The sequence below is a fragment of the Gordionus sp. m RMFG-2023 genome, chromosome 3, assembly GCF_954871325.1.
Source record: "Gordionus sp. m RMFG-2023 chromosome 3, tfGorSpeb1-WG-v2, whole genome shotgun sequence".
Lineage (NCBI taxonomy): Eukaryota > Metazoa > Nematomorpha > Gordioida > Chordodea > Parachordodidae > Gordionus > Gordionus sp. m RMFG-2023.
This window is the reverse complement of record NC_088777.1, coordinates 48,006,387-48,061,290: the sequence shown is the minus strand read 5'-3', so window position 1 is coordinate 48,061,290 and position 54,904 is coordinate 48,006,387. Positions and strand designations below refer to the sequence as shown.

Sequence of the window (54,904 nt, the reverse complement as noted above, 5' to 3'; positions counted from 1 at the left end):
CATTTAAACTGAGATTGGATGAGTAGGACGCTTTAGGTCAGGCAGCATTGATAATCAACGCTGCTAGTGTCATATGGCCAGAAATATGGTTAGATAATTCTCTAACCATAGCGATATCATGCTACAATAGTGTGGTCAATAAATGCAACGAAACGCGCTTAAATCGGAATGAAGCGTGTCCGTTAGGCCCGGGAGTGACGTTTAGCCTTCTCTCTCTGCTTACTCGGTTATCCCAAATTTAGCATTAAAATATTATATATTTTTTTTAAAAAATAAAGAAATCGAATTATAAATTACATCTTAAAAGAAAAAGTATAGGGGGCCATTAAGGGTCAAAATTTTTTTGGTTGAATAACTTGCGTGCGTATGTAATCTACCGATAAAAGATTTCTTTTTTTTTTATCATTGTATTTTATAATAAATAAAATTATAATAACTTTTATTAAATGCTCGATTAAACAACATGGTTTAAGCAAAATCCACAAAAGGGGAGAAAAAGGGAGGGTAACATTTTATTTGTAATCTTGATTTTGGCTTATTTATATTAAAAAAAATATACATTATAATCTTATATAATATACTACCTCCCCATGTCGCCCCACGTCTTTTATGAATATTTCATCTTCAATAAAGAATTATAAATTAAGTTTCGCGTAATAATTGGATTTCATTTGGTAAAAAAAAATAAATAAGGATTTAAAAATATATTTTTTTTATAAGACCACAAAACCACATCCCCCCTTTCCCATCATTCCTTTGTGCTGTAGTACTTAGTTAGTAAATCGATTTTCATAATGAAAAATCTAACTTATATTATATTCCTACAATATTCGATGTAAATAATGTTATTGATAAATGGAATTATAATTTTATATAAATATATTTTATTCTTTAAAGGGAAAAAGGGGCAATTAGAAACGGTTGAAGAAATATGACATTTTTATTTAATAAAAAAAAAATTTTTTTTTGCGGGGTTGGTAGAAAAGGTAGAAAATATATATATATTTAAAAACCAATAACTCAATCGAGAAGAAAAATATTGATTAAATTTGTCCCACTTAAATTTTTTTAAGATTTTGAAAGAATTAAAAGTTTTATTAAAAACACAGCCAAGCATATAAATCATTTACAATTCAAAATAAGGTCTAAGATGTTAAAATAATATTGGGATAAATTTTTTTTTAAAAAAAATACATCTCTATTTCTATTTAAAATGCTTGAAAATATGAAATCTAGATTGAAAAAAGTAATAAAATAATGTTTTAAAACATTTTGAGCATAGTATTCGAACTTGATCCGACATGATTTTACCGCTATCAAGAGAGATATAAGCCGGATATGATTAAGCAAATGTAACGATATTGGCTGATAACCGATACCCCCAAAAAATAAGAAAGAACGGTTTCCGAAAAAAGGTTGTCCACCGCATTCAGATCGAGTTTGGGAAATCAAATCAGCTAAAATCGTATCTGACTAATTTGGCCCACAAAATAACTATTCGTAAAATAAACTAAATTTGGATGCAATAGCCCAGTTTTTTTTCGAGAATATTTTAGGATTGTGGAAAGGTCTCTTGGATCTGATATTATCGGTAATATATCTCCAGTTTTTTTTATATTAAATAAAAATCATTGGGGGAAAATTTCAAGGTGCATGGCGCCATTTTAGTTGTATTTTTTTCTTTATTAAATCGAACTAATAGTGCTTAGAGTTTTCTCTAATGTATAAATCCTTCTCTCCGGGAAGCCTGTATAATGTATCCTTCCATAATCCATATACTTTAATATTATATGCCGTTTTAAAAAAAAATTTCTAACATTGGCATATTCCTTTACATGCAGGGGCCCGTTCAAACGAAGAAGTGGGTGAAGCAGCGACACCTAACCGTTAAAATTATACTATTTTTAGGGGCTGCCAAATGGCAATTAATATAAAAATTTATCATAAATGAACTCTTTACTTAATCGGTAAAAAAAAATCGCCAGAAAATAAATAATAAATACAAAATATTTATAAAAATCTAATTGCGATTTTTAATTAATAACGGATTAAACGTTATATAAATATAAAGGGGAATAATTTACGCGAGGGATATCGAAGAATGTGAACCCTCCCTCTCCTAGACTTCAACAAGGCATTCCATCTGTCGCGAAATTTGAGTTATGTAATAGACTTAGGACACCATACATTTTAAAAATAAATGTTATCGCAATATTAAAATTTTAGGGTTTTCAAAATCTTATTTTTAATTTATGTTTTTTTTAAAATACATGAGTGAACATGTTGATAATTTTATGGAATATTATATTACGTTTATATTAAAAAATAAATTAATTTTTTTTTAAAAAAACTTTCTGGTTATAATCAAATCTATCGATTAGTTTTCATATTTACATATAATCCAGTGGGGAGGGTGGTAACATTGTTTAATTACACGGCTAGATTTTTAAAAACGGCTAACTCAATATTTTAGCCCTAGATATATTAAGCAAGCTTGGGTAACACTAAAGAGAATATTAATTAAAAATTGCAACACTGATTATTCTTCAACTAATCCAACCTAAATCATACTGAAAGACATAAAAAAAACATCAATACGGGAAAGGTTCCTTATTCAATTGTAAATAATAGATCGATCCTTTTCTAATGGAGGATACAAAATATCATGGGGCTAGAAAGACTGCCCGGGTCTATGACCCAGACCGTAATTTAATTTTAAAAATGAATCCAGATGTGGCCGATTTTTGAAAAATAAATTTAAACTGGTCGAAATACTGTAATTAAGCGTTTAATATTCAATTATTGTTCATATTTTCAATTTACATAAATGATCAAAGATATTTTTAAAATGTTCTGGTCCTAAAACCGTGTTTGAAAGATTTCATATCCGGGTCCGAACCAGAAAATAAATGGTTTGAAATCCGGGTTCGAACCTGAAATATGAACACCGCGGGTCGCTGCAAAAAAATATACTTAAAAATCCCCATAAAAAAATTCAACAATATGTTTATTTTATCTAATCCTAATATTTCTTTGTTTCATTTGCAAAATGTAAATGTTTTATTTTAAAAAAATTTACTATGTGCAGAAATTTTAATGGATCAATTAGCCTAATTTATGTTTTCGAATTTCAGTTAAAATTTAAGGTTTGTAAAAAAAAAATTTTCTTCTTATCCAAACCTTATGTTTGAATCTAACAATTTTTTTTAAAAAAAGTTACGTTTACGTGTTAAATATTTTTTTTTTTTGAAAAGTAAATCAGCGTGAATTACATTACATAATTTTAAAAACTTATAATAAACAAAATCATGGTTTTTTAATAAATCTAATAATTAGTATCTTACTTTCTTTCCAATAATAATTTCTAAATAAATCCTACAAGTGTGTATAGTGTATGAACTTATTCAAATTAAGATGTATCATAAGCACTCCCGTAACCCCCCGTAATAGATCAAATTTTAACAGATGCAAAGGATCCCAAGAGTCTTCAAATTATGTAGATGGACCTATAAATATTTTATTTTTGAACAAGGGGGGAAGTGGTTCAAATCGTTCCGTATATGTCGATTACATATATATTCTAAGATTTCGTAAAAACTATTGTCATCTAGTGGAAATCAGTGTTTCACAGAGAATAAAGGTAGTTTAAAATAAAATGGTCATTTGAGAATATTTTATATATAGCCAAAATATGACCTAATGCATGACCACTGGTGTTGTCAGATTATTTTGAGCCGATTTTTAAAAACGACTAACTCAATATTTTATGCAAGCCTTAAGATTTTGCTCATATGCGGCACAAAGGTTTGAGGCTCAGACAATATTTTTCTGGCTAAAATATTGAGTTAGACGTTTTTAAAAATCGGCTCAAATCGAGCCGTTTAACAAGGCTAAATACCACACTATAATTCTGGCCAATGAATAAAATCCTTCTACACGTTGACAAATATGTTACCTTTCTCTTAAGTATTAGTAAAACCTTATGGAGGATTTCGTTGTGTTGTGTGTATAAATTGTCCTTTTTTTTCACGCTAAGGTGTCATATAATTAAATTGAATTTTCAACTATGCATTTATATCGTATTTATTTTTATTTTACATCCTAAAAAAAAATTTTTTTTTTAACAATTCGCTGAAGATGATAAGACATTATCCAGATGCCAAGTTTAGTATAGAAAAAAAAATCATTAATATATTTTAAAAAAATATTTCGAAATCAAAGTATAGGTGCGCGACGCTTTGGTATAAAATAATCTAACGATGTCGAGGTGATGCGAAACGTCGCTTTAAAAAAATAAACAAATTATTGACTAAAAGTTTCGAGAATATTATAGCCGTAACATTGTATTATTTTAAAAATCCGGGGGGAGGAGGCCCTAAAAATAAAAACCCGAGCTGATTTATTAATAAATGTAAATATTAACAACTATGATTGCGTTAAATATATTTTAAAAAATCTCAAAACTTCGTAATTTTAGTATGAAACATTATTTTTTAAAGTTTTGCAAATTTATAATTCTTACCAAATTAATTTTATACTTTCCATTTAATTTATAAATAATTTCCATTTTGATCAGAGTATCGAACCGAACCGATATAATTTGATATTTTTTACTTTTCTAAATCTTCATGAATTATATAAATCAGTTTAAACGGGTTCATATATGTTTTTATTTTTAAAAATTTTTATTAATGTAATTTAAAATATATCTTTAGTCTAAAAAACATATTTAACCCTATGCATATTTTCTTTAAATATATATACTATATAAAACAATAATTATTATAATTTTCTTAAACTATTATGAATTTTATTCATTGGAAAATAAAGACTAAAGTAGTTAATTATCATCTTCTCCTAGTGCTATATCATCAACACATCATCATGTATCAACGGATTTTTGTGAGGTCTCATTCTCTACACTAAAGAGAATTCTATCAAACCCTAGAGAATGGAAAGATCGACGTAAACAAAATATAGTATCAATAGCTTATGGATATAATACAGAAATTTAGCTTTTAATTCATTTATGTTAAAATTTAATAAATAAAAATCGTCGATTACAAATTTATAATAAAAATAACAATATATTTCTATAAGTGCTTAACTATCTGTTTTATTTCAAAAAAGTATTGGCCCCCCTAAGTAAACAGTTGCCCCCTCCCAGCTGGAAATTCCTGACTACGACCCTTCTGATATTTTATCATTATAAAAATAGAAAGTCTAGCAATCATTTTTGAAAAAAGATACATAAGAGGTGATTTCTATTTATCTCTCTCAAAATGCAGGATTGAAATAAAGAAACGAATATTGAATTTGCCAATATTTTTATTATTGAACTTCCGTGAACCTTTATCTAAAGGTTAATTTCTGGAACCTAAAACGAATCTAACTCTGATTTTCCCATTTCTTTTTGAAAAATATAAATTTATTATTTCTTACTTTTTTTTAATAAAAATTTCACAAATTTATAAACTAGCTTAAAAGTGATTAAATTTTTCGAACTTTAAAAAATGAATAAACTTTCATAAATTCGAAAATATGCTTTGGATCACCATTTTATTATTTCATTAAAAATAGTTTAATGAAAATTTTTATTAATTATATTTTTGATATTTCGGAGACTATTATCAGTTGTAAATTCACAATCATTTATTGTTGTCTCATATTATTATACTACAGTCAAAATTATTTAAAACAACAAAATCTTTACAAATCCATGCAGAACACATCGAATAATCAAAATTTTAAAATCCGGTCCAGGCTTAAAAAAAATATAACCAAGGCCGGGATTGAAAATGGAAAATAAATTTAAAACCGGGCCGAACCTAGCTGCAAGACTATACATCGATATAAATAAACTATTAACATTTAGTTTTGTAAGAGTTCATAGTGAAATCCAATATGATACGATTTAAAAGCTGTTCGATTTTTAAAATATGTCTATGAGATCATTTTTATTTACAAAAATCAATGTTTTTTAGATTATTAATCAGATCAATAAAGAAAAATTGATCACATAATAAGATTTTAGAAATCAATCAGCTGTTAAATCGTGCTGGATCGGATCCCACTATGAATCCGGCCATATTTTGGTATATGGACTATATGCAAATTTAAATAAATTTTAGCCCTCGCATCCTCTCCCATCAGAAATTATGGTTAAGGTCTAATCAAATAAACTTAGGCCAATGCCATTACAAAGCGTTAAATATCGTTTAAAAATTTTGATAGTCATTCATTACTCATTATAAAAAATATTAAATCCTCATATCATATATATATTATACAGTTATAAATTATACCTAGGTATTATATACATATTTTAAAAATATTCTATTACCTTTAAATTATTCAAGATCAAATAATAATAAGCAGACGATAAAAAAAATTTTTTGTGCAAGCTCGAAATATTCTAATTTTTAAACCGATATTTTGCAACGCCCAATTTTCGGCTTCCTATCTTTTAACATTATGCGCGCACGCCTAAAAGATCTGCTGTTATAGCCTTTGTCTTAAATCGCGTTTTAAAAAAATTGTTGATTTTTGAAATGCTCACGATTCCTAAAATATCTTCAATTTAAATTTTTTTAGAATATTTTTTAAATTTAAAAAATATTAAAATGTTTTGAACTTTAAATATAAATGAGGAATATTTTTTTTTGACAAATTTTTTCTAGAACTTCCTTTTGATTCAATTTATTAACTATATATTTTAAAAGCATAATAACCCTGCATTCAAAGTTAGCGCGAATTCGCGGCGAAGGGGAATGAGCCTTTGGCGGTGAATTTATTTTCGGTTTTCCTAAATAATAATGAGGTTTATTACGCTAGTAATAGATCTAAATACATCAACATTCGGGATTTTATTATTCGAGCATACGCAAAGCTTTTTTTTTTTAAAAAAAAATTCGAAATCGAAATATTTTGAAGTAGTAAGTGAAATTCTTTTCAAACAACTTAATTATTTCAAAGAGGTTTTAGAAGGGCAAAAATTGTTTTACTAAGCTAAAATGGTTATAAATTAGAAAATATGTAATTTCACCCCCCCCCCTAAACCTAAGCGTGGGCAACAAATTATCAAATTCTCAAACATAAAAAAATAAGAAAAAAAGTAAAAAGATATACCGACAAGATTGTGAGGAATCAGAGATTTGGAACCGAACGGGGAAGATTAGAATTTGTGTACAACTATATCAAGAGCAATAGTTTTATATTTTAAGAATAGGCTTAGCTTATTTATTCAAACAAAAAAAAATTAAACCACTGGAACTTTCCAGAAATCGCTTTATTTTAAATAGTGTCATCATTCCGCTTCAGTTTTTCTAAAATCTTAAGCGATCCCATTTCCGATCTCTGGTTCTGAATTCATTTTTGATTGGCTAATATTAATTTTTTTAAACTTAATTTTAATTCAATTCTTTTTTTAAAACGACACATAAAAAATCCGGCGATATTATCTCGCTATTAATTATTATAATTTTATTTTTCTAGAAAAAAAAAGGTTTATTTTATTAGAAAAGTTTAATTGGTTTTTTTTTCTTTCACTTTTTCCTAGTGGGGAAATAAATTATGTTTAGTATACCACCAAATACTTTGAAAAAATCGATAAGTAGTTATTAGTAAAATAATAATAATATTATTCGAAGAAAAATAAAATGTGGGAAAAGAAAGTTTACTTTCTATTTTATTGGCGATTGGCCGAATTAGTTTGGAAAGACGGGACGGGGGGGGGTTATATTTTTTTGGGATTGGATTAACAAGATAAATATTTAAAGTTTTTTAAGTTGTCACGCAAGTAACACTCATTCAATCAAAACTCGATTTTCAGTGTTTGAAACGGTTCAACCCCCCCCCTTTATTTAATTAAAACACTATAAATTAAAATATCTTTATTAAATAATAAAAACAGTTCCTCTAATTGATCATTAGATAATATGTAATAATAAAAATATCGTGATTGATAACGATACATAAATATATTTATTAATATAATCATTTTGGTATTATACGGTATTTAATATGATTTGGTTGTATTAAAAAATATTTGCATATATTTGCACCAACTTTCTTATAAAATTAACTTGCTGTAAATGTTGTTTTTACTATGTAATATTAGGGCATATCTTCCATTCCTTTAGGATGGGGTTCTCTTAGTCTTACAATATTTACATCAGGCTAAACAATTTTATAAGAAAGTTGTTACAAATATATGAAAATGTTTTACAACCAAAATTGTTCCCTAAAACTTTCGCAATCATCAAAACTTAACTTATTTTAGCATTACTAAAGGTCATATGGGGCTAAAATTGGTTTTATTAAAATTTTTTCATTTAACTGAATTTATTTCATTAATATAAATTCTATATTGTTTTTACACATTTATTTAGATCCCGTAAAAATAAAATAATTATCATATCCCGGAACTCGACACGAAAAGCAATTTCTTTCAAAAAAAAAATTGGACTGTCCCTAAAAAAAAATTTAATCCCCGCGCCTATTCGACCTAATCTATTTTTTTAGCGGGCAAAATAAATTTAAAACCATTCAATCAAAACAATTTATTTTTTTTATATATAGTATCATACAATATTCATGAGAAGATAAAATTTAAAAACTATTGTAAACAAAACAAAAGTTAAACAAATGGTTCTTATTTTAAAAAAAAAGAATAATAAATGAATCAACCACTTTAAAAATTTTTCCCCAGTTTTTGCCTCGTTTTTTATGAAAGATAGAGATAGCAAATTGTATAAGATAAATTTTTTTTTCTTTCTTAAAATTCCCACTCTCAGTGAATCCATCAATTCCAACTTTATATTTTTTGATACACTTTTTGATTTTATAATTTAATTCATATTAATATTGATTTTTTTTTGTGCGTTTAAAAAAGAAAAATAATTATTTGGAGTTGGGCATTGAGAAAAACGTTCCGCGAGGAACATGAAAATAACATACTTTTTAAAAAAAAAAATTAAAAACGTAAGCACACGCGTTACCGGTGGGAGAACACTCTATACATAAAGTCACAACATATTTCATATCTTTATATCTAATAAGTGTATGCCTAAATGCAAAGTGATATATATAAATGTATTTCCTGTAGATAAAAAAAACTTAAAATAATAAGCATTTTTTTAAAAAATTTTTATTTTATAAATCTTAAGATTATTATTTTCTTTTAAATTAAAAATCGAAATTATGTAAATCTATCAGCACCAACATTCCCTCCCCCCACTCCCAAGTGGGTTTTTCTTTGTTATTAAAATTAACATTTAGGGTTTTAATTTTAATCTATACTTTGTTCTCTACCAGACGAAATCGCGAGGGATCGAAAAAAATAAAAATCCATCACGATTTAAAATTAGAGTGATTAGGGATGTTTGTTAAATAAAAAGAAAATGGCAGAGAAAAAAATTTTTTTTTTATATCATCCATCCTATAAATCTTGGTAGATTTTTCCACAAATGGAGTTAAACAATGGGACGGAAAACGTTCTAAGATGCTATACCCGGAACTCGGGGAATGCGTTCTAAGAATGCTCTTTATCATCTTATTTAAAATTCAAAGAAAAAAAATGTAGACATGTTTGGCAGACAGCGTATAATAATTACAGAAATGCACCGTCGGGTGGGCCTTCCACTTCAACCAGAGTGAATATTTTTTTGAGAATTTTCAAACAAATTTTTCCTTAAATTCCAAATCTTTTGATCTTTTCAAAAATATAAAAATATTCAATTTATAATGATCACCAAAGATCTTTTTCAAAATTTTCGGTACTAAAAAACTTTGAAGATCCCTTTTCTCGAATTCTGATCACAACCGATACCAGTGGAAAATTATAATCAACTTTCTCAACAATATTCGGTGACGGTCAAATTGCCGAAATAATTTTCTACGTTTATTTTTTTTTTAAAAAAAAATAAAAATGGAAAATAATCTTAGTTAGCTAAAATGGAAACTCTTACAGGGCCCGGTTTTCCTTAGCTAAAACAACAAATTTTCACTGAAATTATTGATTTTGTCCTTAGAGTTCATTATTATTATTAATAATATTCCTTTTATAAATTAAATACAATAATTTAAAGTTTAGGTTTAGACATTTTTTTTATACAAAAAAAAATATTTGAAATTGAAATCAAAAGAAAAGATTTTTTTTTTTGGAAGAAAATTAAAAAAATGAAAAAAAAAGGATAATATTTAGGACGTACTCAATTAATTTTAATTAGCGAAAAATTGGAAAAAAATGAACAAGCTCATTACATCTTAGCATTATAATAAAATGTATTCTTTTTTTTGGTATGTTAACAGAAAACTATGTATGGTAATGTTAATGTGTGTTGTGTATGTGTTTAAAAAAAATAAATTTAAATCTTAAAATTTTACCATAATTTATAACAATCATTCATTTATATCATTATACATAAAGATTTATTCGCCCTACGTTTTTATGCAGATTCTTCTGTTTTCTTACAAATACCTTCCTAACGGGTGTGCAGGGGCCAAATGAATCGGAAAGAGGATGGTATGGCCCTTTGCTTGATTTAGATTCCTTGTAGTGTATGTTGCGGCTAGTGTTGTTAAACGGCTCAATTTTTTAAAAAGGCTAGCCCAATATTTTAGCCAAAATCCTAATTTAAAATTGGCTATCGCCGTAGAAAAATATCGTGTATTACATGGCCGGCCTACCTATACGGTTGCGTTTGAAAATCCAGCCCTTTATTGGAAATAAATTGAAAATCTGATTTTGGTAGATCAAATATATGAAAACCATAAATAGAGGGTGCATTTAAATTTTTAATTTTTTTTTTTAAAAAAAAGTCTGATTTTTTTTGATTTAAATCAAACCTTTTAAAATATCAGATTCTTAAAGGTGAAATTTTACGTGACCAAATATTATAATTGGATATTATCTTATAACGAAATTTAATTATTAATAAAAAATTCTATACCGTTTAATATATATTTATGATTAAATGTTTGATTTATTACTTTTTGCGAATTCATAAAAAGTATTTTAGTTAAAAAATTTACCAAAATTTTTATATAAATTTATGACCCTTAAAAAAAATTAAAGTTATACTTTTTGTTAAATATAATTACGCTAAAATTTTGAGTTTAATTTGATTGATTTTTTTAGTAAAGTTAATTTAACCTAATACAATATATTTCAAATCCATTTAATGGTGGGGTAATAAAAATGGGAATTCTCAAATAATTATTTGAGAAAGAAAAATTAAACAGTGTTGCAAAAAAAAAATGTAATCTTGAATTATAAGGACAAGTTAGATGCCTCAGGTAGCATCCAAATTTATGTGAAAATAAGAATAAGAGAGAGGATAGATATTTAAATAAAAAATACCAACTATATTTCTCCATTCTTAAAATTATAATCGGTGTTTGACAAATGGCTTTGAGCCGATTCAAAAGGCTAGCCTCAAAATCTTAGCCAGAAAAAATATCGCCTACCTATGTTGCATATGTGAGCAAAATCTTCAGACTTGCGTAATATTTTTCTGGATAAAATATTGAGTTCGCCCGTTTTTAAAACCGGCTAAAATTGAGCCGGTTGGCAACACTAATTGTAGTCATAAAAATACACTGTTTATCTTTTACTATTATTAATTCCACTTATTGAGGTTTTAAAATCGAATAAATACTTAAACCAATTCCATATCGCAAAATATATAATAAAAATTATTTTTAACGTTGAAGAAGTGAGCTAATAAATTAATATAACTCAATTTTCTATTTTAAAAATTGATTTAAATGAGCGATTTTTAAAAAAAATATTTACTTGATCTAAATTGCGATTTAAATCAAATTGATTTTTATACATTTTTTTCGACCAATTTTAAATTCGATTTTTTTTAAAACGATATTTATGAAACTACCATCATAAATAATAAATATATCGGTTTTATTTTTCCTTTTTCACTATTTTAATTCTTAATAATGTAATAATCATAAAAGCTCTAGATGGAAATTTCAGTGTCGGCTTTTGTTTCGAAAGATGACAAAATAATCCCCTTTTTTTAAAATATAATTTATTATGTATGTTGTTTGTAATTGTATTATACAAATAAGAGTCAGAGTAATGTACAGCATACATAATTAATTTCACTTTCATTTATATTTTGTTTTTACTGGCAAAATTTATGTAAAAATAATCGTATAAAAATTATTGTTTTAAAAGCTATAAGAATTAGAACCTACATTTTTATTATACCATTAAATTCGTAATTAGTAGTGTTGTTAAACTGCTCGATTTGAATCGATTTTAAAAACGGCGAACTCAGCATTTTAGCCAGATAAATATTGCATAAGCCTCGAAATTTAGCTAATAGATGTCCAAACCTTTGTGCCCCATCCATGAGAAAAATTTTCAGGCTTTCGCTATATTTTTCTGGATAAAGCATTGAGTCCCCCACTTTTGAAAATCGGCTTAAATCGAGCTGTTAAGCAATGCTACGTAATAGAGTTGTCACGAAAAAAAGAAAGGTAAACATGGTGGTTATAAAATACCGTATCTGCCCCCCTAAAAATAATATGACAATATTAGGGAAAAAAAAATATAAATACCCATCATAACTTATTTGTTAGCTTTCAATTTAGAATTAAATGGCGGCCGAATAATTTAAATTTAAAAAAAAAATTGGTCGGGTAAAAAATACAAGCCTAGCATTTTTCGCTAGAACGGCCGAAAGGAGCCCCAAAAAATGGCGAGGAGCATTTTTAAATAATTTACTGTTCATATTTTCGACTACTCTTTTATACAATTAGCAAAATAAAGTCCAGAAGATTCCGGATCTGGACTTAACAAAATGGTCAAAAATAAAAAATCCTTGGGCCTTGAACTTCGACCTAGCAGGTTTCTGTTATACATTACCTATCTTTATCGAACTACAAAATGACTTCAGCCAAATTTTTTTAATTATCCTAAAATTATCGTCTTAATACCTAAGTTGACAATTTTTTTTAAAAAAAAACATAATAACTAAAAGCACTATTAAATGTTGACCAAAGTTAGGCGGTTTAATTTAAACACAATTATATTTCATTAAACCTTTTAAACTATTTAATTTATCCATTAATGTAAATATAATTTATTATAAATAATTTAATAGATTTTTCTTTATTATATTACATTGTGCAAATAGAATATATGATTTATGAATTGACACGCTTATTGCACAACATTTAGAGTGAAATATGTTGTACGCTTAAAATAATAACTTTTATACGAGTTTAAACCACGGGGGATGAAGGTATATAAATTTTAAAACAATGAGCTGGCGGGTTCAAAAAATATTAAAATCTTGATGGGGAAGGGAATATTTATGGTCTTAAAACCCGCCCAACGAAGATATCATCGACAAATTATTTATTTTATATTATCAAATTGCGTAATAGTATCGTTTTGGTTTTGAATAAATATTCGATATTTATACATATGTAATATTATCAAAAAAAATTCATAAAACAAACATTTATAAACAATACATTATTCGTGGTATGATACAATAAATATTACTATTAATAATAATAAAAATATTAGCAGTTTAACATAAGAAACCAAACCACAAAGCTGTGTTTTTTTTAAAAATTATTATGTGGAGTTGTACTTGACAATATTTATTTATATTAAAAAATATTGAAGAAAGAGTATACATAAAGTAAATGGTTTTACCATATTTTCTTCTTCTTTTTTTTTTACCTTTCAAAGAAGAAAAAAGAAAATAAATACAATATTTCACGCTCAAATGAACTTTGTTTTTATATTATAAAAATAACGTATAAAATAATTATAATAATAATTAGAAATATTGGCCTAAGAAATCAGAATTACTGTACGCTACCTCTTTTTTTTGCACAATTCAAATCAGGTCATAAATATATTTCTCGAGCCACTTTACCCCGGACACAAATACCCTCATTTATTTTATATAATTCTAATGGTCGATTTTCTTTCGACACTTTTTTATCTCTAAAATTTTTTGTTTTATTTCATTTTCAACATTTTCTTTTTTTAAAAAAAAAACAAAAAATAAAGTCAAGACAAAACTTTGAATAGTTTCAGAATTAGTTAATAATAAATATTTTGCATTAAGATTTTTTTAAAGAAAATGGACAAATTTTCCGAGGATAGTCATTGATCCTTTCCCACCATTTTTTTCTAAGGCTGTGCCGATCCATAATTTACCCATTCGATTCAATATTATCCAAAATTCATACAAACCCCCTTAGATTTTCATTTATTTTATCTATCTTTGAACCAATATCGCATACAATAATTGGCTAAAAAAATATTAACTGTAAACCTGGTGTTGTTAAATGACTGAAATTACTTTAAAACGGTTATTTAGCCAAAAAAAAATGTTACGTAAGCTTTGATATGTTGCTCATAGATAGCAGAAAGGTTTGGATATCTATTAACGAAATCTCGAGGCTTGCGTAATTTAAATTTGGCTAAATCAAGTGGTTCAACAACATTACTGTAGAAAGCAAAAAAAAGAAACGCTGAAATTTTTAGCTTCTCATAGTGGTTCCCGTTCTAAATTGCTAAAAACTTAAATTGGAGAATTTCGCTTATATCTCCTAGATTTTTTTTTATTAAAAAAAATCGGGTTGCCAAAAGTTGTTCCCAATTCATGATATTTACTGAATTTTAAGCGATTTTAAAAAAAAACTCGATTAAAACAATATTATGATATATGGCTTTAATGCTACATAATTATTTTTTAAAAAAAATCTCAGCCTGCTCTGATTCATTATTATTAAATATTGGCCCTGGTGATAGGTTCCAAATGCCTAAAATGGGCAAACTCGTTTATATCTCAAAATTTCTTAAAGCAATATTAAAAATAATATTCACAGATTCTAGGGAAGTAATATTTAATTTGCTACTTCTTTTTTTAAAAAAAATGGCTAAAAATGGAAGAAATATCAAGATTCAAATTTTTGAAAAATTTCCCTTTATTTTTAGCTAATTTTTTTTTTTTTTAAAATTCAATTTACATATAATATAAATGTTTTTCTCTAGAATCTATCAATATTAACTTTAAAAATATTTGGAGATATAACCAAGCTTCCAAGTGGATTCCAATTTTTAGCAATTAACATGCCCCAATCAGATTATTCAATTTTGGTAGAACCCTTATAATATATTCAATTTTCATTTTTATTTTACAAAAAAATATTGATAATCTTAAATGTATATAACTGTCTCAAAGCATTCGCTTTTAAAAAAAATGTAGGCTATCATTTCTTAATACTCGTTCTTTCCTACTAATTCCTTTAAGAAAACTAAAATTTTAATTCCCTATTTTTTCTCATGATCCATATTTTTGTGAATAATGATTTCGAACAATATTTTAAACATAAATTTTTTGCAAAAATTACCAAACTTATAATCAGATATGTCATTAGATTATAAAACTAACTTGATTATAGAATTTATTCTTTTTTACAAAATATTTTTTACAGATTATGATTGCAATTGGTCAGGTAAGAGTAACCTGGCACAAATATTGTGTTTATTTACACCTTATTGAATAATATTATGTTTCATATTATTAAAATAATTTAATTTTTTAATAAAAAAAAATATTCATCCTACATTCATCTCTTATATTTCTTTTACATCAATTCTTATAATTACTAAACCTAATTAAATATCTCCCTTTAAACCCAACCTGGCTATGAGATGAATCTTAGGAAATATATCACTTCACAAATCCTTTCCTTGTCAAAAAATAATTTAAAAGTATGATTTAGTTAATTTGAAAGATAATTGATAAACTATTATGATAAATAATATTAAATCAAAAAATATTTTATTCTATATGATCATGTTTAAATTAAATATCCCAAATATATTTCAAAAAATTTTATTGGTTTATGAAATGAATCAAACAAATATATTAAATAGTATAACTTTAAATAGATTTTACTTCTAATAATATTTAAATTTACTTTTACTAAAATTAATATTTTAATATTCAAATAAAATAGTATATTTATAGCCCTAATAAGACTTTTGGCAGTCCAGTAATGTTAAAAGACACGATTTAGTCAATTTTTTAAAATCAACTGACCTAAATTTTAGTTAAAATATTATTACCTAAGCCTTCAAATTTTGTAAATAGATGTCCAGACTTCATTTATCTTTGGTCAAAATTTACAAGCCTAGCAATTTACTTTTGACTATTTTGAGTTAGTGGTTTTAAAAAATTGGTTAAATCCAGATTATTTAACAATGGCATATTGTTAAAATGAATTCAATCTTTAAAAAACCCAAATTTTCCTATATGATAATTAAATAACAGCTTAAAATATAAATTAGGTAATATTTATATATAGTAAAATATATAAATAATTGAATTAAGTAATACATAGATTATATAAATTTTTTAAATTACATAAGAACAAAATTTGACTACCAAAAATTTTCAGCTCAGATCAACTCACCTACGCAGGACTGCATATAAAGTTCCCTTTTTATCAATAAAATTATATATTAAGCACTTGTCCAGTAAGTTGTTGAATTGTAAAAAACTTGATTCATTCATATCAAATTGTAAAGAAAATAACAAAAGAAGTCTTTGGAGAAAAACCATAAATAATTTTTGGTAAAGGAAAAATATCTAGATGGGAAAAGCTTCCGATTAAATAAATTCTCAAATTATAAAGGGGATCATGTCAAAGTTCAACGATACTTCAATTATAAACAAAATTTTAAAAAATTACTTGTTATTATGAATTCAAAATTTTAAACATGCAATGTGCAGATCTTATCACTAGGTAAATATGTTTAAATGTGTTTTAAAAAATAATCTGTAAAATAAAATTGCAATAACAAATTTAAACAGGTTAAGATCATAAATTTTGAAAGAATTCAGATTGTTCTAAATCCCCCATTTTGTAAGCAAAAATATTCAAATTGATTTTCATCTTAAATTTTTAATAAATTAACAAACACAAACATTATTCAATTTAATATATGAAATCTGTTTAAAAGCTTTATTTACTATGTAGCAATCTTATATATATTTTCTTTTCTCTTAACGATACAATAATTTTATTAATGATTTGGCATCAATTGAGTCGTGGTTTAAGAATAATAAATAATATATAGTTATCTCAATCTCAAAGTCTTTATTGTTGAATCCGTTTAAAATATCTTCAAATCTGTTGTAAAATTGATGAAAATAATGATATTTTTTTATCATTAGCTTAAAAGTTAAGTTTTTTTTATTAATAATAAGAGTCATTGTTGTTAAATAAAATAATCGAGTTCGAGCTTATTTGATTTCGATGAGAGTTTGCAGTTATTAGTCAGTTTAGTCAACTAAGTTAACTCAAGTTCTTAACCCCAGCTAAGTTCAATATCACTTTAAATTATAAAAAACTATTAATTTTTAGTTTAGTTATTTTGAAATAGGGAAAATTAAGAATTTGGAAAGACTCGCATAACCTAGTCATAACAACCCAATTTCTAGGCTAAATTAGTAATTTTAATTGTTTAATTCAGCTATAAAATTAATAATTATCATCGACTGAGAATTATATTATTCTATCTACACTTTTTCTAACTTCATAGGAGAGCAATTTTGAAAATTCCTTATCACTATTTAGAATATTGGAAATGCTTTCCTAATAATTTGGACATCTAAATTTAATAATTCCTTATCACTTTAATATATGGGATAATTTCACATATCAGATATAATTCATACAACAATCATTTATTTATACAACTATAATCATTCATAAGGCAGAATATAAAATATTATAATAGATTTTTTTGCATTACAATAATGTTAGGCAGTTATCTATATAATACATATATATATAAAGATTATAAAACGTATCTAATTTATGAATATACTAATTCATAATATATAAATAATACATCATATATTCATACTTGTTTTTCCATTATATCAATAATATCTATATATGCCTTATAATGCAATTATACATGTAATAATTTTCACATTATTACAATCACTTAATTATATAAAAAACCATTATATATTTCTCAAAAAAACATTTTTTTTTATTATTCTAAAACTAGAAATTGAATAAATATCAAATTTTATTTTTTAAAAATAATATTATTCTATCTCCAAACAACTTCTCATTAGATCCAAAATAATGTAAACAAGACAATAAACTAAAATTTTATTTTAAAAATTTTAATATAATATTTTAATGGAGTGGTTAAAAATTAATGTAACATTATTTTTCTTAATAAATGATAAAATATATATATCTTTTAAATTAGTAATATCAGGATCTTTTTATAAAACCATACAATCAATTAAAATAGCTCTTAATTCCATTTTCGTGTTACTTGAAAGCGTTATAAATAATCAAATTCTGGATGGATTTTTATTTGTAGATAGAATATTATCATTTTATCAAAAATAAGAAATAGGGATATATAATCTAATACTGGCTATAATTAATTTTATAGTTAAAAATTTAAGAATTTTTTTTATGTAAATAGATTAATATATTCATAAATAATCGATCTATCAAAATAAATCATTTTTGACAAAAATGGAGATAGAATGACCTAATTCTCAGGCGACAATATATTTAAATATTTTGATTTATTATTTATTTAAAAATAATTTAGTTTACCCAAGTACAAATATTGTTTATTTTAACTTTACCCTATAAAAATATTTAGAGCAAATGGCTCTATCCCACTTTTCGTGTAGATGCTCTAACTAAGTATATTTCATATAAAATAACACTCAAAATGGATGCGTGAAAAATGAAACCTGGAAATTCATTGATTTACCATTTTACCCTTTGCCACATAGCTCCAGGGATAATGAGTTATAAACTCTGAACCAAGTTTATTTGGCGACTTGGAATTTTAGAATATATCTTATAAATTTCATAAAACTCGAGAGTACGTTTGCTTTCATAACTTTAACATACATTTAAAGAATTTTTACTATAGACTTCTAAGCCGTATCACCTATACCTGTTCTCGACTCAACTTGTTAGTTTGCATCATCTATTAGTCTTATAGATTTATATATAAAGTTAAATTTAAAAAGATTCCGCATTTAATTCTTCAGAAATAAAAAGATATATATTTCAGAAGCTTTTAAAACATATAAAAACTATATTTAACATCTGAAAAATTAATAAAATATGTTAAATCTTAAAAACTTTTTTCCCATCTATAATATATATTAAATAACTTTACATATCACATATTCTACAATGGATAATAGTTTTAAAAAAATATAGGAAAAAAATAAATAACGCATAGAAATAAATATGCTTCTAATTTTTACGATAAAAATCAAGAGTTGGGAATAATTTATCAATTTAATATTCATTATGCCGATGCTCACTTTTAGATTAACAATATAGGCCAATATCATTATTTTCATTTTTAATATAATTTTAAGAACTGGTCATTTTCAATGGAGGATAAGGTAAATAAAAAATAAATTTACTATCGTTGCTTTAGTGCTTCTGTAAATCTCTCGATCGGACATGATAATAATTTAGAACTTTTGTAATATAGTATATTAGCAAGTACCATTTTTTATTTACAGTGTCTACCAAACAAATTGAAGCACTATATATTATCATCAAGAATTACATATTGGCTTAAGCCTCAGAGAATAAGGGCTTCTAGGAGTTTGACTTACTTCAGTCAGGCTTAAAGTTTGTATTTTTAATTACGATATTGTAAGATGTTAATGGTTGATAAACTACTCTTAGATAAATTAATAAGTAATTAGGTGATTAAAATTCTCATCCAGATATTTTAGTCATTCAAAATTTAATCGGGTATGCACTAATTTATTTCTTCTTATATTGTAAGTTAGCTTATGTTTGAAACAGTAAAATGCACTAATTATACTTAATGATATTAGCAGAGTTGAAACCCTAACTAAATGATTCTTGTTATGAATATTAAAAAAATGGTTTCAGTTATAAAAAATTTAAAAGTGTTCTAAGTTCCTGTTCTTAGATTTAAAGCGTTTCCAGGATATTAAACAATAATTTCCACTTTCGATAAAACAGGTTATGTAACCGATCCTTTTCGTTTGAGTTTCCTATGGATCTTTTTATCATAGATTCAGTTTCCGGTTATTAGATTTATTCCTGCTGCCTTAAAAAAAATTGAATTCATTTGTTTACTGAGAAAGCAATAAACTTCCAAATTCGTTAAAACTGGTATTGGAATTCTATATCGTTTCAGTTTTCTATAAACTATGGGGGTACAGATTCCGTTTCGGGTCGCTAAATCCCCCGGTTTCGTTAAAAAAAGGAGTAAATTTATACCTATTCGGATATTGACTATGAGCTAAATAAATATAAATATATTTTGTATTATCTGACAACGTACATTTTAATATGGGAAAATAATTTATAGAATATTATTTATATATATTAATCTTATCTTATTTTAAAATGTTACTCTATAATCTACCGCGAACATTAATTACAGGGGGACACGCATTCTCTGTATAATTATGCTAATATTTTTTTATACATGAAGGCAAACGAAACTTAAATCAGTTTAAATAAATTAAGAGTGGAACTAAAAACCATAAAATATTCTAGTCGGCGTGTTATTCTTACTGATAAAGTTATGCGCTGATTATTGCGAGTATTTATTTAGACAACAATCGTAATATATATGAGTTTCTTGATAAAAATCAATGAAGTTAATCATTTAATGTTTATGAAATTGAACAACAATCATTATCATTAATAAAATTATTCTCTTAATTATCATGTTTTGTAAAAAAAAATCCTTTTTGTGATGGGTCTATGGACCTAATTAATGAAGGCACAATTACAGGAAATGAGTGTGCTATGGGGTAAAATTGTTTAAATTAATTTTTTAATTAAATATAATTTTAAAAATATTTAGATAAATTTAAGCTTCCAAGGAGAGCTATATAAAAGAAGTTTCGGGGGTGGCAAGCACACCCTTTTAAAGAAAGATGATACACCGGATGGTGAAAAATGGAGTGGAAGAATTTGAGGCTGGGCTTCTTGTGAGATATGATTCTCAAGAAGGTTGCAGCAAGGCCTATGACGGGTAACTAAATAATTTAATTTATAGTAAGCACAGCCTCAAAAATAAGAAGAAAATTCCCGAATAAGTGGAAGGTTATATGAAAGGTCGCATAGATATTTCTGGAATTATGCTGGGTGTGTTTCACCCGAAGAATGTAGAGAAGCAAATTACAAGTACCTGATTAAATCACCCATATTATAATAAAGTAATATTTGAGTTTGCAAAATAAGAGAAATGTTAAAACAAGAAAAAAGATATAGGAAAAATGAAATTAAAATAAGAAATTTGACATAATTTTTTTTTTCAAGTTTAAAACAGTAATATTGCAAAAATAAAAATTTTATCTTTAGGTTAAAAGAAGAACAACCGAAGTTAATTACGTGGAGGAAACACACTCATAAATATAAGATTAAAAGCAAATTTTCTAAGAATTTATGTTGGGAAGGGTCTAAGAACATGACGAATAAGGGTTCCAATATTGTCAGAGAACCAAGTACCTCACTAAAATTGGGTAAATTGTTCATATTAATATCTATTAAATTTTTCAAATATGATACTTAAAAAGAATGTGCTAAACGATTTAATATTTTAAAAAGAGCTGTTCACAATATTCTTATATGAAACGCCAAGCAAATTAAACATATTGTACCAAGTAAACAAACGAAGATCACATCTAATTATAGTTGGGTAATGGCGAAATGTCGGCTAATTCGGCTCAATCTACCGAGTACAGGAGAAAATACGTTTAAAGCTTTTAATGTATATTAGTATATCTTTCCAATTTTAGCTGCTGTAATTTTAAGAAAAACCCAGAGGCCAAAGTGATTGTTTTCGGCCACGGCTTAAAATATATAGCAATTATCCAACTATGCATCTCATTTTATATTATTTCATAAATTAATTATATATTTATTTTATATGCAACCTTTAAATAATTAATCTTACACATTCTTATTATATGTATGTATGTAAAAGTTACTTTAAAAATCTTATTATTATAACATCAGATATCTCATTTTTTTATTATTAAAAATGGCTGCACAGTTTGGAGGATACCCATGTTTATTGCACATTTAAGTTTAAAATTTTTGAGTTGGGACACAATTTATACTTACAAAATGTAAATTTTGTACCCTAAGTTTCTTTTATTGGTGTAAGAAATGTTTCATATTGGAACCAAAGCAGCGTTTACTCATCTTCATCTGAAGTAAACGTACAATTTACATAATATTCTTTATAAAATAAATTTTAATATAATTAAGATATGAATTTACATACATTGATTGATTCAATATTAATTAGATTAACAATCCTGACTGAAAATTTAACAACAAAAATTTTAAATAAAAATGAAGGAATTTGGTCGTTTATGCTGAATTAAAAACTCGACTTAGATTATTAAAGTAACGAGTTACATTTTGCGTTAACGATACTAAAAAAAAGAAAGTTAAATTGTTTTTTTTTAAATATAAAGATTTGACAAATTAAGCAATTCCCAAATTTAGATCGTTGCCAGATCTATAAATAAAAATATATTTATAATTTGACAATTTCCAGAAACCAAATTTTCAGCATTAATATAATAATTTTTCTAAAATGAATGCGCTTAGGAAGGAATCTTTTGGGAAATTTATAATCATATAATATACAAATTTTATAAGAAAATTTTTTTAATAGCAATTAAGTGATTAGTTCTCAGTTATATTTTATTTATGAACACTTCCATTTATATGAGGAGTAATCATTAATTTATTTGGGCAATTCATCTTTTATGTGTGCTTTAAGAAATAATTCTGTAGCATCTAAGCATTTAAATATTTATTCTGAGAATTTTCGAATTTGTGTTTTCAGAACGTTTCGTATTTTTTTTTAAAATTCTTTGATTAAATATAAAATTTAATTATAATTTATATATAATTAAATTGAAATATTATTTATGAAGAATGTTAAAATAAAACTTTATCTTGATATTTCTTCATTAGATTATATTTTACTCAACAATAATGGTAATTTTATAGTTATCCTTCTACCTTATTAAAATTTATTTTATTAGAAGAACTTTCATAATCACTATTACATTATCTCGGATTGCCAAAGCCACTTTGTTAACAATAGATCCTATACTGAAGAAGTTGAAAGTTGTGTAACAAAGGTAAATACGTATGATCATAATAATGAAAATTATATTATATTTTAAGAAATAATATAATAGCAGCGGACAATTATTTTAATTAGGTAATATTTATGTGACTTTATTTATTTATAGGGCATAAATGATTTTAACAATAAATGATCTAAATAGCTTCTTAGCAAAAATTTAATAGTGTTTTATTCACTAATTAAATTTATTAGATAATACTTTTAGTTTGAAATTATATTTTTATCGAAATGTATTTATTAACCCAATAAAAGGCTATAATTAGACCATTTGACATCTACGACTTAGATTTGAATTCAACAATAGGAAGAGGCACAATGATAAGGTATATCTAGCTGAGCTGAAAGAAACTCGGCAGTCCTACGCCATAAAAGTTGTAAAGCGATATATCGAGAGAAGTCTACAAACTATGAAGATAAGAATGCTGGGGATGATTGCTGGGGTAGCAGAAAATATAAAGTGCGCAGTACAAGAATACTAGGAAGTTTAAAGGTAGTGCCGATTAAGACTAAGTTATGGTAAACAGACTTAGGTGGTATGGGCACACAATGAGAAGGCCTATGAACTACATAGGAAATAAGGTTGAGAGTTTGGAAGTGATGGGCAAATGTTAAAGAGGAAGGCCAAAACTTCAATGGGCACATAAAGTTAGAGCCAATATGAAGAAATATAAATTAGATAGATAGTGTATATATAATATAACATAAAGTGGAGAGAGATATTGAAGGAGCTTACCACCAGAAAAGGTGAAAGCTAAAGAGAAAATAAAAATAAAGAACACTCTTAACATCATTCTATTTTTTGGTTAAAGTCTTAATTGTAATAAATTTAAAAAGGAAGGAATGTAATCAATATATAAAATTTTAATTTTTAAAGTAATTGTTTAAAAATATGATATTATTATGTGTATCTAGATAATCATATTCATATATGTCAGAAAATGGCACGCAATCGGAAAAACAAACCCCATACCCAAGGAAAATTGGCCCTCAAAAATATATAAGATATAAAGTAATGTCGAGTCTAATGATTGATTGAATTGTTTATATAATTTATCAGTGTGAACTGCATTTATTTAATATGTAAAATATGAACACCCGCTCGCTCTCGGTGTAAAAAAAGTTCACGCTCTTTCACTAGTGTTATTAAACGGCTCGATTTTTAAAAACGACTCACTCAATATTCTATTCAAAAAAATTATCACGTAAGCCTGAAGATTTTGGTCATTGCCATAAAGGTTTGGACATCTTTTCGCGAAATCTCGAGGTTTAGGCAATATTTTTTTGGCTCTAATAATGAGTTAGCCATTTTTAAAAATCGGCTCCACAAATCGAGCCGTGAAACAACACTACCTTTCACGTTTGCTGATAAAAATTTTAAACCGAACTCGTCCTCTCACGAAAAAATATATTGGCCCGAAAAATTTATGGTTTTTAATATTTTCTAAATTTTCAAAACTTTATTGCTACTTTTCTGCTTTTTTGAATTTATTCTATTATAGTTTTTTATTTCTTTGTTTCCATATTGATAGTTAACAAAATAATTACCATTAAATCAAAATTTTTTTTTAAAAAAAGAAGAATGTCCATACTTTTTTATTTCTATTGTGTTCGTCTTTCCTCTAATAAAGGATTGGTAAATGGAAAAATAATATTTCTTTGCGAACTTGCCGGGGCTAATAAAATTTTCTCAAACAAGGAAATGAATTTTCCTGCTTCCAAAACTTCTATATATTTTCATAGATATTTATTAACGATGAATCTTTTAAGTTCATCCTCATATATTTCATCGGTAGATACGGTTGGCTCATCAGAATCAGAATAATCTATAAATTCTCTATGTGTTTCATTTAGAATATGCTGTTTTTTATTTCTGCAGGATGAATTAGAAAAGATAAAAATGATGGCATTGTCTTATGCATATCATCGAATTTTAAATAATTTAGCAATTTTCAGGTTGTTTTATATATCTGGCTTATCATCGTCTGTTAAAACTTACTTTTAAAATAGATTTAGAATTAAGCCTACTTCATGTAGTGGCTGCATATTTCTTTAAAAGAGATATTGTCCTGTTTCTTAAGGTTTTGATTTATTAATCTATTACTACTGAAGTAGATTATTTTAAAATTCAATCGCTTGTGCGTTTTCTTGTTATTGGCATTGTAAAAAGGATACCAAAAATTAAGGAAATTACTGCCAAATATTGTTACATTATTTCTAATTCTACGAGTATCATAGAGAGTTTTAATTCATTGCAAGATTTCAAGGAAGTTCCCATTAAATTTTATTGGAAATAAATTACTCAAAAGCAAAAATAAAAAAATGACAAGGGTGTTAATTCAAAAAGTATTAAGGTGGAACAGCCAGAGACGAAGATAGAATTTTATGCGCAATAATTGGCATGCAAAAGAACATGTGGTTATTCCACTACCACCTAATGAAGATAAATTATGTACCTGTCAAATTCCCAAACAGCAACAGGGCGTACTTATATGCTTTATTCACGGATGTTTTCAAAACAAAACTACAACAAAATGGAAATCAATGGCTAAATAATATTTAATATTTTATTTAAAATTAAGTACATGTTGTTTTTTAATTATATTTAAAAATATTAATAATTTCAATTTTTTTAGTATATCGCCACCTATAATGACTTTTTCTATCGATAAAAAATTAAACAACTAAAAAAACAAGTTTTCCAAACCTAATTTTTTTAATATAAATGTATATATATTTAATAAATATAAATTTTTTGAAAATTTTAGCCTCAATCAGAATCAACCTTTGCCTTTTCCGAGGAAAAGAGGGCAATCTATACCAAATATAGGCTTCTATCATTTCTATATTTTAATTTTAAGTACTTTATTTTAATCAATTTTTCTAAATTAGGAAGAGGACGCTATTTTTTAACTTTAACCCGCCATATATCCTTGAACTAATTAAGTTAGAAAATTGTAGAGGATCTCACAACATATATTATCATCATGCAAAGTTTCATAAGATTTGAAATAAGTCCACAAAAATGATCTTTTTTAGATCGATTTGTCATGGAATGGCCAAAATAAAAAAAGAGATATATAAAAAGATAGCATAGTAAGTAAACCACATAAATCTATTTCTTAAATATATTCATACCTCATAAAGTTAAAAACCCAGGTGTAGCCAGCGGAAATGGAGGGAGAAAGTCGCCCTCCCCCCTCTTAACAATTTTTTTTTAGAAAAACAAAAGGTTTACATGAATTGTGAATTGCAAAGTATTCTATTTCAAATATGTTATATTGTATTCTTTTTAGCAAAAAGTTAAAATTAAATTAAATATTTATTCCTTGTGTATTAATATTTTATCCCACGAAAGTTTCAAATATATTTCCATTCATTTTTTAAAACCATAAACAGATGGATAAAAAATTCTATATTAATTTGTCTCTACTAATAACTATGATTCGTAAAATTTTTGAGTGAATGAAATGTTCAGACATCTAAAGAGACAGAATATTCTGAATAGAATTATTTATGAGATTTTTTGCGCTAGAAGAAAAACTGCAAAAAGAATACCCGACAAGATTGAGCCTCGACAAAGCAGTTACAGCATTTATGAATCTAGAAGAGCCTATTTTGAATGTATTAAAGAAATATCAAAAATGGCCTGAACAAGATATTTCATCTAAAGCTGATACATTATTACATTTAAAATATATTTTCCCAAATATAAAAAATTACTATTATATTTTTGCAACAATACCAATTAGTACAAGCACATATGAGAGGATCTTTTCTTCATTATCCAGAATAAAAACCCATCTCAAAAGTATGACATCTTAAAAATAGATTGAATGGGCTAGTTTCAATACAGGGCAAATTATTTAAAAACTGGCGCAATCGCAAAGAAGATTAAATTTTTATTTATGAACGATATTTTGATTAACCTTTTAAATCATTATATGTTTAATTCTATATTTAACTGTGATCTACATATTGGTTTATATAGCTTTAATATTTATTAATACTAATATATTGGCTCATATTTTGTATTTTCCAATATGTGTTCTTTGAAATTGTCATTTTTTAAAATATGAATTAATTCTAATAAACTTCTAATGTCCCAAAAAATATTTTAATAAAAATCACACCTCCCCCCACTTTGTAGGAAATTTCTGGCTACGCGACTATAAAGATTATTAGTCACATTATGCAAATTTCTATTAGAAATTCAATAAAAACTTTGTTAAAATCTCCTAATAGTTTCTACATTTTCGTAAATTGGTCCGGAATAATCAAAACCTTCCCTCTCCCTTGATAGTTGGCTTAATTTCTCTTTAAGTCGAGCCAGGGAAAGAGATCGTTCGAATTTACTTAGAATTTTCGTTTTGTCAAATTTTTGACCCACTTTGACAAAACTAACTTCGCTATAATTGAGCGTATCGTTAATTTCGTTAGATGTTTTATTATTATTTGTTTCAACACTCGCGTCGTAATATTGATTGAAGTTTGTCGATGTAGATAAATTTTTGAGCGCAGGCATCTGGCATTTTTTAAAATAAGGGAGGCTCCGCTCAGATTCAAAAAGAGCAATGAGTTTATCAACTTTACCTTCTTCGTTGTCATGATTTGAATTGTTATTTTGATTTATTTTGAAGCCAGTTGTTTGATGGTTGACCGAATCTCTACAACATAGTGGTTCTTTCGATTTCGTGAATTCAAAAACATCTTTTTTAATAAAATCCGAATTTTTTTTAGAAATTGCTTTCCCGCTGTTAAAGATCTCATTCGCGATCCGCTTAAATTTGTCATTGTAATAATGAGTTGTTTCGTTTATTTCCTCGTTTAATCTAGTTTTAGACTTGATACAAAAGTCTAAAGAATCTAACTGGTAGTATAAGTCATTCATGGATAATGACTTTTTGGGTTGCAACTGATTGGCACTGTCTGTCAAATAAGTATCTAAATTTCCCGTGTTACCAAGATGATTAGATTGAGAAGAAAACTTGATATTAACTCTTGGAAATCCTGTCTGATAAAAGGAACATAGATTATTTAACGAGGCGTGTTGTTGGTTATGCGAAACAAAGAACCCTTTCACATGATATCTTTTGTTGCTGCCGTTTAAAAAAAATGAAAGTGATTGAAAATTTATGTACGATTTATTGGAATTAGGAAAACTTGAGTTAACCTATTCTTAAAATCAAAGGAAATTATGTTAAGTAAAATATTTGCTGATTTAAATAAGGTTAATGAAATCCCAGTTTAAATTTTAAAAATTTACACCAAGATTATAATTTTATAAGCGAATTATATTTTATAAGTTAGAAAATTTTTTTAAAAATAGGTTTCGTCATAAGCTTTTTCGCAACTTTTATTTTCTACAAATATTTATTATTCGGCTAATAAATAAATACTGTTATGAAAATATATTTATTTTTAATATATTAAAATATAAAAAATACTTAATCTTTTATCAAGTTGCTTGCAAGGAATCACACTATTATTAACATGCATCAAAAAATACTTATGTTTGTACGTAATGCTTAAATACAGGGTTTCCCATTCTAAAAAGGAAAATTCCCAATCAAAAAAGGAAAAGTTTCAATCAAAAAGAAGTTCAACCAAAAAAGGAAAAGGCCCAATCAAAAAAGGAAAAGGCCCAATCAAAAAAGGAAAAGGCCCAATCAAAAAAGGAAAAATGACAATCAAAAAAGGAAAAATGTCAATCAAAAAAGAAAAAGTCCCAAATGTTTAAGAAAATGTCAGATCAAAAAAAGAAAAGGTTCATTCAAAAAAGAAAAATGTCAAATAAAAAAGGAAAAGGTCCAATAAAAAATGAAAAGTGCCAATCAGATAAGGAAATTTTCCATTCAAAAAAGGAAAATCGTTTTTTTTAAAAAATTATAAATTCTTTTTCTTGTCGATTTTTCTTAAATTTTTATTATTCCTTCTTATTTTATTTCTAACTTTTTGCGATTTCTTTACTATATTTTTCTTTTAAAAATAAGAATTTAAAAATGATTATATTTTATTAATTTACATATCGTTTGATATTATAGTTCAAACTTATTTAATTTTAAAAAGGTATATTATAACCAAACGATTAATTTAATTATTCAGTAATTGTAATTAAAAAATTTAGTATGTAAAAAATTATAATAAAAAATTGTCTGCCATTGAAAAATAAAAATTATAAGTGAAAATTAAAAAGAATTATCAAAAATGAGAAGAAAAAAAATTAAGAAAAGATCAGAAAATAAAGATTAAAAATGACTTAAAGAGATTGAAAAAGTTAGAAATGTATGTAAAAGATAACAATATAAGAAGAAAATCATAAAGTCAAATTATTGTTATTGTATGATGGAAAAAAAAGAAAGAATTGTTAAAAAATGGTGCAGAGAAGTGAAGAAAAATAACAAAGAAAATTTATAAATTATTTTTAAAAAGAATTATCAAAAATGAGAAAAAAAATAAATTGAGAAAAGATAGTAAGAGTAATAAAAGTTAGAAATAAAATAAGAAGGAATAATAAAAATCGACAAGAAAAAGAATTTATAATTTTTTTAAAAAATATTTAAAAAAATAACGATTTTCCTTATTTGATTGACACTTTTCCTTTTCTTTTGGGAATTTTCCTTTTTTAAGTAGACTTTTTCCTAAACCTTTTTTGATTGAACTTCCTTTCATGATTGGCCCTTTTCATTTTTTGATCGGACCTTTTCCTTTTATGATTTAAACTTTTCCCTTTTTGATTGGAATTTCCTTTTTTGGAAAACTTGTAAGATAACTTGTACAGTGAAAGAGAGTATTTAAAAAATTATGGGTTATAAAAAAATAAAATAATGCTATTATATTTTTCTTTTTGTTAAAAATTGCATGGATTTAAATATTCCTTAATTTTACATTGTCTTCAAATTTTCATTCTAAAAATCAGGACTATTATCCTTAAATGAACAAATGAAACAATTATCACTTATTTTTTTATAAAAACTAGAAACTATATTAAGAGATATTAAAATTTTTTGGTTCTTGATAATAGATAAATTAAAATTCTGATCATTAACAAAAAAGATAATACGGAACCTATCAAGTATCAAGAGGAGTAAATAACTAATTTTCGTATTGTGAATTCTACTACTTTTAGCACACATACAATTGACTTTTTTCAATAATTATAAGAATACTAAATTTCTAATCATACTTTATTTATTATTTGAACTTTATAAAATATATTTATTTAATTACCCAGCTTAATAATAGAAAATAAATCAAATTGCTTTTATTCATCCATATTTGTAATAAATAAATAATTAGGAAAAAATCGCTTGTTGGGGGAAGGGGGCTAAAAAAAATTATTCTAAGGGAGAATCGGAAGCTTTACCATTGGAAAATTTTGTAATGATTTAGATAAGAAACCTTTTTTTGTTTACCTTAATTTAATATGTTAATATGTGGTCTCTATTATTTGTTAATTTTTACTAATTTTATCATAAATAAACTGAAATGTATTGATCCAATATTTCGTATTTCCAAGAATTTCGAAGGAAAACTCATAAAAAGTAAATGGGCTAAATAAATAAAAAATAATCTGGCAAAGATTCAAAATAAATGCATATTCTTAATTAAAAAAATTAAACTACGATGTTTTATATAACAATATACAGCGAAATGTGAGAGGATTTAAACTTATGAATTAAGAATGATTGATAATAAATGTTCAATAATATATTAAAAAAGCTAAAGCTAAAAACTTAACTAGGACTCATCTGAAAAAAATATACGGAAAAATTTTCATTTATATTTTGTATAAAAAAATATTTTTAATGATGTTTTCAAAATAAATTTTCCTACCCCCTTTTCAAACTTTTATCATTTTATTTTTTAACCGATTTCTACCAACCCTATTTATCCCATATACTTGTGATTAGGAATATCAATTAGTAGGTCACTCTGTTTTGCATTATCTTTAATAGTGTCGATTGTTGATAAGCTTATAAAATTCATATTGGATTCAATACCTAGGGATCTATTTAATGTCATATTAGTGTTTTTGCATTTTTTCGGGTTAATAAATCTCATATTATAATTTGATTTATGAATCTGTGCAGATATTTTTCTGCCAAGCATCATATTTTCATCACATAGATTATATTGTAAATTGCCATTATTATTGAAATCGTAAACATCATTTAATGAAATTGAGTCATTTGTACAGATTGATGAGTTTTTAATATCTATCGATAGGAATAAAAATGAAATAATTATTATAGTTAACATTTAATACCAAAGTTGATAAAGTATCGCAATACTCGATAGGTTCCTTTGTATCGAATGCGGCAATTCTTTTATTTGATGTATCGTAGTCACGATATATTTTAAAGTATCGGTATTGAAAATCGATACATTTCTTAAACTTATATTTATACTAATTATGTTTTAATACAAATTTAAAAAAATGTTTTACATCATAATAATTAAAATAAAAAAATATTTATTAAAAGGAGTAACTATGAGAGAATTAGCTTGGAATCCTATAATTAACCATAGTTCTTCTGAGGATAGACATAGGCCTAAGCTTTAAACTGGCATGGCCTTAAGCCATCCATAACCGTTTTTGTTTTTTCCGAATTCCAAGCTGTTCATTGTCAAAGATTGTTCGTTTGGTAGAGTAGATTCAATGGAATGTGCTATTAATGGCAAGTCCTTGTTTTTTTGTAAGGAAGCATAAGGGAGAGGAAGATTGGTGTGTAAATTTAAGTCTCAATCTAAGGCCTTGTGTATTATGGATAATCATATTGCATAAAAACTGGGATAAAGCTAGAAAGAGATAGGGGATGAACCCTGATACCTCCAAATTTACTGGATAAGGTGGTCTAAACCGAGAGAAGACTTTTTCGGGGTGATAAAAAAGAAAGCCTGGTGAGCAGACAATAATAAGGGGAGTGTTTCAAGTGACTCAGTTTGGTGCTGATGTTTAAAAAATTAACAATGAGTCAAGATGCGTCATAGCTGACTTGTGCGATTTGAATGGCATGTCGAGGCTATAGATGCCTGATGAATAGAACTCACATTTATCTGTTTAATGAAAGCCCTATAAATGGGAGAAAGTTGTTTATGATTCGTTTTGAGCAACTCTTGCGGGTCTCCTGCAAAAATTCTGTCATTTAAATATCAAGCATTTAATTTTAGAGAGCACTGCCCTATTATTTGATTGAATATTGTTTGAAGTTTAAAACAAAAATCGGTTTCTTTATTGAATCTCTTACTGGGAAGATAGCATTGTATCTTGGTATTTTATGGAGTAGTGGAGCTGGAAAAAAGAGATAAATGAAACGGAGAGCAAATGATAGCATTGTTGAAATCAAACTTAAGAATATTTAATTTATTTTTCTCAATCACAAATCAAGTAGCATGGGAACCAGCTCCACTCCCACTTTTAATTCTGAAGCCAAGTTGGTAGGTGTAGAGCTGAGTGATCTCTTAATCCGCTACAAATTATTAAGGATATAAGATGTAAAAATGGATCCTATATCACTTAGGTAGAGACCGTCACCCTCTTTTTTTAATCTAGCACCCCAAATTATGAATGCCCTTTGTAGGAGTGATGCCTTTCATAATATTATTTTTGAAAAAATGATTAATAAGCGAGAAGTGAGTTTGCAGAAGAAAGTGGAGGTATATGTACACATCGAGGCCACTTGCAGAATCATTATTTATCATTGAGACTAGCACTTCTCTCTCAGTCAAATCAATGGGGCTATCTTTAAAAGGTGTGAAGGTTATTGGGAAGCCAGAAGAATGTTTGCTAGGTTCACTGATACATCGCTTTTGGGTGCAAGTATCATTAGATGATTGCTACATAAATATTAAAACTTAAATTTTTTTTGATATCAGTTTTGCTTTGTCTGTATCTGTTAGGGGAAGGTGATGTTTAGTTTTAGGTTTGATAGGATTTTAAGTAGTAATTTTCCCATTACTAAGGATAGATCGTCTACTTTAGTAATTGGAGATTGCAAAATATAAAAGGTTAAAAGGATATTTCTCCAGTTATCTAAAGAGTAGGTCATTGTTTAGATACTAAAATGGGTGTGACAGAAATTCACAAATAATAATCCTAGCTCTTCCAGGTATTCTGGATATGGTTTGGGGAGTTTCTAATTTTAGAAATGATTTAGACCATGATGTTTTGGGAGCACAGTGATTGAATGTTTGTAATTTTAGAACTTGTGTCAGCTTTCTTGTGTGATGGTGCAAAGAAAGTACTTTTACAATTTTGCCACATGTTAAGAAGATGCATCTGTTAACATTATCTTATGAGTATTTATGGTATTTTAAAATGATAGGAAAAGGATTATTTTAAATTTGCAGATTAGATTGGGTTGACGAGATTTATGGGAAAATTTATAGTATAAAATTGACTTAAAGTTAAAAATAATCAAGAAATGTTTAGATTTGAATAAATTATAGAGCTTGGAAATTTGTTTTTAAAAGTTTTTATAAAATTATTGATAGTCTTATACTTCTCACAGTATAAAATTTATGACATCCATTACTAAATCTTGAATAATAGCTTAACAGGTATTAATAGTTTCAATTAACTCTTAAGACAGGTTCAAATATTGGGGTTTTATTCAAAATATTTAAAGGTTTTAAATCACAGTATAAAAGTTTTAAGATATCTAAGACTGAATTTTGGTAAAATAGCTTAGAACTCATAATAATGGTTCGTATATATTTAATTCAAATTTAAACAAATTCATCTTGTTAGTTTGGATGTCATATAAAAAAATTAATTTATATGTGTATCGCAAAAATTGAGAAATACATAATTTTTACAATTTAAATGCTCATATTTCTGGAATTAATAGAGATAGAGCAATAAAATTTGGTTTGCAATGGTCTTGATAACATACTTAATTATTCGGCAAAATTTTATTTGATTATATTTTCGAAATAGCTTTTTTTTTATTCTGATTTGTAATGAAACTTGTATTCAAAAAAACATAATTCTTGGCTGAACCCTTTCAATTTTGATGAAAATCCTTATATAAACTAAGATTCTTGTAATCTATACTTGCAAAAAATTTTTGCCACCTAACTTTTATATTTTTGAAGATATTTGAGGTCAAAACATAAAAATTGCCCTTTCTGCATGTGTCGGTATACATAAATTTAATGATTGATTTAAAATTAAACGATTATATATAATAAATCTGGTATTAAAATAAAGAATATTTTTTATTTTTAGAAAATATAAGTAAAATAAATTTCCAAACTTCATATTCCCAGAAATTTAAAAATCCCCATAACGAAAATTGGTTAACATCGATTTTTATGAAACTTTAGATAAACCTTACTATTACCATTCTATAAGAGTATAAAAAAAATAGAGTGGAGTTGATATGACTTCATAAGCAAAATCGATAAAAACCAATAAAAACTGTAAAATATATTTTTATACTATAGATGGTGTTTAATTTCTATAAGCCATATTCTTATTAATAAATTTTTGCAATTATTTCTAATAATAACTTCTCTACGACATTACTATTAAACAGGAGAACTACTTATTATGAATTTATTTATTTATAATTATATTTTTATATAATATCATATTATTAACATTTGTTTCTATATAATTATTAGTTACTCATTCCTTGTTTCTAACATTTGTTACATTGCCATACGTCTTCCTAAAAAATTAAATATGAATTAGAATACAGATATATCTATAATCAAATAATAATTACTTTGGTCATATGCAAACTTTCTTGTAAAGAAGGTGTTTTTAAATATCTCATGTCAGCGCTGATGGTGAAACTGTGGTTAATATGTGAACTAGGTAGGTAAACAGTATCATCTATTCCTGGAAATGTAAGGACATTAAAGCCAACACCAATTTGATTCATATATGCATGTCACATAGTTTGATATATTTTCAAATGTAATACTTTTGTCTCTGTACCCCAAATTTTCTAATATAGTTTCTGTCATATTCGAATACATTTTTAACATAAAATAGTCCAATGAGGAATCACTGCATGTATCTTATGTGTTCCTGGAATTAGTTTTTACTTCAAAAATCGTTGTTTAAGGATAATTCCTCAGGATCATGAATTATTACTCAAAGCTATTTTTGTTTTTATATTTGTACAGCTACATTGGAGATGTTATTTAATTAGCATACATCCTATATAAATTGGCTCTTGTGCTAGCCTTTTTAATTATGCCTCCAACACCAACACACACTTTTTCCATGTGCAGTGGCTGAAAAGTGTCATTTTGATGGAATGCCAAAATCTTTCACATGATGATATATATTTGAAAAGTTTTTTAGATTTTTGTACTGAGCTGCCAACCACTCAGAAAAATTTAAAAAAATTTGGGGTATTGTGTAGAATTTATTTTTAATGAAATTTACAAAGAAAGTTTGAAAAAAGTGCAATACAACATATCATAACAAACGATAATATGATATCTTTATTATATAAAAACGGATGAATTCTTGTCTTTCATTAGTCTAGTAATAACTTTGTGTTGCATCCTGAATAAATTAAAAATTCACTGTCCCCTAAACTTAATTTAATAGGTTGCTGTTGACTTGATAGAAATAAATATGGCAAGAGTTTTAGTTTTTATGAACTTTAATTAGCAGCTATTGCAAATCTTTTCATTTTTTAGCCATTGATGGTTATGAATATTGAATGGATTACAGCATTTAGTGTTGAATAGGAACAACGTAGAGAAGTTATTAAAATTAAACACTATCTATATATTAAAATATAGTTTTCATTTTTTGCAGGTTTAACAATTTTGTCTATCATATCGGCTTCACTCCAATTTTTTTTACTAATATAGAATGGTAATATTAATGTTTATCTAAAGTTTCATAAAAATAGAAGTTACCCAATTTTCATTATCAGAATTTAAATTTTATTCTGGGAATAAGAGGTCTATAAATTTTTTATTTTTTTACTTATATTTTCTAAAAATAAAAAATATATTCTTTATTTTAATACCAGATTTTTTATATATAATCACGTAATTTTTACAATCATTAAATTAATGAATATTGACACTCACAGAAAAGGGATTTTTTTTACACTTTGACTGCATCTTCAAAAATATAAAAACTAGGCGGCTAAAATTTTTTCCAAGTATAATAGATTACAAGAATCTTAGTTTATATACAAATTTTCATTAAAATTGAAAGGGTCAGCCAAGTCATAAATGGTTTGGCATGGAATGACCATATATCAAAACTAATATCTACATTTAGTAAGTTTAGATATTTATTTTTATCATTTCTTCATCAACAATTATTTTATCTAGCAATCAATATTGTATTACATTCAGTAACAAGGGCATGTTTTGATACAGATGGGGGCTCCTTGTGTAAATTATTACCATCAGAGTTGCATTTAAAATTGTGATTTGCATTTTTAATTGATTGGTATGTATTCAAATCATACCTAGTTGTACTTAAATTCCTGATAAAGGATTTATCATCTATATAATGAATATTTAATGATGTTTTAAAATTAAATCTAACCATGATGATTACGTATATAAATTTTTTCCCAAACTTCCCTGTATAAAGGTATAATACCTCTTTCCTATATTATAGATAAAACATCATATTGTGAAATTATATTTACTTTTAGAATGATTATAAATATCTGATGATTATGCAAAATTTTAACAGCCTTACTATGATATATTCCTTGAAAATTATATCCATTGACAGTAATAATTTGATCACCAACTTTAATCCCATTAATTTCACTTATACTACCTTGATCTATACTTAATATATCCAAATTTTTAATCCATTATACATAATAAAACATTTAAATATCACTGCAAAATCACAAACAACACTTTATACAATATTCTAAACTTGGAAATATATATTCCAATATTCATTTCTTTGCCTCCTCTAATTGACATTCCCAATATTGGTGTAGTTTCATTCAATTCTAATTTACATACCTTTTGATATGTCACTTTGTCACTTATAGAATTGTTTATATCTTCACAAGAATTATCCATAGTTATAATTCGATTATCATATATAGAATACCTAAATATATATAATATGAATTCAACTCATTAAATCAAAACCAAATTATATTTTGTACAACCATCCTTTTCATATCATATCATACCATACCATACCATATATAAAATTTGAATTCTGACTAATATTATAACTAATCGGTGGCATAATAGGTTATATGTGACATGTATCAATTATTTGATATATCGGTACTTTTCGCTTACATAAAATTTCGTTAAATCATTAAATGACCAATTTATTTGAATCATTGTGGTAGGGGCATGCTATTAATAAAATAGTAAGTGCTACGCTAAGAGGCTAATTTTTGTTTTGTCAAAAATTTGGGCAAATTTTTTTTTTAAATTTTTTTTTAAAATTTTTATTTATTATTTTAATGTTTTTTTTATATCGAAGCATCTCAAAAATATATCATATTTATATTATATCAAATGGCTATTTAGACTAGAAAGTTATATACAAATTAAAATATATTGCAAATAATATATAAGTCATACCTGTCTAATTTGGGCGCCGTTGGGAGCAGGTTTATGCCCAATTTAATTAGTTTCCCAATTTATCAAGACTTTTTACTTTTTTAAAAAAACATCACCATCTGTTATATTCCTAGTTTAGCAAAAAGTAAGATTATATTCAATCATTTTCAAATAATTATTTTATTATAATTAATTCATCAAAATCGTGATTAAAACATGTATGTATACATATTTGCATAAAATAAGAAAAAATATTTAATTAATTTATGAAATAAATTTAGATGTTATCTTTGCAATTTGGTACAATATGTTTTATTTTGCATGGCGTTGGATTTATGAATTTGTGAACAGTTCCTTTAGATATATTAAATCTTTCAGCACATTTTCTTTAAGCATCATGATTTAGAATAACCTGAATCTTTTTAAAAAAAACCATACTCGTTATTTATTATCTAATTTTATTATCTAATTTTGTTATTTAACATTGACAGTGTGTAACCTTTATAACACAATGCTCATTTGCACTAATATGTTTTTTTCCCCATAATTTTAAAATTTTATTTTAAATATTGAGATTTCAATTTCAGTGTTAATGAACTTGTATTGAAAAAACTACGAGAGTTTAACTCGGGTTCTTAATATCAGTAATCGATGTCAATTTAATCCAAGTTATTTTCAAACATCAATTTTCAAAGAAAATGGCCGTCATTGTTTTTGAAAATAAATATTATTAATAATTGCACTCAATTTTATGCCAAACATTTTCAAACATCGATTTTTTAAAATACTAAGCTAATATAGTGAGAGTGGTATGGATAAGCAAAAAGATATCGAAACAAAATTTCTTTATTTTAAATTTATTTATTATAAATATAACTAACTGACTATTAACATAATAAATTCTATATATATTATATATATATATACTTTTCAAAAGTAAATAACAATCAATGTAACTATTAGATTAATATTATGTTAAGTAAAAGAAATAATACAAGTCCGTAAGGTAAAATTTAAGTTAATATAATTTAAAATAAATCAAATATATTAACATTCCCCCCATCTGTTCTTTTTTCGATCTTTCTGTGTTCTTCGCAGTCATCGTGGAACTTGCTTCTAATCGTTTGTTGTTTTTGTACGTTCTCTTGTCTCTTGTCTCTTTTATCCTCGATCCCGTTCTGTTCAAATCTTTATCATTAATTCGTCGTTTAGTATGGAATAATTTGTTGAATGTTAAATAAGAATAATGGAATTGGAATATAGAATGTATTAGTAGAATATTGAATTGAATAGGAATTATTGAATGGAATAAGAATGATAAAATTGGAGTAATAGAATAAAATTCAAATAAGAATAATTGATATGTGATTCGCTTTTTAGTTTAGCGTTATATTTTTTTTTACATTTTGCATTTTAGTTTGGAGTTTAAATATATTTTTAAATTTTCCGTTTTAGTTTGGCGTTTAAATTTATTTTTCTATTTTGCGTTTTATATAATTTTTATGTATGTATATCGATTTTTATTTATATATTGTTAAAAATGGAAAAAAAAGTTTTTTTATCCCCCTCTTTTATTATGTTTAAGATGAAAAAAAATTTTTTAATCCCCCTCTTTGTTTATGTTAAAGTTAAATAAAGTTTTTTAATACCCCTCCTTTGTTATAAATAAAATGAAAGTTAAAAAAGGGTTTCTCTTTTTGGTCCCTCTCTTGTTTTAAGTTAAACACAGTGAAAGTAAAACATATGGCTTTTGTGTTTTCTCTCACTTTACTGGATTTCTTACTTTAGGAGTCCTCAGTAAAGTGATCCAAAAATATGAGTTAGACCGTTGAGTCCGGGAGACCACCCTGCATCCCAAGGTATATTTTGAGTTTCGGGAAGTATAGGGGGGTAGGTTTTATCTCCAATTATGTACGATAAATCTAACACAACTCGTTTCCACAAAAACGTTCATTTTTTCACTTTGCGCCAATTTAATTTTAATTTATAATTGTGCCTTTTATTTTCCTTATAAAAGGGACGAATTTTTTATAGTTTAGATATACTTTATTTTTTCTGGTAAAATAATTTTGAAAATCTTTATTAATACAATACACACTTTTTATGTTTAAAATAATTTTAAATTTTTATAAATATAAACTTTTTTAGTTTTGTAAAATTTTGATAATAATTATTTTAGTTATTTTGTTAAACAGTAAATTTTGATAATAAATTATTATGACTACGACCAGATCTCAAAATCATTTAAACGAAATGTCTCAAAATTCTTCATATATATATATATTAATAATGATTTCTACGAGTTTTAAAATATGCAGGTAGAATATTATGCACACTTCCCTCTCTTTATTTTATAGTTTAAATTTAACACCTTTGTTTTTTTAATTTAAAAGCGTCTTGATATAGTAATTTTTCTTCAAATTATATTTTGTAAAAATAATTTCTTTGGCCTTAAATATTTAGGCAATAATCTCTTTATTGCCTCTATATGTGGATTTTGAAATTTAAATATTAGTTTTGATATTATTTTCTATTTTCCTTTTAATACATTTATTCTTCACAAATATTTTATCATTTATTAATTGAATCGCCAATTTTTTTTGTTACTAGTTTAGTTTTACTCTATATTATATGTGATTTATACATTAATCTATAAGACTCTATACAGTCTTCATATAAGAATTGTAAAGAAATTACATTAAAATTTTTAGTTATAATTTTTAAATTTTTATATATTTTAGTACGAAATATGTCCATTATATTTTTATTTTTATTTCACAAAAAAATTTCCTGTTAAACCTATTAACGTCTTTCCAATGTTGATAAGAGTCTGAATCAAAATCAGACATAAATAAATGAAAGTTATTATATTTTTGATCCCACTTTGGATAACACATTTCTTTTTTGATCTTTATGATTTTTTATTATTTTTATATTAATGTTTCTTTTTTATCTCTAACTCATCTTTTGGTTATAACTTTATCAAAATTAATGTTGGTATCGATATCTTCTGCCTCACATACAGTTTTTATCATCTCACTAATCTATATTATAATTTTCCGATGTATTCACTATGTCATCGTGAGTTCATGTCATCGCTACGTCATGTCATCGGTATGCATTTATTTTTATTTTTTTTAATTGTTGATTTTATTTATTTATTTTATACAAACAGATGATCCTATCAATAGTCTTATTTTAAATAGATTATATTTTTTATTATTTTTAGCGATTATTACTTTTAGTGATTTAGAACAGGAGCCATATTTGTTAATAACATTTTATCACATTTGATTTTGCAAAAATGGATAGATATTTAAAAATAATACTGCTTGGACGATGGTTCAACAAGTTAATCATTTTCCTTGAATTCCTGAAATCGGAGTGCCAGTTATTTAAAAAAATTCTCTAAATAAGGGCACTTTAGGATTTTCATGTGAAACAAGCTGAAGGCTATGGATCATACAAGTATATTTTAAATCTTAAAATGGGAATATCTTTTAAAATAATGATAATAACTTAACCAAAGTTTCCTTTTCATTGATTTCATAAGTTAAATATTAGAAGAAGTAAGATTATTAAATTAAGCTAAATTCTTTTTAAAAAAAAGAAAAGATATATACTCTTTAACACTTACATATCACTTACTCTTTTCACTCCATACTCTTCATTATAATATCACAAAATCTTTCAGGCAACTAATCTTTATAATTGCCTTATTCACTTATATCTGTTTGTTTTCTGAAGTTTAAATATTTAAATAAGAAGATTAAATTAAGTTAATTATACTAAATGTTTTATCTACTTTATAAATTAAGAATAATAATCTTTAATTAGGTTAAAGCGTTGTGTAAATTTAATCAAGAAAGTGTTAATTAAAAATTAGGAAATTTGAATGCAGGTTGATCTTATGTGGTTCAAAAACATTATGACCAATGTAAACTGGGTTACTCTTTAACACTTACTTTCACTAAGTATCACTAAATATCACAAAATTTCAAGCAACTACTTCATATAATTTGCCTTATTCAATCACATTTCCCTGTTTTGAAAATTTTAAATATTTGAATAAGTCTATTAAATTGTGTTAAATTAAACTGAATTTCTCTTCACATATTAGGGCAGACCTTATTTTGTCATGATTCTCTAATAAGTGCTTTGTTCAGGCTTTCTCAGTTTCCCTTATTACCAATTCACATGATTTTTTTCAAAATTAGTGCAACTGTAGGAGGCCATATTAAAACCAATTGTCAAAGTAATACATTATTTACTAAATATTACAAATTATTATTTTATATAGAAATTCATAACTGAGTTAATTCAATAAATTTAATATCTCTAGGCTTGGGAAAATTTTTTCAAAATTATTATGGACTGGACTGGGCTTAAAAAATATTTCTCAAAATTAATATTGGCTTGGTTTTCAAAAATTATTAGGGATTGAAATGGGCTTGAGAAAATCTTTTTAAATTATTAAGATCTTGGATGTTTGGAAATTTTTTCCAAATATTGTAGGCTTGAACCTATTTTGAGATTTTTTAATGTTAAATGTTAGTCTTATATATTTTACCCGTAAAATAATTGGTAAATCAGAGATTTCCCTTTTATTAATTATAAATTTAACTAGTAGATAGCCCATCAAAAATGACGGGGAATGAGAATTTTTTTCTTACTTTTATGCTAGATGTTACCTGTTTGAAAATAATATCCAATTTTTATTCTTTTTACCTCCTGCCCCTCAGGCCGGGTTCAATCCATTAAAACTAAGTGTAAATACTATTGTTGGAGTAAGAATAAATTTAAAGCTTTTACTTGATAATACCAATATTATTTATTAAATATTACTGATCACTTATACCTAATATTAAAAAAAATTCCCAGGCAAAGTAAAAGCCATAATAATTTTGAAAAATTCTTCCAAGCCCAATGAAAGATCATAATAATTTTGGTAGTTGAGAACTGAAATAAAATTCACAATGAATTTAAAAATACAATCAAAATTAGATTTTCATGGGCCTTGGTGTTTTAGGCCAATGTCTGACCCATAATTAATAGTAAAAAAATTATCAAGCGTCCAGGCTCATAATAATTTTGAAAAATTTTCCCCAAGCCCAGCCCAATATAAAAATATTTTCCAAGCCCAGCCCATAATAATTATATAAAAAAATTATTATAAAACCTGGCCAACCCATAGTAATTTTTAAAATTTTTTCCCAAACCTTAAGATAGGTAAATCTCTAAAAATCATATCTATTTTAACCCAGCTCACCCCGACCAAGGCCAACCCATTAAGACTAATACTATTTTTTTGAATAAAAATATATTTAAATTAGCTTTTATCTGAAGGCCATATATATTCTGTGTTAAATATTACACCTATGCCTAATATTAAAAAAAATTCCCAAGCCAGGTCCTCGCACTTGAGAAAATTTCCTCAAACTCGCCAATGACCATAATAATTTTGATAGTTGAGAACTGAAATAAAATATATATAAAAAGTCACAATGCATTTAAAAATACAATCAGAATATGAAAGTTGCATGAGCCTTGATTTTTGATCAGGCCTTGCCATGTCCTCAAAAGAAATTTTCAGGCTAATTTCTAGCCCATATTTAAAATTAAATAATTCAAGTCCATAATAATGGTGAAAAATATTTCCCAAGTCCAGGAAAACCCAAAATAATTTATTTTTTCTTTGGATCCAGAAAAATAGGTCTGATGTAAGGGGTTTATAAGAATTAAATCTGTCTTATAAGTTCATATTTTTTTGCCATTTTATATGGAAAATTTTTCAAAATGAGTAAGAATAAATTTAAAGCTTTTACTTGATAATACCAATATGTTAAATTTACTGATCATTTATACCTATTATTTAAAAAAATTCTCAGGTAAAGTACAAAGCCATAATAATTTTGATAATCCAAGCGCAATGAAAGATCATAATAATTTTGGTAGTTGAGAACTGAAATAAAACATTTAAATAATCATAATGAATTTAAAATACAATAAAAATCAGATTTTCATGGGCCCTGGTTTTTTGATCAGGCCAAGACCAGACCTGAATAACTTGTTTTAGGCCAATGTCTGACCTATAGTTAATAATTTTATAAAAATATTTTCCAAGCCCAGTCCAACTTATAATAATTTTATAAAAATTTTTCTCAAGCCTGGCCAACCCATAGTAATTTTCAATTTTTTTTCCAAAGCTGGAGATAGGTAAATCTCTAAAAACAATATCTATTTTTTAGTCTATCTTAACCCAGCTCACCCCCAGACCAAGGCCAACCCATTTAGACTAAGAGTGAATACTATTTTTTTGAAATAATATTTAAATTAGCTTATACCTGAGGGCCATATAAATTGTGTTAAATATTACACCTATGCCTAATATTAAAATTCCCAAGCCCATTTATAAAATTTTCTTAAACCTGCCAAAGACCATAATAATTTTGGTAGTTGAGAACTGAAATAAAATATATAAAAAGTCACAATGCATTTAAAAATACAATCAGAATATGAAAGTTGCATGGGCCTTGGTTTGTGATCAGGCCTGGCCATGTCTTCAAAAATTTTCAAGCCAATTTCTAGCCCATATTTAAAATTAAAAAATTTTTTGAAAAATGTTTAGCAAGCTATATCCAAGTCCAAATTAATTGTGAAGAATATTTACCATGCCCAGGAAAACTCAGAATAATTAATTTTTTTCCCTGATCCTGAAAAATAGTAAGGGGTCTATAAGAATTAAATCTGTCTAATATATGTATATATTAATTGGGAAAATTTTTCAAAATTATCATGGGAAATGTCTGATTTACCTATCATTATATGAAATTCATGAATACATATTAAAGTACCATGCTGAAAATATGTTCATCCTAATTTAAATTTTAAACTAACCATCACCTTTCCAAATGATTTATTATTTAGTTACAAATTATAAAATTAAATTTAAGAAGAAGTTCTCTTTTCTTTGCTCAATGTGGTTTCGTTTTTGAAGATGATGTTGTAATTTCCTTAGTTTGCCGTAAATAACCTGAAAAAAAACGTGTAAATTGAAATTATAAAATAGAATTTACTGTTGTTGGTGAGGAAGATAGTTTAGCGATGGTAAGAAGTTCTCTTTTCTTTGCTCAATGTGGTTTCGTTTTTGAAGATGATGTTGTAATTTCCTTGCTTGGTTTCACTTGTAGTGGGCCAAATTGAATTATAAAATCAATCATATTTTTAGTCATTCTACATTTAAAAAAATGAAAGGGATCATTAGGATTCTTTTCCTTATATAATAAAATAATATCTTCTTCATTTTTATATTGAAATAAAGGAGTTAACTTAGCTTTGTTTGGCAACTGTATAATTTAAAATGTATAGATAATTTAAACTGATTACTTCATCTGTATAAATTGACTCTAATTGGATAACAATATGATTATCTTTACAAAGACATTATTAAATATTATTTAAATTATAAACCTCTTTATTTGTTGATAAATTTCTAGATATTTCTTCTGGGTTATCAAAAATTTGGGTATATTTTCCATTTGTTATATTTTGAAGAGAAATTTAATTAACATTCTACAGACAAACTATTAAAACTTATAAATTAATTTAGCTTTGTTTGGCAACTGTATAATTTAAAATGTATAGATAATTTAAACTGATTACTTCATCTGTATAAATTGACTCTAATTGGATAACAATATGATTATCTTTACAAAGACATTATTAAATATTATTTAAATTATAAACCTCTTTAGTTGTTGATAAATTTCTAGATATTTCTTCTGGGTTATCAAAAATTAAACTATTGGGTATATTTTCCATTTGCTATATTTTGAAGAGAAATTTAATTAACATTCTACAGATAAACTATTAAAACTTATAAATTTTATATTATAAATTTTAAAATATTACGTTTCATTCACATTTAAAAAAAATTATAGTTAAAAATTATAAAACCTGGGCTTCATTATCTAACAATGATATAATTTCTGGATAGGGGGCATCTAAATGAGATTGCTATTAATTATAAATATAGAAAATGATCTTGATTTATAAAAGAATCATATTTAAAAATTATAAAACCTGTATTTCATCATCTAACAATGGTATAATTTCTGGATAAGGGGCATTTAAATGAGATTGCTATTAATTATAAATATAGAAAATGATCTTGATTTATAAAAGAATCATATTTAAAAATTATAAAACCTTACTTCATCATCTAACAATGGTATAATTTCTGGATAGGGGGCATCTAAATGAGATTGCTATTAATTATAAATATAGAAAATGATCTTGATTTATAAAAGAATCATATTTAAAAATTATAAAACCTGGGATGTTTTTTGTAATGATATGGTTATAGAATGATGTGGTATGGTTTTTATGGAAGTGATTTGTGAATGATGATTTAGTTTTCACGTTGATTACCATTAATCAAATTTGCTATAATCATTTTGATTGGGCAAATAATATTTAAAAGAAAACTATTGGCTAAATTTGATTGACATTTTTTGAGAATATATCTATTATAATAATCCTCAAAAACGTCAATCAAATTTAACCAATAGTGTTCTATTAAAAAATATTTGTCCAATGATATTCATCATAGCAATTTTAAGCCAAGAGTTATTCCCATGTTATTTTGTAATAAGGCGAATTTCTTCAAATGCAACCCATAATTTAAAAATATAGATGTGATGATGGCACTTTCAGAAATAGTAGCTTATATCAAAGTAAATTTTTAATATTAATAAATTATTTTAGAGTAGAAAATCAAACATTTTAGATTGCACAAGAATATTTTCAGAAACATGGATTTCCAAACTGCCTTGGCTCATTAGATGGTAAGCACATAAAAATAAATAGTCCCGTCAAATCAAATCTTTTAAATCAATTGCTTGGTTTAGCTGATAGCAATATTTTATACAACTATATATCTTTTAATTAGGTAATTTTTATGCAAAAGTAAATATTTGCATCTCTTTTATCTTTTCTGAAAATTTGGCCTTTCTACATGCATTCCATAGTGTTGTATATTTTCTCATAATTTCATAATTGTAGAAGTATGTTATTCATAACTTATTATAAAATTTTTGATTAAATGTATAACCTTTTTGTTTTACGTGTATATAATTTGATTATGATTGAAGTTAACTTCCTATTATTTGTTAACTTTTATACAACTATATATCTTTTAATTAGGTATTTTATTTTTTATGCATAAGTAAATATTTGCATCTCTCTTATCTTTTCTGAAAATTTGGCCTTTCTACATGCATTCCATAGTGTTGTATATTTTCTCATAATTTCATAATTGTAGAAGTATGTTATTCATAACTTATTATAAAATTTTTGATTAAATGTATAACCTTTTTGTTTTACGTGTATATAATTTGATTATGATTGAAGTTAACTTCCTATTATTTGTTAACTTTTATACAACTATATATCTTTTAATTAGGTATTTTATTTTTTATGCATAAGTAAATATTTGCATCTCTCTTATCTTTTCTGAAAATTTGGCCTTTCTACATGCATTCCATAGTGTTGTATATTTTCTCATAATTTCATAATTGTAAAATGTATGATATTCATAACTTATTATAACAATTTTGTAAACTTTTTGTTTTACTTATATATAATTTGACTATGATTGAATTTTGCAATATTACTGTTTTAAACTTGAAAAAGAAAATTATGTCAAATCTCTTATTTTAATTTCACTTTTCCTATAACTTTTTTTTTGTTTTAACATTTCTCTTATTTTGCAAACTTAAATATTACTTTATTATAATATGGGTGATTTAATCAGGTACTTGTAATTTGCTTCTCTACATTCTTCGGGTGAAACACACCCAGCATCGAATTTCCAGAATTATCTCTGCGACCCTTCATATAACCTTCCACTTATTCGGGAATTTTCTTCTTATTTTTGAGGCTGGACTTACTATAAATTAAATTAATTAGTTACCCGTCATAGGCCTTGCTGCAACCTTCTTGAGAATCATATCTCACAAGAAGCCCAGCCTCACATTCTTCCTCTCCATTTTTCACCATCCGGTGTATCATCTTTCTTTAAAAGGGTGTGCTTGCCACCCCCGAAACTTCTTTTATATAGCTCTCCTTGGAAGCTTAAATTTATCTAAATATTTTTAAAATTATATTTAATTAAAAAATTAATTTAAACAATTTTACCCCATAGCACACTCATTTCCTGTAATTGTGCCTTCATTCATTAGGTCCATAGACCCATCACACAAAGGATATTTTTTTACAAAACATGATAATTAAGAGAATAATTTTATTAATGATAATGATTGTTGTTCAATTTCATAAACATTAAATGATTTACTTCATTGATTTTTATCAAGAAACTCTTATATATATTACGATTGTTGTCTAAATAAATACATCGCAATAATCAGCGCATAACTTTATCAGTAAGAATAACACGCCGATTAGAATATTTTATGTTTTTTATTTCCACTCTGAATTTATTTAAACTGATTTAAGTTTCGTTTGCCTTCATGTATTAAAAAATATTAGCATAATTATACAGAGAATGCGCGTCCCCATGTAATTAATGTTCGCGGTAGATTATAGAGTAACATGTTAAAATAAGATAAGATTAATATATAATCCCATTTAAAATGTAAGTTGTCAGATAAATCAAAATATATTTATATTAATTTAGCTCATAGTCAATATCCGAATAGGTATAAATTTACTCCTTTTTTTTAACGGAACCGGGGGAAATCTAGTGACCGGAAACGGAATCTGTACCCCCATAGTTTATAGAAAACTGAAACGATATAGAATTTCATAACCAGTTTTAACAAATGTGGAAGTATATTGCTTTCTCAATAAACAAATGAATTCAATTTTTTTTAAGGCAGCAGGAATAAATCTAATAACCGGTAACTGGATGAAAAGATCCATAGGAAACTCAAACGAATAGGATCGGTTACATAACCTGTTTTATCGAAAGTGGAAATTATTGTTTAATATCCTGGAAACGCTTTAAATCTAAGAACAGGAACTTAGAACACTTTTAAATTTTTTATAACTGAAACCATTTTTTTAATATTCATAACAAGAATCATTTAGTTAGGGTTTCAACTCTGCTAATATCATTAAGTAATTATAATTAGTGCATTTTACTGTTTCAAACATAAGCTAACTTACAATACAAGAAGAAATAAATTAGTGCATACCCGATTGAAAATAATGATATTGGCCAATAGTGTTAATCTAAAAGTGAGCATCGGCATAAAATCATATTTATTTCTATGCGTTATTTATTTTTTTCCTATATTTTAAAACTATTATCCATTGTAGAATATGTGATATGTAAAGTTATTTAATATATATTATAGGTGGGAAAAAGGTTTTTTAAGATTAAACATTTTATTAATTTTTCAGATGTTAATAATAGTTTTTATATGTTTTAAAAGATTCGGAAATATATATCTTTTTATTCCTGAAGAATCAATGCGCAATATTTTTAAATTTAACTTTCATATATAAATCTATAAGACTAATAGATGATGCAAAATAACAAGTTGAGTCGAGAAGAGGTATAGGTGATACGGCTTAAAAGTCTATAGTAAAAATTCTTTAAATGTATGTTAAAGTTAAAGTTATTAAAGCAAACGTACTCTCGAGTTTTATGAAATTTATAAGATATATTCCTAAATTCTAAGTCATCAAATAAACTTGGTTCAGAGTTCATAACTCATTATCCCTAGAGCTATGCATTTATATGAGGAGTAATCAATAATTTATTTGGGCAATTCAATCTTTTATATGTGCTTTAAGAAATAATTCTGTAGCATCTAAGCATTTAAATATTTATTCTGAGAATTTTCGAATTTGTGTTTTCAGAACGTTTCGTATTTTTTTTAAAAAATTCTTTGATTAAATATAAAATTTAAATATAATTTATATATAAATAAATTGAAATGAAATATTATTTATGAAAAAGAATGTTAAAATAAAACTTTATCTTGATATTTCTTCATTAGATTATATTTTACTCAACAATAATGATAATTTTATAGTTATCCTTCTACTTCACTTATTAAAATTTATATTATTAGAAGAACTTTCATAATCACTATTTCATTATCTCGGATTGTCAAAGCCACTTTGTTAACAATAGATCCTATACTGAAGAAATTGAAAGTTGTGTAACAAAGGTAAATACGATCATAATAATGAAAATTATATTATATTTTAAGAAATAATATAATAGCAGCGGACAATTATTTTAATTAGATAATATTTATGTGACTTTATTTATGGGCATAAATGATTTTAACAATAAATGATCTAAATAGCTTCTTAGCAAAAATTTAATAGTGTTTTATTCACTAACCAAATTTATTAGATAATACTTTTAGTTTGAAATTATATGTATATCGAAATGTATTTATTAACCCAATAAAAGGCTATAATTAGACCATTTGACATCTACGACTTAGATTTGAATTCAACAATAGGAAGAGGCACATATGAGAAGGTATATCTAGCTGAGCTGAAAGAAACACGGCAGGCCTACGCCATAAAAGTTGTAAAGCGATATATCATTGACGGCATCGAGGTTTGTACATTTATTTCATTATTTTATTTTGCAATAACGATTCTTTATTACTTGATTACTAATTTGCACTTGCTCCACCCTCCGTTAACTTTCGCGAATTAAATTTTATTTTTTCTAAGCTTGTTTCCCTTTGATCCAAATTATCAATTTGAAATCTATATTATATATTTATTATTATAGAATATCGATTGGTTGAAAGAATTCTAACCGAAAAGAATGTCTTAGTACTATTCATCCATTTTTGTTGGATTTCCATTCCTTTTTTCAAACTCCTATCAGGTATATCTTGTAAATGGTTGTTATTATATCATTTTATATTAAAGAAATATGTATTACAATAAAATATTTTAATAAATTGATATTATATTAATATGTTAAAACGTGTTTAAAATGGCATTTCATATGTATCTCAGATATCTCGTAGAAAGTCTTCGCCTTCAACTAAAAAGTCAGGAAAAGCTCTCCGAAAAGCTGGTTAGATTTTACTCAGCTGAAGCCATTCTTGTGCTCATTCACTTACATTGCCAATATATTTTTTTTAAATATATAAAAAATTAGGAAATAATTAGCTTATTTTGTAGAATCGATTCTTTTTATTAGATCATTTTTTTTCTTGCTATATAAGAAAAATAATATCCTATATATATATTTTTTAAATTATTATAAAGCCATTCTTCATGGAGACATTGAAGTGGATAACATATTCATAGATGGGGAAGGCCATGTTAGGCTCGCAGATTATGGGATTTGCAAGGTAACATTTTTTGTGTAGCACAAATATGATTTAGCCCAAATTATATAACCTTGAAAAAGAAAGTAGTTTGATTGTAAAATCTTCTTGCTAATATCATTAAATTTAGCTTATTTTGTAGAATTGATTCTTTTTATTAGATCATTTTTTTTCTTGCTATATAAGAAAAATAATATCCTATATATATATTTTTTAAATTATTATAAAGCCATTCTTCATGGAGACATTGAAGTGGATAACATATTCATAGATGGGGAAGGCCATGTTAGGCTCGCAGATTACGGGATTTGCAAGGTAACATTTTTTGTGTAGCACAAATATGATTTAGCCCAAATTATATAACCTTGAAAAAGAAAGTAGGTTGATTGTAAAATCTTCTTGCTAATATCATTAAATTACACTCGTTTTGCAAACTTTAAATTAGATTAAACAAGTGTCTGATTTATTATTACGCTAAATGATCATAACCCATTTGGGTTAAGCAAATTACATAAACATAGGGCCCTTTCTTATATATATATTCAATATAATTTAGGAAGGCATAAGGTTGGAATTGAGAACAAACAGCTGTTGTGGCACACCATTAGCTACTCCAAAAATTTTACGCCGTAATGACTGTAGTAAGCCTGTTATTTATTAATTTCCCCTACTTCCAAAGGGAATTATAGATTTATTAAAACTTCTAGGATATAAATAGTTTTTATAAAACAGGAAACTGGAACTAGGTTATATCTAATCACCGGAAACCAATATTACTTTTTAATCTTTACAAGAACCATGATCAAAAATCCTTTTTTTAAAAAAAACTTTTATAGATGACACTCTTTCTTATACAGGTTCAACATTCTGTATAATAATTATACTTGGATTTGCTTCCCACCCTAACGTTGACTGAAAATATAAATTTAAAATTTTGAAAGGTTTCAGCGTGGATTGGTGGTTATTAGGAATCACGATGTTGGATATGCTAATTGGAGCTACATCCTTTGAAGGGATGAAGAGCTCTTTGAAAATTCAAATAATTTACAGGTTAATTATTAATTATTTTTTAAAAAAAAACTAAAATTATATTAGCTGGTTAAACATAAAGATTTTATCTAAATATTAATATTATTTATTCATATATTAAAGTTTAAAATTTTACTCTTATAATTTATAAATATATGAATAGAATTATTTAATCGTTGGTATAACTAGAAGGCATGGGGGGGGGGGAGATAAAATTCTTTTTCCCTTCGAAAATTTTCTGGTCTCTTTATAATAATAATTATGACTTTTTTTAAAATTTATAAGATAATAAAATATTCTTGCTATCCTTGAAAAATATCATTTAGATTCCAAATAATATCTCAGCTAGCGCGACTTCTATTCTAATAGGATTCTTAAACATAGTCCTGTGAAATAAAATTTTCATTATTATATAATACATATTATTATGATACACTATTTTTATATTTAAAAATTGTTTTTCAATAAATAATAATTTATTATAGAATCCTTAGAACGATTGGGGTGGCATCCAACCAGTGGATTCTATTAAATATTAAACCATCAATATTATCAAAACATAAATTGAAATTTAATAATAATATGACTTTTATAAATAAATATAAAATTAATTTTAGATATTATTTTATATCGTATATTATTAACCATCAAGGTCAACAATTTTAATTAATTTTTAAGTCTCTTAATTTGAAATTCGGAATAAGAAAATAATTCCCCCTTCCTATAGCTTCAGATAATACAAAAGATCTTAATTCACATTCTATAGACCGGTAATTATTTAATATTCTGTTAGTAATAAATATTATATCATTCCTCTATTACCTTGTAAGTAAGCTGGAAAAAATCGGGATTGAATTTAGACACTTTCAAATAGTAGTCGTCAACGTTACGATATTTATGTGTAAGAGCCCCCATATATTTTTCAATTAATGTACTTAGCGACCTGTAAATATAATTTAAAATACAGGAGATATAATCACCAGAAAGGGTTGTGACCTAACCTGAGGATGGTTGTCTAAGAGCTAGAGTCGGCAGTTAGATGGAATTGAGGAACTAGTATGGGGAAAATTGCTAGTTAAAATACAATGTAAGGAAGTAAATAAAATATTTGACTTTTATAGCTGGAATCTACATGAGACGATTTTAGGCCCAATGAGAAACTTGTGGGGCAGCATATATTTCCTAAGTGTGAAGTTCACAAGAAAGCTGTAGAGATGGTACAAACCTTATGGCCTCTGTGCGGAGTGCATGAAAAAGCATAATAGTTTATAGGACTGGTTTTGGACTTACTTTCCGAGAAGCTAAAAATTTGCTTATTTATCTCAAAAAATTGCTGAATCTTTAGCTCTTAGACAACCATCTTCAGGTTAGATAACAACTCTTCCAAAATTATATCTCCTGTATTTTAAAATATATTTGCAGCTGGCTAGACATTAATTAAAACATATAAGGCCTCTTATAGATAAATATCGTTACTTTACGACGACTATTATATGTGTTTAAATTCAATCCCGATTTATTCCTGCTTACTTACAAGGTAATAAAGGCATGATATAATATATCTTACAAACAAAATATTAAAGTAATTACCGGTCTATAGAATGTGAATTAAGATCCTCTTTTGTATTATCTGAAGCTTGGAAGAGAGAATTATTTTCTATTTTGAATCTCAAATTAAGAGACTGAAAAATTAATTAAAATTTCTTGACCTTGATGGGTAATATACGATATAAAAATAATATCTAAAATTAATTTAATTTTTATTTATAAAAGTCATATTATTACTAAATTTCAATTTGTGTTTTGATAATATTTATGGAATAAAATTTGATAAAATCCATTGGTTGGATGTCACCCCATCGTTCTATAGGATCCTCTAATAAATTATTATTTAATGAAAAACAATTATTAAATAAAAAAAATAGTGAATCAAATAAATATGTATACTATATGATAATGAAAAATTAATTTTTTTAGTACTTTGTTTAGGAATCCTGTTAGAATTGAGGTGGCGTTAGCTGTTATGTTACATGGAATCAAAACAGGTTTTTCAAGGATAGCTAAAGAAAATTTTCAATATTTTATTATCTTACAAATTAAAAAAAAAAGTAATAGATTAATTATCAAATACATAGGCCTACCCCATTGGCGTACGCAGCGGGGGGAGGACAGGGGGACAAATCCCCCCCCCCCCAAACCGGATATATTTTTTAAAAATATTATTGTTTATATTAATTCATTGTCGTACACAGCGGGGAGGGACGGGGGACAAATCCCCTCCCCCCCCCCTCAAACCCAAAAAATGCAGATGCCGGATATATTTTTCAAAAATATTTTTGTTTAGAGTGTTGTGCAGATTAAATTTAAAACATTTCCATATTTTTTAATTCGTTTGTAAATAAAAATTTTAACTTGTAAAAATTGATAAGAATATATAAATATGTTATTTTAACAACTTTTTACAAGTCAAATAATTTTATTTTCAAATAAATTAATAAATATGGAAATGTTTTGAATTAAATTTACACAGTACTATATTAATTTATATTTGTTAATATTTATTCCTATCTCATATTAAATATATATTTAATTACATTTATTATCACATTCATCACTAAGTTTATCAATTAATTTCGATTTCAAGTTTTCCGGCGTAATATTATCTTATTATTTTCAAATTTTTAGTGGCATAATATTTATCTACCATTTTTAAATTTCTAGTCAAATAATAATTATTCTGAAATTGTCCAACAGGGAGAAAGAAATTGCAACCTTG

General features: G+C 25.7%; 1 protein-coding gene across 2 annotated transcripts; it reads right to left on the bottom strand.

Moving 5' to 3' along the window:
- Positions 1 to 27,158: 27,158 nt before the first annotated feature.
- Positions 27,159 to 37,366, bottom strand: LOC135926158 (uncharacterized). Of its 2 annotated transcripts, XM_065461890.1 has the most exons (6): positions 37,337 to 37,366; positions 36,871 to 37,295; positions 36,765 to 36,828; positions 36,563 to 36,721; positions 31,131 to 31,446; positions 27,159 to 28,326 (listed from the first exon to the last, which is right to left on the bottom strand). In XM_065461890.1, exons 5-6 carry the CDS (start codon positions 31,340 to 31,342, stop codon positions 27,456 to 27,458), a joined length of 1,083 nt encoding a protein of 360 aa, XP_065317962.1. In that variant the 5' UTR covers positions 31,343 to 31,446; positions 36,563 to 36,721; positions 36,765 to 36,828; positions 36,871 to 37,295; positions 37,337 to 37,366; the 3' UTR covers positions 27,159 to 27,455. The 2 variants fall into 2 exon arrangements, with proteins under 2 accessions (XP_065317962.1, XP_065317963.1); XM_065461891.1 differs by lacking the exons at positions 31,131 to 31,446; positions 36,563 to 36,721; positions 36,765 to 36,828; positions 36,871 to 37,295; positions 37,337 to 37,366 and adding exons at positions 34,863 to 34,905; positions 34,963 to 35,081.
- Between the last annotated feature and the right edge of the window lie 17,538 nt (positions 37,367 to 54,904).

Bases quoted from the DNA above. Each gene is read 5' to 3' on its own strand.
- LOC135926158 (XM_065461890.1), bottom strand. From the start codon at position 31,342: ATGATGCTTGGCAGAAAAATATCTGCACAGATTCATAAATCAAATTAT. The intron at 28,327-31,130 runs GTATATGGGATA...TTTAAACGGCAG, and splicing joins ATTGATATTCCTAATCACAA to CAACAAAAGATATCATGTGA.